Source organism: Medicago truncatula, chromosome 1 (genome assembly GCF_003473485.1).
Source record: "Medicago truncatula cultivar Jemalong A17 chromosome 1, MtrunA17r5.0-ANR, whole genome shotgun sequence".
Taxonomy (NCBI): domain Eukaryota; kingdom Viridiplantae; phylum Streptophyta; class Magnoliopsida; order Fabales; family Fabaceae; genus Medicago; species Medicago truncatula.
The window spans coordinates 52,836,374-52,907,823 of record NC_053042.1 but is presented as its reverse complement, the minus strand read 5'-3'; the positions used below and the strand labels follow the sequence as shown (position 1 = coordinate 52,907,823).

General features: G+C 32.9%; 7 protein-coding genes and 1 pseudogene across 7 annotated transcripts; 4 read left to right on the top strand and 4 right to left on the bottom strand.

Moving 5' to 3' along the window:
• Positions 1-1,600: 1,600 nt before the first annotated feature.
• LOC11438202 (LEAF RUST 10 DISEASE-RESISTANCE LOCUS RECEPTOR-LIKE PROTEIN KINASE-like 2.4) lies at positions 1,601-2,665 on the bottom strand (annotated as a pseudogene).
• Positions 2,666-25,146: 22,481 nt separating this feature from the next.
• LOC11418567 (protein DETOXIFICATION 12) lies at positions 25,147-30,472 on the bottom strand. Its single transcript, XM_003592541.4, has 7 exons — positions 30,070-30,472; positions 27,269-27,813; positions 26,928-27,014; positions 26,775-26,831; positions 26,434-26,672; positions 26,059-26,264; positions 25,147-25,476 (listed from the first exon to the last, which is right to left on the bottom strand). Exons 1-7 carry the CDS (start codon positions 30,358-30,360, stop codon positions 25,414-25,416), a joined length of 1,488 nt encoding a protein of 495 aa, XP_003592589.1. The 5' UTR covers positions 30,361-30,472; the 3' UTR covers positions 25,147-25,413.
• Positions 30,473-37,568: 7,096 nt separating this feature from the next.
• Positions 37,569-39,210, bottom strand: LOC11444992 (FBD-associated F-box protein At3g52670). Its single transcript, XM_003592539.4, has 3 exons — positions 38,408-39,210; positions 38,160-38,327; positions 37,569-38,076 (listed from the first exon to the last, which is right to left on the bottom strand). The coding sequence occupies exons 1-3, from the start codon at positions 39,131-39,133 to the stop codon at positions 37,810-37,812; spliced, it is 1,161 nt and encodes a 386-aa protein (XP_003592587.1). The 5' UTR covers positions 39,134-39,210; the 3' UTR covers positions 37,569-37,809.
• Positions 39,211-41,279: 2,069 nt separating this feature from the next.
• LOC11425385 (protein DETOXIFICATION 16) lies at positions 41,280-45,119 on the top strand. The gene is made up of 8 exons (XM_003592538.4): positions 41,280-41,803; positions 42,117-42,661; positions 43,116-43,202; positions 43,331-43,387; positions 43,507-43,745; positions 44,392-44,510; positions 44,607-44,693; positions 44,854-45,119. Exons 1-8 carry the CDS (start codon positions 41,507-41,509, stop codon positions 44,929-44,931), a joined length of 1,509 nt encoding a protein of 502 aa, XP_003592586.2. The 5' UTR covers positions 41,280-41,506; the 3' UTR covers positions 44,932-45,119.
• Positions 45,120-45,254: 135 nt separating this feature from the next.
• On the top strand, positions 45,255-47,396 carry LOC11421874 (putative FBD-associated F-box protein At5g56820). Its single transcript, XM_024771501.2, is given in 3 exon segments — positions 45,255-46,614; positions 46,692-46,854; positions 46,938-47,396. Coding segments are annotated over 3 exon segments (1,134 nt in total). The 5' UTR covers positions 45,255-45,907; the 3' UTR covers positions 47,202-47,396.
• A 3,739-nt stretch (positions 47,397-51,135) lies between these two features.
• Positions 51,136-54,108, bottom strand: LOC11419551 (B3 domain-containing transcription factor VRN1). Its single transcript, XM_003592535.4, has 7 exons — positions 53,883-54,108; positions 53,088-53,535; positions 52,818-52,981; positions 52,440-52,698; positions 52,274-52,351; positions 51,837-51,991; positions 51,136-51,677 (listed from the first exon to the last, which is right to left on the bottom strand). The coding sequence occupies exons 1-7, from the start codon at positions 53,976-53,978 to the stop codon at positions 51,429-51,431; spliced, it is 1,449 nt and encodes a 482-aa protein (XP_003592583.3). The 5' UTR covers positions 53,979-54,108; the 3' UTR covers positions 51,136-51,428.
• Positions 54,109-56,633: 2,525 nt separating this feature from the next.
• LOC11428294 (ATP synthase subunit beta, mitochondrial) lies at positions 56,634-60,587 on the top strand. The gene is made up of 9 exons (XM_003592534.4): positions 56,634-57,174; positions 58,007-58,082; positions 58,190-58,278; positions 58,373-58,490; positions 58,597-58,700; positions 58,780-58,938; positions 59,144-59,368; positions 59,482-59,793; positions 60,269-60,587. The coding sequence occupies exons 1-9, from the start codon at positions 56,692-56,694 to the stop codon at positions 60,380-60,382; spliced, it is 1,680 nt and encodes a 559-aa protein (XP_003592582.2). The 5' UTR covers positions 56,634-56,691; the 3' UTR covers positions 60,383-60,587.
• Positions 60,588-60,816: 229 nt separating this feature from the next.
• On the top strand, positions 60,817-65,741 carry LOC25485440 (ATP synthase subunit beta, mitochondrial). Its single transcript, XM_013614648.3, has 9 exons — positions 60,817-61,349; positions 62,075-62,150; positions 62,255-62,343; positions 62,437-62,554; positions 62,645-62,748; positions 62,844-63,002; positions 64,073-64,297; positions 64,405-64,716; positions 65,255-65,741. Exons 1-9 carry the CDS (start codon positions 60,876-60,878, stop codon positions 65,375-65,377), a joined length of 1,680 nt encoding a protein of 559 aa, XP_013470102.1. The 5' UTR covers positions 60,817-60,875; the 3' UTR covers positions 65,378-65,741.
• The last annotated feature ends 5,709 nt before the right edge of the window (positions 65,742-71,450 follow it).

Genomic DNA, 71,450 nt, shown 5'->3' with positions numbered 1-71,450 from the left:
AAAGAATTTGTACATGAATAATGTACTAAAGAAGTGTGTAAGAACTCATCATTAGTGAAGTGGTTTTATTATGAGATTAACCTTTGTGATGGAAGCTCCTCTGAGAAGGGGAAGGCAAGCTGCAACCACTAATGTTAGTTTCCAACTCAATGCGAAGCCAATAACAAATATTGTTACGGTGAGGCATCTTGAAAGAATTATTGAGAAAATATTATGATAAGTTTAATGCATATAGTATGATTCTGAAAGAATTATTTTTGAGCTTTGGAATACTGAGAACATTAATAAAGGTAAACAGACGGCGAGATGTTCACCCATTAATGAATAAGAGTACTTTTGCAATCTCTGTTGCACAAACACTTCTAATTAAAGATGTGTCCCGATGTCCGACATGTGTCGTGTCCGACGTCGACACGATCCAATACCGACACGAGTAAATAGGCAATTCCCCTCTGAAATTGTAAGTTTCGTCAATTACCCACTGAAATTAACAAAACTTCAATTATCCCATGAAATTTCACAACGTTAATCAATTTAACCCCTTCGTCAAATTTTTCTGTTAGTTAACATTATGTGGCATTTGACCGTTTACGGTTATGAGCAAATACCCCCCCTGAAATTTTGCACTTATGTGCAAAATGCCCCCTGAACTTGAAAATTTATCTTTTTTTCTTATCCTTGACTCAAAAGATATTAACACATAAATTTATGCTCTAACTCACTTTTACTTGAATGTATCTAAACACAAATCACTTTCGATTAAAACCAATTTTATCAAAACCAATTTTTTCCACCTCACAACCAAACATACTTTATGTCAAGTTTTGTTTTTTGTTTTTATCTAAATAAATCTAAACATCATTGATTTAATTCAACATAGCAATAGAGCAGCCTACTAGTACCAACTTAAAAGGACGAGCAGTTTTGCACATATAAGAACAGTGCGTCCAATCATCTATCCATCACAAGTCAATAATACATCTTTCAAATGGATTTTGTGGGCAAATGATATCAATCCCCAACGTAATTTTAGGTCTCTCGTTGGAAAATATACTACACCCTTTCGTGTTTTTTAGATTAGGGAATGTTGGAAAATATACCAACCTTTAGTGTTTTTTAGATTAGAGTGTGTTTGGATGTGGAAATGTTTTGAAAGAACGTAAATGTTTCGAGGGAATTCAAATACTTTGAGGTAAATTTCATTGTTGGGATAATAATTTAAAGAATTTTCAAAATGATGGAAATTTATGAAGTATTTTGTTCAAGTTAAATTTAGAGAATTTCAAATGACACCTAAATGTTAAGAATTTCAAAATTTCTTTATTGTTATAATTTTTCAAATTTTGCATTTTGATCCTCAAAATAAAGTAAATTCTAATAGTAGACTCGCCATAATATTTTCTCCATAAAAGTCAACCATAAACCATTAGTTGCACAACTAGAAAATCCACATTGAGCAACTCAGAGAACATAAACCAAAAGAAATGAATCAAACTTACAATTCTATTAGATACATATTACAATTTATTTATATGTGAATTATCATGGCACTCTTTTCTATCGTTACATACTCTGCATTGCATTTCAATATCCACACAAATTACAACATTTCAGATGATAGATTGATAGGTGATGTTGAAGGAGAAGACAAAAAGGGTTTGGGTGGTATTTCAAGCACTTGAAGGCTCCCTTCCAACATTTCCACCACTTTATGCATTGCTGGTCGATTCAAAGGGTCTGTTTGTATGCACCATAAACTCACCACTGTCATTTTTCTTACCATTTCTTCATCAATTTCATTTTTAATACACCTGAGTCCAAGATCCTGATTCAATTCAAGACGCTTGTAAATCCAGTGTGGAAAATATTACTCCAATCAACTTCAACCTTAATGTTCTTTCTTCGACAAACCATTTCTAAAACCATCATTCCATAACTATAAACATCTGATTTATGTGACACCCCACCAAAATGTCTGGAGAACAACTCTGGAGCAATATATCCTGGCGTTCCTCTTGCGCCAAATACGGATGCAATACTTTCTTTTCTTGGGCATATTTTAGCAAGTCCAAAATCTGAAATTTTCGGACAAAAATCATCAGCTAGTAATATATTATGAGGTCTTATGTCAAAATGCAAGATTCTAGTGTTACAGCCTCTGTGCAAGTACTCTAATCCACGAGCAACGCAATTGGCGATCATCCCTCAATGGATTTTTCTCTTCATATATGAACTTCTCAAGAGATCCATTAGGCATGAATTCATATATTAATGCCTTTTTAGAATTATCCAAACAGAACCCCAAAAGTCTAACAACGTTGACATGTGAAGTTCTACTAATACTCGCAACTTCATTAATAAAATCTTCGCCATCGCCTTTTGATTCACTTAAAACTTTCACTGCAACTATACGCTCATCATGTAACTTCCCTTTGTATACACCTCCGTACCCTCCCTGACCTAATTTGTTTCTAAAAAAGTTGGTCATTTTTGTGACATCTGAATAATTGTACCTTGCAGCTGGAAGAGGTCCATGTTCTTTCAAGAATTCCTCAATAATTTGATGGGTTGAACTCTCCTTCCTGAACAAAAGAAATGCTGGAGGAAAGACCTTTCTCATAATGCAGTAAGCGAACAACATCAGCACTGCAACTCCAACAGCTACCATGGCTGCTGGAGAATTGTATATTATTTGAAACACATTGTTTAGTGTTAGAAAGTAATGATTGCTACATATATAAACAAAATTTTCATTTTTATGTTAGCCAGACTAAATTTTGGCTTTCTACTACAAAATTCGCATTGTAATATTGATGAACTTTCACATTCAAGATCAATGAATTTAAAGCCGTGTTCTGAAATTTAGTTAAACAGTGCATTACCTATACCCAGTTTGACATTCCTGGTCAGCCCTTCTTTCTTACTAACCATATCTGCAATTAGAAGAAACAATTCAGATTTGACATATAAAGATAAAGTTGTGCAGAGAAAAATCGGATGCAATACATTTACGCGTTGTAGTTTTCTAGTTTTGAATAACAGAAGGAATATGAAAGAATAGAACGTAACAGATAGAATATTGCTGCAAAACTATTTTTATTTAATGAGAAACTGATGTTATATTACAAATCAAAAGAAATAACCGAATGAATAAAATGCTCCTTAATTATAGCACCACTACTTACTAAGTGAAACTAACTTGTCCACTAAAACAAAATAATAGATATTTTGCTTTGACTTATTCAAACTTAAAACAAACAGAAAATATGTTAGCAGCATCCAAAGACACGTTTTCAATACTCCTCCTTGCCGTGGAGGCTGCAAACTCCTAGCTTCTTCTTTAAAAATTCAAACCTGTTGAGTGGAGAAGACTTGGTAAACATATCAGCAGCTTGATATTCTGTTTTACAATAAACCAAATTTACATCTCCCTTTTCTTGCACTTCTCTTAAGTAAAATAGCTTGACATTAAAGTGCTTGGTCTTCCCATGAAATACTAGATTATATGATATGGAAATAGCTGCTTGATTATCAACAAAAATCGGTGTACTTTGCTCTTGCTTCAGGCCCAAATCTGCTAAGATATTCCTCAACCAAATTGCTTGATTTACAGCTGCTGTTGCAGCTACAAACTCAGCTTCTGCTGTTGACTGGGCTACAACCTCCTGTTTCTTTGAACACCAAGAGAAAACACTTGAACCTATGTTGAAACAGTACCCTAAAGTACTATTCATATCATCCAAGCTACCTGCCCAATCACTATCAGAGTAGCCAAAAAATTTGAATTCTTTGACCTTGCAGTACTTTACTCCATAATGAACAGTTCCTTTGATGTACCTTACAACTCTTTTTGCTGCCTTTAAGTGCAATTCACTAGGACAATGCATGAATCTTGACAACAAGCTAACTGAGAATAAGATGTCAGGCCTTGTAGAAGTAAGATACATTAGACACCCAATCAAGCTTCTAAAATGAGCTTCATCAACTTTATCAGCCCCATCATCCTTGACGAACTTCTTATTTTAATGCATAGGAGTTTTCCTTGTTTTGTATTCATCAAGCTGAAATTTTTTCAAAATCTCCTTTGCATATTTTTTCTGACAAATAAAAATCTCATTCTCCTTTTGAGTGATTTCCATGCCCAAAAAATAAGTCATAAGACCAAGATCAGTCATCTCAAAGACATCTTTCATTTCTTGCTTGAATTCTTCAACTAGTGCTAGGTTGCTTCCTGTCACTAAAAGATCATCAACATACAAAGAAATGATTAAAATATCAGCACCAACATGCTTGACATAAAGTGTAGCTTCAGAGAGGCTCTTTTGGAAGCCCAAATGCAGCAAATGATCATTAATTCTATTGTACCACACTCTCGGTGCTTGCTTTAAGCCGTATAGAGCCTTTTTTAGCAAGTAGCCTTTTTCTTCTTGACCTTTGATCACAAAACCATCTGGTTGCTCAACATGTATCTCCTCTTGCAGAAAACCGTTAAGGAAAGCCGACTTAACGTCCATATGAAACACTTGCCACCCTTTTTGTGCAACAACGACAAGTAGTAGCCTGATTGTGTCATGTCTTGCTACCGGAGCAAAAGTATCAGAATAATCAATTCCAAATATATGAGAATAACCCTTCACAACAAGCCTTGCTTTGTGCTTGTTTATAGAACCTTCGGGTTTGAATTTTGTTCTAAAAACCCATTTCACTCCAATGACCTTTCTATCATGAGGTCTTGGAACCAAATCCCATGTTTGGTTTTTCTCGATCATGGAGAGCTCCTCTTTCATCGCAGCTAACCATTTCGCCTCCATAACAGCTTCTTCAAAACTAGCTGGTTCAAATACAGCTATTATGGTTAAGTCGTCAATAAAAGCAATATAATAAAGACTTCCATTTAGTGATGGAGTTCTTTGTGGTCCACAAAGATCAGTGTGAATAAGTTGGAGCTTCTGGCTCGCCTTCCAGGTACTTGTAGGAAATGGCTTCCTTGTTTGCTTCCTGAATTGACAAGCTTCACATTCAACTAACTTTTCTGTTAAAGATGGAACTCTACGAACTAATTGATTTTTCAGCATGTATTCCATTCCCAAATGATGGAAATGTCCTAGCCGTTTGTGCCAATGATCAGTTGTGCTAATTGTGACTGGAAGAGCAGATTGCTCCTCCTTCATTGGATCAAATGAAAAACTCTTGGTCTTCATTTTTACTTTGAACATTTGTTGGCCTATTGGGTCCTTAATTATACAATTCTTATCTTAAAAAATAGCTTTGAACCCTTTTTCAAGTAGTTGTCCAACACTAAGCAAGTTCTGATTAATTTCAGGCACATATAGAACATTAGTGAGATTTTTCGTACCTGAGTAGCTTGTTATAGCTACTGTTCCCTTGCCTTTAACTAGAATATGTACACCATTTCCAATTCTGACCCATTTGATTTCGGTGTCCTCTAGTTTCTTGAACAAAGTTTTATCGTAGGTCATGTGATTAGTCCATCCACTATCAATCAGCCAAGATTCACATGAATTGCTGCTGAAAAAACATGTTACAACAAAGAGATAGTCTTCCTCCTCTTGCTGCACATTTTCTGCTTCAACTGCAACTTGTTGGATTTTTGCTTTACAAATCACATCTTCATGACCCATTTCATTGCACTTGTTGCACTTTGCATCTGGCCTTCTCCAACATTTAAATGGTGGGTGACCCATTTTTCCGCAGTGTTCACAAGGTGGGAAACTTTTCTTCTTACCCTTTCCTCTGTTGTATTCACTACTTGCTGGATGACTCTTCAAATAGTGTGATTGTTGGCTCTTGGCTGGTAAAGCACCTTCAACCATACGATCTTGCCTCATAAGCGTTCGTTGTTCTTGGGCTTGCAAGGCATGTATGACTTCTGCCAAAGTGATCTTACTAAGATCCTTTGTGTTCTCTAAACAGGCTAGAGATGCCTCACATATTCAGGCACTATAACCAAAAAAAATTCTACAATTTTTGAATCAGCAAATCCAGTGCCAAGTAATCTAACCTTGTTTTCAATAGACAACAATTTGTCTGAGTATTCTTTGATTGTCTCAGACTCTTTCATTTTCTGCAACTCAAACTCTCTCATCATATTCAACACTTGCATGCTTCGAATTCTCTCATCACCTGCATATTCTTCCTTCAAATAGTCTCATATTGCTTTTGGTGTTTTGAGGGTCATGATTCTAGTGAAAATTGTTTCTGAAACACCAGCAAAGAGACATGATTTTGTTTTCGCCTTCTTAGTTTTTTTCTCCTTGTGATATTTCAACTGAGCCATAGTTGGATTATTCGGCAGTGGAGGAACTTTATAATCCTCTTCTATGGCTTCCCAAACATCCAAAGCTTCTAGGTAAGCCTCCATTTTTACTGCTCAAAGTTCATAGTTGTTCTCATCAAAGAGAGGAGGGGCAACTTTTGAAAAATTTGACTCATCATCCATTTCACAGGTCCCTCAAGAATAGAGCTCTAGATACCAATTGTAGTTTTCTAGTTTTGAATAATAGAAGGAATATGAAAGAATAGAACGTAAGAGAGAGAATATGGCTGCAAAACTATTTTTATTTAATGAGAAACTGATGTTATATTACAAATCAAATCAAAAGAAATAACTGAATATGAATAAAATGCTCCTTAATTATAGCACCACTACTTACTAAGTGAAACTAACTTGTCTAGTAAAACAAAATAATAGATATTTTGCTTTGACTTATTCAAACTTAAAACAAACAGAAAATATGTTAGCAGCATCCAAAGACACGTTTTCAATATGCGTGATTGTGTTTCCATGGTGTCTGTTTTAGTATACCATTAGCACAATAAAACCTCCCCTTGCTATCAACTTGACACCGTCCTTTTTGGTTGAAGTGACAATATGCACATTCCTTGGTTATGTGTACTTCAGTTTGGATATCAGCAGTTACGAAAGTAAAAGGGTCGCTAGCGTCAGCGAAGTCTTTAGACGGAAGCTGGACATTTGTACAAGCTGTAAAAGCACTTCGAGATGCATTATCAGCAAAGGTGTACGGCTGGTAGTAGAAATTGTAGTGAGGGCACTCTGTATAATTATGCATATATGTTGGAGGGTTGACATGGAGAGTAAGGTTGCACGAACAAGGTTATATGAGTTTCCATTTGAAAAGAAACAAAGTGAGAGGTGGGAGGAAGAGTATAACTATATCTGAAAGCTTCACAACTTTTGTTTTGCAGCATTTTGTAGAGATTAATGTCTCTAAAAACACAAGTAGAAGTATTACTACCACTGTGCAACCCAGGAGGATATACAGATGCAACCACAAACTCAAACCATTTCCCTTTATTCTGATATTTGATCGTTTTGTGCTTCATTGGATCACCATCACAGTCAGGTATTGGCAATAAGCCACAGTCCTGGCGTTCTGTGGTAGTGAAAGGAAAGCTGATATTGCCAAGATATCCACAACTAAATGAACCTGGACATTCTCCTTGGTACTTACTTTCAACTCCACCCGCCAACACAAGTAGCAGCATGAAGTGTGAAACTGAAAACAAAAGCAAGATAAATTCATAAACAGAGGCCATTATGAATCACCCACTAATACGTTTATGAGCTAAAAAAAACTTTATAATGTAATTAGAGAAGTATTCATTCATTCTTTACTAAAGCACAAATGCATGTATGATTTAGCTGCTTAGTTGACTTGGACAATGACTACAGAAGACTTGGCCTAATGACTAATCAGTCTCCAGAAAAAAACAAACAGTGGTGGGGAGGGGAACTTCTTAAAATTTCACTCCTAAACCAAAAGGCTTAAGATGCTCTTGTTATTTGTCTCTCCCCACTATTTTCGTTGACTCACATCGGTCTTTGGCTCAAATTGCAGTGACAAACAAATAAACCATTTTCCACACTGCATTGCGCATTCCGTCAAAATGGTGTGCGAGACTCCCACTTAGCCTTGGTCTATCCACCACACTCTCATAGAAGTTGTTTTTTTAAGTCATTTTCACTTCGCCCTTGATTTCCTCTACACCCTCCACCCAATCCCCTCCCTTTCTCAATGCAATAATTGTTTGAACTTAATTCATGATAAAACATACATACATGCACTTCAACTCCATATGTTGGTGAAGTCTAACATGAGGGAGCCAATAGGTCCCTCATGTCATGAGGGAGTGCTTTTTAATGGTGAGATTGACCCAATGGATTAGATCTGCTCCACCTCAGCAAGAGAGCACATGTACCTCTCCACACTCAATCAAAAATCATAACATACAATCTCTTCTCTCTAACTACAATTCTCTCTCCTCTCTTCAATATCTCTCTATGTTTAGCGACTACATTGTTGTTGTCGAACATGTTGGTGCAGGCCTGAGTGGAATTTTGGATGATGGGTTCTTGTATAACCGAGTTTAAATTTTAATTGTAGAAAGAATATATACTGGTTAATTACATGATTATAAATTTTGGATGGCTTAATAGTTGTGTTGGAAGATTTGGTTTTGTTCTATTCATAAACGTATTCTTGTTCTTATCTCCTCCTTTTAGATGATGAATCTAATGGTTGCTTAATATTACTTCCATCTTCTTCTTTTTTCTTTTAAAAAAAAAACTAATACTTGCATCTGGATTTAAATAAATAATGGTTTTACAAACTGGAACATACTATGATCCATTCAACAATGATGGTTTTTCAGCAGCAAGGGAAGAGCAACGTAGGGAAGAAGATGAAGCAGAGACATTTAGGGGAGAGAGAATAGTCACGTGAATGATATTTTGAATGAACAATAAAAAAGAACTAGTATTTGGCTTGTGGATTTGCAAAATAAGCTTGTGCTTTCTTCATGACTTTCGATTCCGATGAAAACTACGTAAAAATCGTTGAGTTTCATTGTGTACTAAAGGAGATCCGTTCGGGTTGAATCGAGGGTCAAAACGACCCGTTTTAGAATTGACGGGCGAAGGAGATGAGCATACAAAAATAGGAAGAAAAAAAAAAAGCTAATATTGGCAACGAGTGACTTGAACCACCGACCACATAGCAGTACACAATCCTTACCAACTACAACAAGCATGCATTAATGTCATATTAGGATTTTGAATATATTTTATCTATATTGCTTGTTTTGAATTAATTAAAATAATCCCTAATTGAATTCGTGTTTTGATGGGTTTCGAAGATAAACTTTATTTGGGAATTCATCTATTAATGTTAAAATTTAAAATATAAATGTTATTAAGTGTTGAGATTAAATTATTTCTCTTTTAAATTTTATCATTTATGTATATCTTTTTTATTTTGGATTGTGTCCAACTAAGCAATTCCTACGAAGTAGAAACTAAAATTTTGACGATCGGAATCTTCATTATAAATTAATCCAACAAAATATCCCTTCAAAAAAGTGTGTCCATCTTCCTTATGATCATTGTTTCCAAAAAAGTGTTAGTCTTTCTTCTCATCAACTAGGGTTCTCAAGGTATAGTTTTTTCGGTAGACATGTCTAACTTTATGAGGGTCACATCCAACAGTGGGATCGAATAAACATGTTTCGGTTCCAAAGTTAGACACGTTTCAGTCACCGGGGAGTTGTACTTCCTAGTTGACTAGGCTTCTGAAGGGATAGTTTGTCCGGTAGACAAGTCTCCTAGATTCCGATCTGAGAAATTCCAGTTTCTGCTTCCTTCTAACTCTGTGAAGGTCACATCCAACACCTGGGATCGACTAAACATGCTTCGGTTTCAAAGTTAGACACGTTTCAGTCACCGGGGAGTTCTCCTTCCTAGTTGACTAGGCTTCTGAAGGGATAATTTGTCCGGTAGACAAGTCTCCGGGATTCCGATTTGAGAAATTCCAGTTTCTGCTTCCTTCTAACTATGTGAGGGTCACATCGAACGGTGGGATCGACTAAACATGCTTCGGTTCCAAAGTTAGACATGTTTCAGTCATCGGAGAGTTGTCATTCCTAGTTGACTAGGCTTCGGAAGGGATAGTTTGTCCGGTAGACACGTCTTCGAGATTTCGATCTGAGAAATTTTAGTTTCTGATTCCTTCTAACTCCGTGAAGGTCACATCCAACACCTGGGATCGACTAAAAATGCTTCGGGTCCAAAGTTAGACACGTTTCAGTCACCAGGGAGTTGGACTTCCGAGTTGACTAGACTTCTAAAGGGATAGTTTGTCCGGTAGACAAGTCTCCGGGATTCCGATCTAAGAAATTCTAGTTTCTACTTCCTTCTAAGTATGTGAGGGTCACATCCAATGGTGGGATCGACTAAACATGCTTCAGTTCCAAAGTTAGACATGTTTCAGTCATCGGAGAGTTGTCATTCCTAGTTGACTAGGCTTCGGAAGGGATAGTTTGTCCGGTAGACACGTCTTCGAGATTTTGATCTGAGATATTTTAGTTTCTGATTCCTTCTAACTATGTGAGGGTCACATCCAACGGTGGGATCGACTAAACAAGCTTCGGTTCCAGAGTTAGACATGTTTCAGTCATCGGGGAGTTGTCCTTCGTAGTTGACCAGACTTCTGAATGGATAGTTTGTCCGGTAGACAAGTCTCCTGAATTCCGATCTGAGAAATTCTAGTTTTTGCTTCCTTCTAACTTCGTGAAGGTCACATCCAACACCTGGGATCGACTAAACATGCTTCGGTTTCAAAGTTAGACATGTTTCAGTCACCGAGGAGTTCTCCTTCCTAGTTGACTAGGCTTCTAAAGGGATAGTTTGTCCGGTAGACAAGCCTCCGAGATTCCGATCTGAGAATTTTTAGTTTCTGTTTCCTTCTAACTCCGTGAGGGTCACATCCAACACCTGGGATCGACTAAACATGCTTCGATTCCAAAGTTATACACGTTTCAGTCACTAGGGAGTTGTCCTTCCTAGTTTACTAGGCTTCTCAAGGGATAGTTTGTCCGGTAGACAAGCCTCCTAGATTCCGATCTGAGATTTCCAGTTTCTGCTTCATTCTAACTCAGTGAGGGTCACATCCAACAGTGGGATAAACTAAACATGCTTCGATTCCAGAGTTAGACACATTTCAGTCACTGGGGAGTTGTCCTTCCCAGTTGACTAGGCTTCTCAAGGGATAGTTTGTCCGGTAGACAAGCCTCCGAGATTCCGATCTGAGAATTTTCAGTTTCTGTTTCCTTCTAACTCAGTGAGGGTCACATCCAACGGTGTGATCGACTAAACATGCTTCCGTTCAAATGTTAGAAACGTTTTAGTCATTGGGGAGTTGTTCTTCCTAGTTTACTAGGTTTCTGAAGGGATAGTTTGTCCGGTAGACATGTGTCCGGGATTCTGATATAAGAAATTTCAGTTTCTGCTTCACATCCAACGGTGGGATCGACTAAACATGCTTCCGTTCAAATGTTAGAAACGTTTCAGTCACCGGGGAGTTGTTCTTCCTAGTTTACTAGGCTTTTGAAGGGATAGTTTGTCCGGTAGACACGTGTCCGGGATTCTAATATGAGAAATCTCAGTTTCTGCTTCCTTCTAACTACTCCAGGGTCACATCCAACGGTGGGATCGACTAAACATGCTTCCGTTCAAATGTTAGAAACGTTTCAGTCACCGGGGAGTTGTCCTTCCTAGTTTACCAGGCTTCTGAAGGGATAGTTTGTCCGGTAGACACGTGTCTGGGATTTTGATCTTAGAAATTCCTATCATTTAAATTTGAGGTTCTACTTTGTTCCCAATCCTCTTAGATCTTATTTTACGGTTGAATTAATTATATAAAATAGAAATACTTAGCTGGACACGATACCAAATAAAAAAATTCGGGCACACACACAAAAATGATGATAAAATTAAATATCATATCTCTTTTAAATTTTATCATTCATGTATTTGTGTTCATATAACTTTTATTTAGACTTGCTCTATATAAAAACTCAAAATAAAATGAATTAAATCAATGATTATTTAATGTTAATTCAAAACTGTTAACTATAAATAAATATATTAAAAATCCCATTTATGAACAAGTGAAAAGATGGTGCAGTTGGTAATGTTTATGGTGCTCAAGGAAAAGGTTGCAGGTTTGAAACCTGCTAATGTATTTTTTATTTTTTTTATTTTTTGAACTTATCTTCTTCGCCCGTGTACTATAAAACAGGTTTTTCGACCCGCGTTTTGACCCGATCGGATCTCCCTTGTTGCACTATTAAACTCAACGATTTTTGATCGGAATTGAAAGGCATTAAAAAGCACATACTTATTTTGCGAATCCACAAGCCCACAGATAATTTTTTTAAGGTTTTTTCACTGTTTATGGTTACTTTTGCCCACCGAAAACCAAACATTCACGTTCCTTCACCGGAGGGAGAGGTAGGGGCCTGGTGACAATATTAGCCAAAGTTACTGTAATTATAAATTAATAATACTACTAATATTAATTATACCAGAAAACTAGAGAGTTTTGCACGGTTCCTCTTCTTAATATATTGATATGAATTTGAAAACTGCAAGATAAGAATTGAAAGAAGAATTGACAGTGTGAGGGTTTTCGGAATGGTGGAGGCATCTTGGACGGCGGCGGCGAATTGAAGGGGACGGAGTAAAGCCACTAGGTTGGGTTGTGAAGAGAATAGAGCTTTCTGTCAACAAAAAAAAAAAAAAGAGAAGAGAGGAAAGGTGGGGTTAGAGAGGAAAGAGAAATTGTACTTAGAGACAAGAGGGTTGATATGTTTGATTGAGTGTGGAGAGCTGTAAGTGTTCTCTTGCTGATGTGAAGAAGATCTAATCCATTTATTTAATCCTAAGGTAAAAAAAAAGCATCTTTGCTCCCTCATGACATGAGGGATCTATTGGCTCCCTCATCCTAGCCTCCACCCCATATGTTAGTTCTTTTTTGAAAAAGATTTGACCTTCTTCTGTATTGAATTAACTATAGTGAACCTCAACTCGTAAGCAATTGAACTTTTGTTTGTTAAATTTTTGAAAATGGTTTGACCTTTTTAATTATACGAACTACAATTAATGAGACTTGCCTCTTCTTTTTTTATTTTTTTTTTATTTTTTTATTTTAATTTACAAAATGAGAGTTACCTCTTGAGCAATAGAAATGTGGTTAGTTCATTTTTTTGACAAAGGTACAAACTTTGTTCTTAATGAGATGAAGTACATTGAAAATTAACCCGTGATCGGTCGAATTGTGGTTAGTTTACTCTCCAATAATGGTAAGAACTTTGAGTAAATAGTCAATTATTTCACTGAAATTATAAGTTTCGTCAATTACTCCCTGAAATTAACAAAACTTCAATTACTCTTATGAAATTTAACAACGTTAATCAATTTACTCCCTCCGTCAAATTTTTCTGTTAGTGAACATGACGTTTTGCAAATACCCCCCTAAAGTTTTGCACTTATGTGCAAAATGCCCCCCAAACTTAAAAATTTATATTATTTTTTTTCTTAGAAACATACAATTAATAGTTAAATATTAAAATTAACTATTAATTTTGGAATTTGTGAAAACTACATGCATATATACATCAAAATAGGCTTCAAAATGGGGAAAAATGTGTATTTTTTAAAGTGACAGTAATGGGATGATTTGTGGAATAATTTCAAAGGTAAAGAAATATATGTCTAAGTGTTTGACATTTCTCAATAAGTGATCCTCTATACATACCGATCACATATTTCATCTGCTGATGATTTGTGTCTTTTTTACATGAATATTACTTAATATGTTATATATGATATGTCGGTCTGATAGTATTGTGGTGTGAGCTAGATTGTATACGATGAATGATTGTCCCTGCCTGAAGCACAAACAAGAAGTTAGAATGAAGTTTTCTATAAAGTTTGTAAACAAGAACAAATCATATGAAAATATTGGGGGTTGTGTAGTTTAAATGGTTTGAGCAAATTGTTGAAGGAGTTGGAGGAGTTAAAAGACTAAGATGGTGTAGGAGAAAATATAAATTTAAAACTGATTATTAATCTATAAACCCCCAAAAAAAAAAAATTGTCTATTAGAAATAACCATTATTGTCACTTTAAAAATACACATTTTTCTCTATTTTGATGTATACATGCATGTAGTTTTTCCAAACTCCAAAATTAATAGTTAGCTTTAATATTTAATCGTTAATTGTTTGTCTTTAAGAAAAAATAATATAAATTTTTAAGTTTGGGGGGCAATTTGCACATAAGTACAAAACTTCAGGGGGTTATTTGCAAAACGTCTTGTTCGCTAACAGAAAAATTTGACGGAGGGGGTAAATTGATTAACGTTGTGAAATTTTAGGGGGTAATTAAAATTTTGTTAATTTCAAAGGGGTATTTGACGAAACTTACAATTTCAGGATGATAATTGCCTATCTACTCTAAGAACTTTATTCTAAACTAGATGAATTACAACGAGACTTAACTCGTGTTGAGTCAATGATATGGTGGTGGTTCATTTTTTTAAAAGTATCATCCTTTCATCCAAATAAGATGAAATAAGATGAACTACTATAAGACTTAACTCGTGATCAATCGAACTATGGTTAGTTTATTTTCCAACAAAACTTTGACATTTTTTCTAGATCGAATGACCTACAATGAAACTTTACTCGTGATCATTCGAAGTGTTGTTAGTTCATTTTTTGAAAAAGGTCCGACCTTTCTTCTGAATCAAATGAAATATTATTAGACTTAATTTATTCTTTGTTGAATTGTGGTTTGTACATTTTTTGATAAAAGTCTGACTTTTCTTCTAAATTGGATAACTACAATGAGACTTCGCCTGATATTAGTCGAATTATGGTTAGTTCATTTTTGAACAAAGGTTCAACATTGTTACACTTAACCCGCGGTCATCCTAATATGGTTAGTTCATTTTTTGATAAAAATTCGACATATTTTTTAGATTAAATGAACTATAATGAGACATAACTCATGATTCATAGAATTGTGGTTTGTTCATTTTTCAACATTTTTTTTTTATTTTTCTTTTAAATCAAATGAGCTATAATGAGACTTAACTCGACCAGTCGAATTGTGACTTTAGAATTAACATACTTCATGCAGCAAGATATTGTACTTTATGTTGTATCGAGTATAAGCAATAACTTTTATTTTTAGTTTTCTTTCTGAACAATTTTTTATATTTTTAAATATAAACAAATGTTAATTATTTCTATCTTATTATGTATTATTTCTAAATTACCCTTCAATTATATAGAATTTATTTTTCAATAAATATTTTATTTTCATATAACAAGGTTCCATAAGAGGTAATTGTGAAAATAGAATTACTAGTATATTTTTTTTATTAATTTGTGAAAATTAAATGACATTTACATTTTTCCTTAAGTGGTGTAAAAATGATTTTTTTTTCGCTTAGATTAAAATTAATTTGAATGAATAGTCAGATTATTTCTTTATTAGAAACTGTCCCATGCACCTAGTGTATTTCTTCCCTAATAATGGAGTGATTTTTTTTTTTTTTTTCTACTAAGAATGTTATTTGAACAACCATTTTATAGGACAACCAAAATATACAAAAAAAATGTAGGTCTTGACACAAAAAATAAAACAATAGAAAGAAAAATTAAGAACATAATATGAGTATGAAAGAAAAAATTATCATAACATTATCATAAAATGGTAGTTCAAATATCGTTTCTTTTATCCGTAACCCGTTAATTTGCTTCCTAATTTTCTCCTCGGTTTTCCCATTTTATTCTTAACCAATTAATCAAATGATATGAGAAACAAATCTCCATTAGTTTGTTCAAAAGAGAGAAAGGAAAAAAAAAAAAAAAAAAGGATTCTCAGCTTCCTCCATGGGGTATAATACCCGCGTTCCTTTGTTAAAATAATAATAATAATAATAATAATAATAATAAGAAAACAATTTCTTCTATTTTCTAATAGGACAAAGGTACCCAAAATCAAGTTTGATCAAATACGGAAAAGTATGAGAAATGGTGAGCGCGTGAGTAGTGTTGACAACTCTCAATTCGTAATGGTCATGCTAACCATTTCTCCGGTGGCATTGGTTAGCATTTTCTTAAAGCAAAATGATACATAGACATACCTTTTTCTCTACCACTTTGTACACCTCCTACATGGCATTTTAATTAATTTTTTGGGTTAATAGGCTTTTACCCCCTGCAATATAGGTCACTTTTGGTTTTCCCCCCTGTAAATTTTTTTTGTCAGATTCCGTACTTGTAAAAAAAAAATTGTTTTGGAAAACCCCCCTAGGCCAGCTGACTGTGCATTTTCGCTGATGTGGCACGCTGAGTCACCGTTTTATGATGACGTGGCGCGCTGACTGTACAATTTTTTATTTCGTACATGTGGCATTTGTGATTTTTTTTTTAAAAAGGAAAAAAATCTAAAAAAAATGCTGAAAAAATACCGGAAAAATAAAAAAATTGCCCCTCTAGAATTTTTTAATCACTTTTATTAATTTTTCCGGTTTTTTTTTTTATTTTTTCAGCATTTGTTTTCATTTTTATTAATTTTTCTAGATTTTTTTTCGTTTTTTCATAATTTTAAAAAAAAAATCACAAATGCCACGTGTACGCAATAAAAATATAAAAATTATACAGCCAGCGCGCCACGTCATCAGAAAACGGTGACTCAGCGTGCCACATCAGCGAAAATGCACAGTCAGCTGGCTTAGGGGTTTTCCAAAACAAAAAAATTTTACAAGGACGAAATCTGACAAAAAAAATTTAGAGGGGGAAAACCAAAAGTGACCTATATTGCAGGGGGTAAAAGCCTATTAATCCTAATTTTTTTTTTCTCTCATTCACTCTCCAGAAATCTTACCCTGTCGTTCTCTCTCCCTCTGATTTTCTCCTTTTCTCTCTTTTTCCTCAATTCTCTCTCCCTCTCCGCCTTCTCTCTTAACTGTTATCTTCGTCAACCGCCGCTTCCTCGTCGTCTATTCTCTCCGACCACTGTTACTCTCGTCTTCTCACGTCTTTTCTCTTACTACGACTTCGTCGTCGTTTTCGTTTTTGGCCTTCATCACAGTTATTGATCGTAGGAGAGAGGCTGTGACGGCAAGACGATAGTGTGAGAGAGGTGGTGGTGGTTGATTAGATCTGAGAAGGAGGATGATAGTTAGATTTGAGGTGAGGGCCGGGACGACGATGGTGAGTACGGCGACGACGAGCGACGGTGGTGATGGTGTGATTTTTGGTTTCAGGCGGCGGAAGGCAGTGGGGTGGGGGGGGGGGGGGGGGGGGGGGGAAGGAAAGACAGAAGAGAGTGAGAAAGATGCAGAATTGATTGGACAAAATTGCCCCTCTTTTTTTTTAAATAGACAAAATTATCCTCATTGAAATTAATACAAAAAATGCCACATAAGAGGTGTAGGAGGGGGTTTGCCACATCAGGATGTTTGTGTATCATTGCTCTTTCTTAAACTAGTTAGTGAAATACACATGAGTCATTTGTATTGATGTCACATCAACATGAATAATTTACGGATAACAATACTTAGGTGACATTGTGGTTGGTGATATTGATGACATTGACCAACCACAATGTCACAAGTGTATTAAATTAAAAACAAAAAAAATCTTATGAAAGAAAAAGAAAAAAGTCACTTGTGACATTGTGGCCAATAATTTACACAGGATTGAGTTAGAAGGAGGACTAATAGAGAGGTCAGGTCCCTCTAAGGTTTTCAATATTTTTTTTTATAGTAGTATGCTATAATTTTTATTTTGTTTTTATATATAGTAGTATCCTTTGTATGGGTGTCCACATGTAACTATTATATGTTTTATTTGTGCTTCCTTATGATGGCCCCTTTGCACGCCTTGTGCGGGGTGAACCTCGTTTGTTTATAACACATCATTTTAGCTTGTTCAAAAAAAAAAAAACTAATTATTATAAAGAAATACGCATAACATGATAAAAATCTTTAACGATACACACTAATACACAATTTTTGTTTTTTTTTTTACAACACTAATACAATTTTTATTTTTTGACAAGAACACTAATACAATATTTATTAATTAAAATTTAACGATACACATATGAAAATAACTAGCAAATTCTATGATGCAATTCTCTTGGTATCATTGTAAATGAGGGAAGGATATAGTGCATCCTACAGCATCACTTTTTTTTTTCGTCTCTTATTCTGCTTCTTCAAATATAACACATATGAAAATAACTAGCAAACATGTTGTCAGTTTTATTGAAAGAAAAATCAATTTCATCTGGATAATATTTGATATCGAAATTCTCATTTTCGAAATCAAAAGAGAGAATAAAAGCATGGTTGAAAGACTTCCAATATGTGGTGTTCTCAATACACACAGGAGGATGGAAATTATTCACCAAATCATAAAAAGTTTCTTCAATTTTTCGCCAGTATATATGAATGAATAGTTTCTATTACCATCACCATCATGGCTATTGCTGACTTCAATGATTTGGCAGTTGAAAGAATTAGGAAACATTTGATTAGTCTCATCATCTGGTATATACAATAAAGCCACTTTATAGGTTTTGGTGGAAGAAATGTATCCAATACCAAAACCAATAATCATGCCTTTATAGAACCCTGATGATGGATCCATAGGCAACACAAGAAGTTTTTCAGTCCTAAAGCAATACAAAGAAACTTGGATATCATTATCATTTTTTGTACTCAGAAAACATACCATACTTTGACAAGTGACTGGAGCTAAATTCATTGTGATCTTGGTATGTATGTACTATGTAGGCATAAGATTGTGTGAGTTTATATACAGAAAATCAATGTATTGAAATGGTTCCAGTTGGCAAAAAAGAGAGATTTTTTACATTTGCATTTAATGCATATATTCATTAACAACTGGTTACTTTTTTAATTTGTAAAAAGAAGGAAAAACTTTACTTATTAACAACTGTTTACTTTTTTATTTTGTAAAAAAAAAAAAGAAAAAAACTTTACTTCTTCGAAGAAATTAATATAAAAAAGAGTGGATGTCTAATATGAATGAATCTGGTCCAAAATCCAAATATGAATCTTAGGGGTGTATTGGATCATGATTCTAAGGAATTTTAAAAGACTTTTTTATCATGAAAAAGTCTTGTGGTATTCAATCAAGACTCTTTTCAATTTAAAAAAGTCTTGTGTTATTCAATCAAGATTCTTTGTCATTTAAAAAAAGTTTTGTGGTATTCAATAAGACTCTTAATCACTTAAAAAAAGTTCAGTGGTATTCAAAATCATTCAAATTTCGAAGGATTGTTTAATAAATCAGATTTTGATGGATTTTGTGGGATTTTCTAGTGAAATTTTAGCATGAAAAAGTCTTTCATGAAAACATGAGATTTCTTAGGATTGTTTTTTTCTTTTAAGATTTTACTATCTCTCTCTCTCCTCCCTTCTCTTTTACTCTCTCTTTTCCTCTCTCTCTCTCTCTCTAGCTCTCCCGTAAAAAACCTCTCTCTCTCCCTCTCTTTCTCTCTGATTCCTTCACTCTCTCTCTCTAGCTCTCCCGTAAAAAATAAAATAAAATAAATAAAAGAGTCTTTATTGAGATTTTGTAGCTCTAGCTCTCCCGTAAAAAATAAAATAAAATAAATAAAAGAGTCTTTATTGAGATTTTGTGAAAGAGAGTGTGTTATGATATTTTTTTCAATTATTTCTTAAAATTCATAAAATATGTTGAAATCTCTTGAAATCCATAAAATCATTTCAAATCCTTTAAAATCTTATGAATTAAATCTATTGAAATCCTTAATAGTCTTTTAAAATCATCAAAGTCATCAAAATTTTGCAAAGTCTTTTAAAATCCTCAAAACTTTTTTAAACAAAAATTGTCTTTTAAAATCCTAATCCAATACACCCCCTTAGCTTTTACTAAATTTTAATAAAATTTTATATATATTTTTCATTTTCGTTATAATAAAATTCATCTATTATAGATTTTTAGCACAATCACTCTTTTTTAGGTGCATCAAATAAATATAGATTTTTAGCATAACCACCCTATAAAAGTGAAAATAAGAACAATTGGAATATAAGTTTTTAATTAGGTGACAACGTACATTTATCAACAAAAGGGTGATAAAGTTATGCTGTGTTGATTTCCTTCAACAAAAAAAAAAATATGTTGGGTTCACACCAATCAAAATCATATATTTATCTTCCACTATTTATGTTATAAAATATTAGAAGACAAATGAATAATTTTCATCGGTGTGAACTCAACATTGATAACTCTACCCACCTTTTATTGATGAGCAAAAATTTGTCTTTTGATATTTTTCGAGATATAGTACATTTTTTGAAATAAAACTAATATAGGACAATATATACTGTTAGGTTCTATATTCAATGGCTTATACACATTGTCAAAAAGAAAAATCAATATTACAAAATTAATATTAATATTAATATTAATTAAAAGATATTAGTCCCTCCTTTTTGTTTTAAGTGTCGTTTTTGTATGAATTTTGTGTTTTATTTAAATATCATTTTGATAGTTTAAAGGTATAATTTATCAATTATATTCCTTTTCAATTGCTCTTACTTACTCTTTTTCAAAAACTGATTATTGATATCTATTTCGAAAATTGAAATTTGATTTTTGTTATGTGCAAATTTAAAGTTTAAGAGTTCAAATTCTATAAAACAATTTCCTTTTTAAAGTACGCAATCCGATCTCATTCATTATACGTAAAAGTAAATAAATTTGTTCTTATTAAAAAACTTAGGTTTTTGACACAAATGAAAGTTAGATTTTTAATGATCTTTTAGAAAATAGTTAAATGAAATTAAAAGTCAGGATCTTATAAAAAATATAGAGTAAAGACCCATCTTTTCTATTTTAATGGTAAATATTAGTAGGTTATTTAAAACAGTTGAATTAATTTTGTCAAAAAAAAAAAAAAAAAAACAGTTGAATTGAAAGAGTCGTCCTATAATCTTTTAACTCAAAAGAGTTTAGCTATCAAAAAGACTTATTTTTTACTTCTTTAACATTGTACTATACATACACGAATCCCGAAAGAAAAGAAAAGGAAGAAAAGAAAGTACATTATATTTTTCTAAATTATTTCAATCCATTTGAAAGCATTTGAATATGGAAGAATAAATAAAAAGTCATATCCGAAATAAAGACTAATCCTCTCAAACTGAATAAGAAAAACAAAGGTTCTTGTGAGCTTAGCTCAGTTGCCATAGACAACGCATAATATATGTAAAGTTTGGGGTTCAAATCCCGACCACCACCAAACAATAATAAGAAAAACAAAGGACAAATAAAAGGAAGAATAAATAAGAAGACTAAAAATTAAAAGGATAAAAATAGCGTTCATTAAATAATAGTTAAATAGTTATTGAATATATGATTGATAGTTTTTAGTTTATTTTTATATGATATATTTTTATCATATATAGTATGTAAATGCATAAGAAATTTCTATGTTTTACTCCTTATTTTTTAATTAAATAATATTTCAATTTATTAAATTGAAAAAATTCTTTGATTGTTACAAAATATATTTTATACTTTATTCTCTATTTATTTTAAATTTGTTTGGATCAAATAGTTTGATGGATAGAAATTATGAATAAGTTGATGTTTGTGTTCGAACACAACACTTACATATATTATATTATACAATATCTTTATCAATTGAGATAAAACTTAGATAGAATAATTATTTTAAATTTTATGTTGATTATTTTACAACCAAATAATCTTAAGTTAATGTCGTCAAATACACAAGGCAAATGTGATATTACTAATTAACCAAACTAATGGCTCGGTAAAATAAATCACAATTAATAATTGTCTTTCATGATAACTTGTTCGGTAGGGTTTCTCTACCATGTGCACGTGATAAAAAATTTAAAATGATAAGTCTGTCTTAGAATTTGTACACTTTATATTAAATATATAATTTTTTTAGTAAATAATTTGTGTTTTTCAATTAAAAAATTTACTACTTTTAGTTGAATGAAAAATTCCCATAAAAAATATATCTCTTATTTATAAATGTTAACCCCGAGTTTTAATGGCTTCTTCTCAACAATTTCACCACTAAGCCACTGACAATTTTCTCTTACTTATCCTTTATTATAAAAGCCAGACTTGATGAGCTGGCAGTGTTGCCCTAATCACTCCTGTTTTTCCCTCCCTAATCTGTAATTAATGTTAATCTCAGCTGCCAACCACACACTAAATCACAGCCGTTGTTTTACATGACCTTTCAGTTACCTCTATCAACCAATCAGATCATCCAGATTAGAACACTTCCCTCCCAAGCTTGCATTTATTTCGGCCTTGGCTGCCAACTACCTGCTATTCCCTTAAACAAACACGTGCAATTAATGTGAACTTCCCATGCAGCAAGTGAATTTGTTTTCCCCGAAAAGTCTCTACAACTCCCCAATCTCATTCTGTACACATGTCACCATGGTTCAAATTCAATTTCTCTATGATCCCTCTATAAATAGTAGTGTACAGACCTGCATTTTTTAGCAAGTAGCAATCATCAATACATTCAAACTCTGCACTTATGGTGCGATTGCATTGCTTGAGAGGTACATTTAATCTTGATTGATTTCCATAAAGTTTAGGTTCTAATCAATTTAGTCACATTAATAATTGTTAGTTCTAATCAGTTGTTATGTGTTTTATTCGCAGCTCCACTGGACCTAAGATTATATCGCTTATACATTGATATTAGTTTAATCTATCTGTTTGATTCTGTAGTTGTTACTCTATGAATCATTTTGTGCTTTGACATTGGGGAAGAAGACTGCCTCTGTGGTGTTGATTGATGAGTGTGGAAACAAGTGGAATTGTATCACTGTGTTCGGGAAACGGCCACATCGCCACATCAAAATTGGAGGGGGTTGGAAGCGTATGATTGAAGCACGCAACATACCAATAGGTGTAAGTAACGAAGGTCGGTGCTCCAAGGGTTGGGAACAATGATACACTCTACCTAGAAGTCAGACGCCCATCTGTTTTTTGAATTTAGTTGTTGGATTCAGTTTTATTGTTTTTCTTTGGTTGATTTCGTTTTTGTTTCTTTTGGTTAATTTTTGAAGTCTTCTTTCAAGTGGAACAATTGTAGAAGTTGTTGTTTTGTAAGAGTTGTTGATATCATTTGAATTGAAAGAAGCATTTTGGCCTTTGGCATTTTGAATTAAGATGCGTCGTTTGGTTCTGTTCTTGCAATACAAATGATTAAACATGTGCGCCTATGTTTGCTTTCAGTACATTATAAACTCGGACCATTCAAAAATTGCAAACATATAGCGAGAATTGTATCAGCCTAACCATATCTTGAGACACATATTACCGTACTGTAAGCATGCTGGTTTGATTATTGTCTTCAAAAGTTTAAGTACTGTTTAAAAAATTTAAAGAGGTATTTTATCGTGACTTAAGATTTACACGATGAATTTTACTTATGTCCTTATTTGCATCCAGAATGAAATAAATTATAATGTATTCACAATGCAGGGGGCAAGACCTTTCAAATCATTCCTTATCATAAAGTTGTCATATGGCAAGCATGCTTCTTTGCCAAATATATCAAGGGACGTTAGTTTAACATGTTAATATAATTGGTGTCCTTAAAATAGAGCTTATATATGAAGTTACATCAGTGCATGTCAGGTTCATTTATCCTACAAAAACATAGAAGGTTCATTTATTTAATGGTGGGAAGTATATTATATCATCATGCTTATGCACTTAGTAAGTGCTTAGATACAATTATATCGGTTTGGCACTTAGTGTAAGGTGCAGTTCAGTTATGTACTATGTACTTAGGGTATTTGGTCGACATACTTATATGGATTGGTGCACCTACTTATCAACATGCTGGTACAATTAGTTAATGTTTATATCAACATGCTTATTAACATGCCGAGTCCTTTTTCTTATGTATGCTACCATCTCATTTTGTTGCTATTGTTGTAGTAGAAGGGAACTTATTTTTATATTTTTATAAAACTTTTATTAACTATATATGTTTACATTGTTGTGGATTCTTCTCGGTAGGGACCCGTGCGGTAGTATACTTATTAATCTTAACCCGTCTCGCAAAATTAAACCTAATTTTAACCTAATTCTCTCGCCTAATTTCCCTCCATACTTTTGCATTTAATGTTTATCTACAGTCAAATTATGTTTCTAATTTCATGCGAAAATTAATTCATATTTTTTCTCTTAGTTATAAATTTTAACCCGTCTCGCAAAATTAAACCTAATTTTAACCTAATTCTCTCGCCTAATTTTCCTCCACACTTTTGCATTTAATGTCAAATATTTACTTTCTAAAATATTAGGTTATGTTACACTACCAAAGACGATGTCATGGAAATATTATGTTATGGTACAGTACCAACGTATATGCTTCTTAATATTTTGACATTCAACTAAATTATTTTGTTACCTATTACCGTCAAATATTACATTCAATATGACACGTGCGTTAGCACGGATCAATGGTGTGATAACAATAAAAAAAATATACCTTAATTAGGGCTTTTGCATTTGTCCGTGTACTCGTTGTCATTCTCCCATCACTATTACCACAAAGCAACCTTCTAGAAACTCCTCCCTTCGATCACTGCCTCCAACTAAGCCCATGTAAATGTTGCTGCCAATACAAGAACCCAAGTGTTGTTTTGGTGCCACCTTCCCTGCTCAACTGTGAATCTAGGTCCCAGACACACCTTGTTCATCTATATCGCGAGCTTTAATCATAGGTATGTCCCTTCGTGTTCCATTCGTGGAACACCCTTACAACTCTTACCGGGTTCTAACCTAACGCTAGCTTTGTGTCAACATACGCCAACGCCATCACCATAGACACTGTGCATGTAGACTTATTACTCTTCCATGTTTGCTCCACTTCTCCTAGTTACTAGTTACTACAAATGATTTTTTTTCTTCTTTATTTCGTTCTTTTGAGTTGAAGATGATGATGGATTTTAGGAATGGGATGAGTTTTACGTGCATTTTTAGGTTGAGGGTGGCGAAAAATTTTAGGTGAGTTAGATGCAAAAACATATCATGTCAACGAAATATGTCACGTCACAAGTGCTAAAATGGAGCTTGGTTGGCACATCAACAATTCTTTCTGTAAGAAAATATCGTCAGAAACCAAAACTATTGCAACAAAAGAAGAAGAAAGAAAAAAAAGAGACCAAACAAAAACAATCAATCACACACAAGGCATCACAAAAATCTCAATTTGTATTCCGTGCAGCACAGTGCTAGTAAAATAGATGTATTGCTCAATGTTTTGTTCTTTTTATCATGAGAAAAATGCCCGGAGATTCCTGTTCAGATACACCAAGACATATATGCTCATATACTATACTATCTAATTAAAATAAGATATCAAAGCTTTAAATCATAATCTCCAATAAAGCGGGGAATTGTCCCGTAACAAATTTGGACTTCACTCAATGACCTTTCTTATCATACAAGTCTGTTCTCTGCTGAAAATTGAACATCAAACAACCTCTGTCTAGCCTTACTTGCCTGCATTAGTAAAACCACACAATTGAGATTAATAAATAATTGCCTAAAAGGATTCTACTGCTACATAATCATCGAACAAATTTACACTTCACTCGTTGAAATTAAAACTGTAGTCAATTTAGTCCTCCAATTTACCAGATAACAATTTAGTCTTATAAAATAAACAACTTCAATTAATTTAGTCCTCTTTCTTTCCTTCAAATTTAGCACCACGGTTTTAAGTGTTATATTGTGTATCTTGATGCATGCAACAGCATACTATTCAAGTCAATATATACGTCTTTTATTAGTTTCTATGGATGTCAACTAAAGAAATATTTAGTTTTAAGGACTGAATTGATTTATGTTCTTTAATTTACAAGACTATTTTCCTATTTCGTAAATTTTAGGGACTGAATTGCTCGGCTATTACAATTTTGAGAACCGAAATGTTGATTTACTCCATAATCAATGTAACATAGCACAAGTGCTTAGAGAAAATTTTATCCAGATTGGCTATACGTTATACTGTCCTTAAAATTGTGAATCAAAGCACAATAAATTTGAAATTTGAGATTTCAAGATGAAGGTTAAAGTGCATACCAGTTGCTCCCAATTTATACAACATGTTATGATAGAAAGTAGAACACATTGAACAAAAGCACCGACTTGTATACCAATCCAAAGTCCTTTTCCTCCCACTTGAACCCAAAATGCCAATGCAGCAGCAACAGGAATCCCACATAAGTAGAAGGCTCCTAGATTGACATAAACTCCTATATGTTGCCACCCACAACCTCTAGCAACCCCTGAATAATAAAATAGTAAACAAACTTAGAGAATGTTTGTCTTATTGTGATAGAATTTAGATTTGTGAACTATCTTAAACAATATTCAACTAATTCTAGCATATTATCTTTAGTGATCATGTTGAGTCACTACAAACAACATAGAAACCTTGCATACGGAGCAATTTACCTGCGAGAACGCCTTGTATGCTGTCGAGTATAACGGATATAGAAACCAGAGGAGCCAAGACAGTGACGTATTTAACAACTTCTGTATCACTACTGAAAATGTAGCCATAAACATGGCGGCATGCAAAGAGGGTTGCGCTCACTATACTTGCTTCAGTGAGTCCAAGTGACATAGCAGCTAACACGGCAACACGTGCTTCAAATGGATTACCAGCTCCTAATTCATTTGAAACCCTTGTGCTATAATATTCAGAGACAAAAAATAATAATTCAATTGAATATAACTTCAATGGTTAGAAATTAGAATATTAAGAATAAATATGTTTATGATAAACTTGTAACCTTGCTGCAGCACCAATTCCAAATGGTATTGTATAGAGAGTTGCAATGGTATTGAGACTGTGGAAAAATATAAATAAAATTAGCAAAAACCTCACCAGACTATGAAAAAAAAATTGATCAATCACTATTAAAAAACTAAAGTAGCTAACATACCAAACTGATAGAACTGAAGTTTCAAGTTGTGGATTAGGTAAAAGTCCAGAGAGCAAGACAATTAGCTCATATGACCACCACTCAAGGCTACAATCATCAACATGAAAAAATAAATATATCATTCAAATTTAATGGAAAATAAATAACACAGCATCTTGTAGAACTCTTTTGGGAAATTGAAAGTAAATCAGCATTTTAGTCCTTGAAATCGTAAGGGTCGATCAGTTTTGTCACTCAAATTAGAAACTTTCAATTTATTCCATCGAATTTAAAAAACGGAAACGTTGATTCATTCAATGAATGAATATATACAAATTTAGTTGAAGAGGAAGATGAGTTACCAAACCATTACAGCAGAAGGTATAGCGAAGCGAAAAAACTCCCAAATTCCTTGAAATAGTTCCATAGAAATCGGTGCTCTAGTTTTTGCGCATGAGGAAGAGTATCTCATGTATAATCCAAGAAAAATCACATTTAACCAAATGGAAATGCTCATTGCAATTGCACCACCAATATTATTCAATCCTGTCTTGAATACCAAAGCCCAGCAAAGAGGTATATGGATACAAAGAGTGACACAAGAGCTTAAAAGCATTGGAATAAGCAAGCTTTGTATTTGAAAATATCTAACTAGTGGTTGCAATATTGCATATGCAAAAAGTGCTGGAAGAAGCCAAATTGTGAATCTTCCTGCTTCATGTGCAATTAGAGGGTCTTGTCCTGTGAAAACTAGTATGCTCTCAATGTTGATCCAAATAAAAGATAGTGGTAAACAAACCAATATGAGAGAAAATATAGATGTGTATGTTTGTATTCCTATTCTTTGATATTGTTTAGCTCCATAAGCTTGTCCACATGTGGTTTCTAGTCCACTAGCCATTCCCATCTGTTAGCATGAGTAAAATCATCAATGCATTAGGTAACTTGGAGAGAAAATTGTTAAATACATGTATCTCACTCTCAAAGGCTAACTCATAAGATGAGGGTGCACAAATCAATATATACATTGCACAACTCGGGAACATTGGCAATGTGATACTCAAATACAACTTCAATATCCACATTTTTGCCTAGCGTGGACCTAAGTCTAAGTCTGATTCTCACATGCCCTGCACCATGTTAAATGGATTTTGATCTTACTCCAAAAAAAACTAGTTTATAAGATGAGTGTGCCTAAACATGTATATACCTTGCTAATTTTTGAGCAAGCTAATAATGTTAGAAATAGTTGATGACGAAGATAAACTAATTGCTAAATACTAGTAAATACATTAATTTCACTGTCAATTCAATGCTTTAATGGTTCACAAGGTATTGAAATTTGGAGGTCTAACATACAATCTAAAGATGAGATTTTATGAAAGAGAAATGATATTTGTACAACCATTTTGCTACAACTTTTTGACAACTTTCTTTCTCATACTCATATGATATTATCCTCTCTCTTTCTTTTTCTCTCTCCATTGTTTTTGACCAATCAAAAGAGAGGAAAACAAAATTGTCACCAAAGTTGTCATTAAATGGATGTACAAATATCATTGTTCTTTATGAAAATGCAGAAGAAGACAAAAAATAGCAGCCATAGCGTTTTTGTCTTTTTGGGGTACGATTGGTGAAATTGGATGCATATTCCTGGTTTATAAGAAAAATATAAAATGTAATTCAAGGAAATTTGCATAATAATAATGAAGGTTCAGTACTTGATATTTATAGGTGAAATGGGGACCACAAAAAGTGGACTCACCGCATCTTTTTTGGGAGGATGTGGACACGCGACATCTAAAACAGTTAATGTCCCAAAATAATCAATTTATTAGAGACGAAAATCGAAAAACGGATATTATTTAGTTAAAAGAAATAGATAATATGAAGAAAAAAATACACCTTGAGGCACATTCCACACAATCCGCGGTAGGAGTATCTAACGTTAAAAAAAAATCAAGATACTAGTAAAATATTCATTATTTATTAAATGAGTTAAGTCTTTTTTTTTTTTTTTGGTTAGGAATGAGTTAAGTCTTCTATTATGCATAAAATGAAAAATGATGTGAAACATTGATCTAATTGTGAAAAAGATATTTGTGCATCGTACAAGACAAATTTATTTATGCATGTTATACAAAGGCTTGATACTTACAGTGAAGTTCTCTGCCCAAAAGAAATAGTTAAGTTTTAAGGAGATTCTTGTTGGGTTATGATGGAACTTAAGGATCACCCACATTTAGCATAAAACAACTATATAAATGAGTTGAACACCAGAATTTAACTTAAAATTTTTAAAGCATTTGATTTATACTCCATCCGTTTAAAATATAAGCAAAATTCACTTTTTAAATTTATTTATTTAATAAATGAACCTAAAATATAAATTTTATTTATATTTTAAAACGGATGGAATATCCTCATTTCACTTGTTTATAAGATGTTGAACTCCATTTTACTAAACAACGTGAATTCTACTTCACACGTGTTACACAACTCTTCCAAGTCTAACTTCATTTTTCTCATGGTCAAACAATAATGGCGGCCCAACCTCATGGCCCTCATCATTACCATTTAATGTTTTCTTTTAATTCACAAACATCTTCAAGGGTTATAGTCTTTACTGGTTACTCAAAACTTTTAATAATTAATTTTATATAAATAAAAAACACAGCTCACATACACATCAATCACTGTGAACTTAAACAAAGGAAGGCCGGAAAAAAAGGACTCTAACCTAAGGACAATACCAAAAGAACTTAAACAAAAGACTATGAATAGGAAAGATACCAATTCACAATTTTCATTTGCTTCTTTAGTCAAATGACTAAGATATTTTCCTTATAAAATTGTACCCGAAAGCTCATCTTCTAATTTAAAATTAATTAATTAAAAAAAAAAAACTATAGAAACATTCAAGTCAAACAAGATAGTAGCAGAAAACTAGGCAACCAAATAGGAGTATAATCAACTAATCAAGAAGCTAATTATAAGTACACTTCAAAACAAAAACAAAAAACTAATTATAAATAGTTTCAAATCAAAATTTTGAATTGATTATGCATTTGCACTCTAATTTTCAACTATAAAAAACAAAATAAATAAAATTATGCACCAAATCTTAATGATTTTAAAAAAAGAAAGTAATTTTTGAGCTTACCAGGAAGCTGAAACCGGTGACACCAGCAAAGGAAATGGCTAAGGCGGCACTAGAGAGATAGAGTTCACCTAAGTGACCAACAATCATGATGGACACAACTTGTAAAAGATATTGTGAAGATGTTACAGCTACCATAGGACCTGATAGGTAACAAATCCTCTTCAATTCTTTCCTGTAAATATCCCAACTAATTTCTCTATTCTTCCTCTCTTCTTCATCACCATTCTCTGCTTTCGAATCAATATGTTTTGATAAGAGACTCTCCTCCATCACTCTTCTCTCTTCACCCATTTTCAGAGAAGAAGAAGAAGAATACGTGATTGAGATTGGATAGAGAGATATATAAATAGAGTCGGTAACGTATGACAGTGTTTTGTGTCTCTCGTGTCTGGTGCCTTTCGCCTGTCAATTTATATTCAAATTCAATTTTGGTTTTTACTATATACACCCAATATAAATCATTCTATAAAATATTTTAACCTTTCATGTCATTTTACGAGACAATATTTGTTTTTTTTTTAAGAATGTCATTTACAAGGTCAATAAAGTATTAATGTTTCATACGGAAATTCAATCGATTGGAGTCTTATATCAAGAATGGGCAAGTATTTTTCTATTCTTAGAAGGTTTGGATGGAAATAGTTAGGTATGTTGGTTTTTGTAGTTATTTTTAGGCTTAAATGTTCATTTGTTCTTTTTTTTTTTTTTTTTATACGATAAACATATAATTTCATTGATTGAAACAAAGAGTATTACAAAAGATTAGAACAGAGTGTGTGGAGACATTCCTCATCAATACATTAAAGGTTGCACACCTAGCGAAATAAGCTAATGTTTGGACAACATCACATTTTGAGAGTACATAAATCAAGAGTGGTTCAGCAAACCAATATCTAAAATCTATCACCCAAATCAATTTCTTCCTCAAGTGTAGAAGACACCAACCGCCAATAAAACCACGGTGGTTTTAGTGGTGGCCAGATCGAAATCAGATCTGTTGAAGTTGGAGCAAACTACAGAGAAGTGGTTTGGAGGGGGGAGGCTTTGGTGGGGGTCTCTCTCCTTGAGAGAGAGATCTTTGACAGCAGTGGATGGATAACTTGATGGGCTGTTGTGTGGTTTGGACACTCTTCCAACCCTCCATGAAAGAACACATCAGAATCAAGGATCAAAGGAAAAAGGAAAGGGAAACTAGGAGTACCTAGGAGTGTACTCCCAAGTAGGGAGGGCGGGGAGGGCGGACCAGGAAGTGCTGAGGAACAACCACCACTTAGATGAATAGGAAACCCTAATACTAATTAAACGTTAAGTTTTAGGACCAAACTAATACTAATTAAATAAGTTAAGGGACCACAATTTAACGTTTTTTTGAATTAAATTAACAGAAGTGACCAAACCATTACTTTAAATAAAGTTAAAGGACGTAAACGGACCTTTTATTACTTATAAGACCAAACTGATACTTGAAATCAAGTTAAGGAACTAATTGAGCATTTAAGCCTTTTTTTCATCAAATAATAGTATCAAGTGGTAGAAAGATGGCTGAATGCATCCAATCTATATGGTTAGTAGCATGCATCTGGTCACTTTGAAAATTCAAAAAAAAAAAATTTAAGAAACTAAAATTATACTTCCGAAGCACAAGGTAGTCTAAAGGAAAACCAAATGGTCACAAAATATAATAGAGTTAACCTATGCCCATACATAATAAAGGGTTAAGCCACCACATATGATAATTAAATGACAAGTTATGAATTAACCACCAAAACGAGCGAAGCTTGACGTCGATAATAAGTTGAAGAGTGGAGACCGATTTGTCTGAAAAAATTCTGATGTTTCAGTCCTTCAAAATAATCCAATTACAAACGCACCAAATTATTATCAGCCAAACTCAGTGAGATTTAGAGGTACCAACAATATAATCAATCTGTTGTAAGTGGTCTCACATACTAAAGGTCAAAAATAATTTGATCTTTCAACAACATAAGATGAGTGGTGGAACAATCATTGTTATGGTAAAACTCTTATCTTGGACATGGATTAAATCCACGAAGAATGGATTTAATTGTGATCTTTATCATTGAAATTTTCAACCCTTGTTTTTTGGTTATAATGTTTCTTAGGATTTGTTTGTATCTTGGTCTTTGTATTTGGGAGACATAATGGGTCTGTTTGATAACACCTAAAAAAGAGTTTATAGTTTATAAACTCGTTTGACAAAAAAAGTTCTGTTTGGTAACACTTTTTCACCATAAGCTTATAGCTTATTTCACAAGCTTATAAACTATTTTTCAGAAGCTATTCCAAGTAACGTTTGAGCTTATAGCTTATAGCTTCTCACTTTTAATTTCAATTTTACCCTTATTATTCTAACTAAATTCCATTTTTTACCCTTAATCATTTATTATATTATAAATTAAAATACATATGTTTTAAATATGAATGCTATTTTTTTTTATGAATGAAAGATCCTTTTTTTCTCAATAGAAAAAGATATTTCTTTTACCGTTACGTTTAAGTTTTTTTCGTTACAATTGTTACGTTTTTTTTTTGTGGGACTATTTCAATATTTAATGTCACATTTTTTTTTTTGCGAAATGACACACTATTTTTGTGTGATATATCATAATTGTAGAGAATAAAAACAAGACAATAATTTTATCCAACAAAAAAAATGAGAACGTTACGTTTACCTTCAATATATATATTTGTACAAACTATATTTATTGTTTCGTTTAAAATTTTTTACACTTTATATCTAATTTTTTTAGGCAAATAAAAATAAATATAAATTAACATTTAGGAATTAAAATTAATTTAATAATAATTTTAAATTAACAATTTTAAATTTTTAAATACTTTAAACATTAATTGATATAAACTTTATTATGAATTAAAAATGTCCTTTTATGTAATTTTACATCTATCAACTAATTGAACCGCTAATTTTACCAAACAATTCAAGTAGCTTATCAGCTACTAGTCATCAGCTATCAGCTAGCTCATCAGTCATCCGCTAATTTTACCAAACAGAGCCAATATGTTTTGTTGACTTGGACTTTCTTATAATTCTCTTTGATGACACATATTGTGCTATGATTGTATTAGTGTGTACTTTCGCCGGTCATATATATAAAAAACAATTAATTTTTTAGATTTATTAAATAATTGATATATTTGATTTAAATTGTAGATCAAATACATTAATTATTAAATGAATTTAAAAAATAAATTATTTTTTATAAATAGGACTGGAGGAAATAGGTACTTATTTGACATTTTCGAAAGAAAAAAAACCATCAATGAGTGACAATTTTGTAAAGTAAATAATAATTTTAACTCATTCAAAATTAAGTATGTTTCTTTTTTCCATGTCTCCTTTTATTTCGTTGAGACTTTAGGTAAATATTTCGTCTTTATTTTATTATAAGTTGTTTTGACATTTGCATACATATTAAGAAATATAGTTAGTTTTGTATTCAAAAGCGAAATCACAAATGTCTTTACAAAATTATCTCTTAATATTAACATGGGAAAAAGATATTAAAAGAGTAGAAATAAAAGAGGGTAATAAATGATAAATGGTATTTTTTTTTTTTTAAAAATCATTAATGATACAATGATATTGTAAAGTGATTTATAAATAAAACACAAATACTTTTTCTCAAAGTGACATATAATAAAATACATAAAAGACTGCAAATAGTTTTTGTCAAAAGAAACTCATCTAGTCATCTAGATATTAATTAATGTAAAGAACAAATCGATTGGTACATGTTTTTTTTTAGAGAAATTAAAATGTATTGGTACATGTTGAATTGTTAATTGTATGGTAGAAAATTCTCTATCATTATTATTATTATTTCATACGTTTGTTTTTGGTTCGCCACGTTGTGGATGCTAACCACTTCGTTTTTTTTTTTTTTGGAAATACTCTAATAATAATATATCATTATTATTTGTCAATTTTTTTTGGACAACTTATCAAATTTTTGTTTATATATTATGTATTATATATAGAGACTTCGATATCATGGAACTCTAGCCGTATAAGAAAAAAAGATAAGATGGATGATAGATTGGTAATGTTATTATATTTGTCTCATTCTAAATTTCTAATCTTGATAGTCATCCCTTTCTTCTTGCCTTTGGTTTTTCCACTCTAGCTATTAAAATATGTTACACCCTATGATACACAGGTTGGTGAAGAGGGGAAGACGTTTAAAATTATTGCCCATAAGTGACCTAACAATTATTATTAGAAGACCCTGGTGGCGGCCGACCTTGCATATATTATGTATTGTCCTTACCAACTGAGCTAAACTCACGAGGACAGAAGACCCTCATCAAGTAACAATGTGATTATGTTGGTTGATACCATATTAATTATGAACAAAAAACTTAATTAAAAGAAGTTTAATTTTTTTTTTTTTTTTTTAAGTATTTTAGTTGCTAGAAATTTACCTTTTAAGTTAAGGTGGGGATAAACGAGGAATCTAACGTTCGAACCTCAGTCCTTGCATACTGTAATGTTTCCATGTCAACCTTAGAGAAACAAAGTTTAATTTTTTTTGGCCGGTATAAAAAGTTTTATATTGCCATCAAATCACAAATAGTGTGACTTTAAAATTGGATATAATTAAAAATCAAATATTTTTTTAATGATTCAACAATTAGGAGTGATTGACATTGTAAATAATAATATTTACATCAACAACTTATATTCAACTAAATAAAATAAAAAATTAAATTGTCATACGACATTAGTGTAATAGAAGCTGGACTTATTTTTCTTTAATATGACAAAACTGGGTTTGTCCTTTCTTTTTTAGAGGCTGGATTTATCCATTTTTACAAGTGGATTTGTCCACTTGTAAATGATATTAATATTTTTGAATATCATGAATCAATGATCGGGGTATGACTAGTTTTACTATTGTGTTATTATTGATTGATAAATGAAAATGACGCAAACACATAGATGTAGATAGATTTCCTTGGTGTTAAATGCAGGTCTTGTTCCTGTTGTTGACAATGGAAACATCAAACAAATCTTGAGACTCCACTGTGATTGGATCAACATAGAAAGTATGAACTCGAAACACAAACATCTGGTCAAGGTTGCTGCAGCAGAGAAGATGTTGAGAAAGCTAAAGAGCAACTATGTACATTTTCATATTGCGGCTGGTTAGAGGTCACTGTGATTCTGGTAAACTCATTGTGATGTCAAACAAAGGCAAAACTATGATTGTCTGTGGCGTGGTAGTTTTGGCTATCCCAATTTTTTTTATTTGAATAATTTAGTATATTGTGTAATTAGCTACCTCAACAATGTATATTTAGCTTATACAAATGAGCTTATTTGTCGAAAACTAATAGAAAAGGACACATACAAATTAATTTATTTAATCTTATTTTGACACTTTCAATCTCAGTTCAATCAACTGCAATTGAACCTGGCTCGACCCAATACAACCTCAGTTACATCTGGTTCGACAGACTGCTAAGTAACCATTAGCCAAGAAAATTATCGGACGAACTGACTGATTCCTGATTGAATCAATTGAGCCATCCAGTTCAGTTCAGTTTTAAAAACATGGTATGAAGAAAAAAGAAGAAAAACATTAGTGTATAATATCCATTTTTTTTCTTTTGCAGCCCTCTAATTATATGTAGTGTTTAGTGAAGAATGCATCATGACCCCTTTCTACAAATTACAGCAGCATCATATATATTATATTATCTTGTGGATCTCTTACGACAAACAATTTGATGCAGCAAAGATCATTTACAATCACAATCTTAACGCCAAGACTATTACATACATAAGATAAACAAGATAAGGACAGACTAAAAACAGGTACGCAAAAGCTACTATTCACAACTTAAAAATTTCTATAAGTTAATAACATTTATATTTAAAACTATCATAAGTATAGTAATTGGAAGCATTTAGTATATGGGATCATTTCTTCAATCAAACAAAAATATAAGTCAAAAGTTCCTAGGGCAAAAACAACAATACTCGAAAAAACAGAAAGTTAAGCAAAACCAAAACCAAACCAGAAACATCGATAGAAGGAATCACATAAAAATCTAAAAGAACCAATAATAATAATGGATGCTTAATGGGTAATCTCAAAACCACAGGAGTTACATCATGTCAATAAAGAATCCAGACAAATGAAGAGGAGAGACTCTGAAACATAAATTCATAAAAATCAGAGTTCGCCAGGAAATTGGCCAAAGCTTCATGTTCAATGTAAAACCATTCATGGATTTCCACCAAAGCAACTTAAGCTTTTGGGAGTGGTTCTTGAACATGTGACAACTTGGCCAAAGATGCTTTTAAACTGTGCTTAAATATAAAAGGATTATGTGAAGAGTGAGAAAGAGAACTAAGAATTAATATGAATTAGCCAGAGGAGCAGTAAATTCTAGAGGATTACAATTCATAAGCTAATGTATCCCATCGACAGAGGAACAGTGAATTAGCCAGGCACTCAATACTAGAAAGTATTGAGTTACCTTTCTCACTTTGAAATGAGTCAATTTTTTCAAGACATAACTAAAAATCATGTTAATAGTTAGTTATAAGGCCTACAATAAGAATTTTTTTGCACTTTACATATTTAACAAAGAGCATAAATTGTATCTAGTTCGGTTCACCGCCTAAACCAAGAACAAATTATACAAGCATAAAGACAAGCAGGGCTGTTTTTAAAGAGTTTTGTATCAGATTGCAGAAAATTTATGAAAACTTGAGACTTGGGTGAGTTATTGGATCAGAACCACAAAGGGGCATAGCAAATTGAAATTAAATTCAAGACAACAAGAGAAACAGCACAGCGAACGCTTACAATCCAGACAAAAGTTTCTTTCAGAAAAACACAGATTGATCCATGCTTGCACAGGCGTATCTCACAAAACTCACCATTTTTTCGCAAGGATTGGGCATATCATTTTATCTGTAATAACATGTGAGGAACCATGAATAGTATGCATAGTGAACGAAAGGAAGATCAAACAAAACACAGACACAGTCTCAAACCTGACTTCCAGCCCTGTAGCAGCAAACTCATCTTATACGTGGCATATAGCCATTTTTGTAAGTCACTGCATTGAACAAAGAATTTAACAGGAATCCTTCCCCGCGTTCAATAGCAACTAGCAGCATTTTCAATATTTTCATTTTCACTGATAATCTCCTCACAATCTATCAATAGATTGATTATCTCTTCTAAAAGATGGTGATTTTCCCACAAAAGTTAACAATTATGTAGTTGTCAACCATGCAATAGGTGAAGGACAAATTTAGTGATTTTCACCTTTAATGACCTAAGCTTCATCTTATTGAAAAACTATATGTGATAATAATCTTTCTAGCAAGCATAACGAGTGAGGGCAGAGTTGCAGAACACATAGTACATAACAAACGAGAGTGCAAAATTGCAACATTAGAAACAAGTTAAAGATAAACTCATATGGGAGAGAAGATATATGGTAGCTAATAAATAGTTAATTCACTTAAGAGTAGCAACTAAATTTATCCATAGCTAAGAATAGACAATTAAGTTAATATTACAGTTAAAACTATTCAATAAAATAATAATACATCCATCCAATAATGAAACATAAATTGCAAAGTTCTTCCACCATAATGGCAGTTAACCGTCAAATTAGATCATATTAAAAGGCTTCTTTCCATTTCATTTGTATGCAGAGACAATCCTATGTCCTTCAACTAACTGAAAGCTTACATTTGCGAGAAATCCTTGGAAACGAGGATAACTCTTCTTTTAAAATACGCCGATTTGGCTTTGGATTTGATGAATGGCTAATGTTGATTTTCATGACCCCTAAAAGCCGCGCATTCAGTAGAATATATTTTGTAAATCGAAGTTCATCTTCCCGGCCTTCATAGTTTATAGTACATGATCTGAGGTGAGACGAAATGCATTCAGGAACAAAATTTGGGTATTTCCAATTAATATTGTCGGGTGACAGCTGCAAAACATATACAAAAATAAGATTTGTGAAATACAGTCGAAGTAAAGAAGGAACAAAAACAATCCACAAACATAAGAAACCTTATTAATTCTGAGAACTTGAATATTAGGGCAATGCTGAAGCACTTCCATTACATGATCCCAGTGATGAAAGTTATACATGCATAATTGAAGGAGGATTAGGTTTCGAAATATAGGAGAGAGTATGTTATAGGAATTGATCTCCGGATCAGGAAGCCTGCTTCTCATCTACAATTAAAATAAAAATGAAACTCAACATCGACTCATTATATATCATCAATAAATAATTCATTGGTAACTTAACTTACAGTGAGTGCTAAAAACTCGACATTGTGAATTGCTCTAAACGGAACCTCGTCTGCATTGATTTGAACTCTGATCAACTTGGGTAAGATTTTAAACTCTCCAGTGGCGGTGGCTTTACTAAGAGTAAAAACCTCATCAGGCTCAGGTGTTGGTTCTTTATAGTAAATGTTAGCAATCAAATCTTCCAAAACGGGACATCCATAGAGAATCTTGTTGAAATTCGTCTTATTTTTCAAATAAACGCGATCCAAATGAAGAATTTTCAACAATGGAAGATCAACAGTGATATTACCAACGATTATTTTTAGCGTCTTCAATTTGAGAACAACGAGTGATGGAAATCTGAAAATACTTGGCCGCAAGGGGATCGATCGCCACGTACCGACGAGATTGAAATTCTCAACGGGATGTCGTTTTGCAGTTCCGATCCAAAGGTCAAGATTGAAATGTTTCCAATTAGGAGAACCACAATTGAGGTGAAGCGTTTTGATGAGATCGGTGGAGAACGTGACTGTGTCGACGAAGCGACAGAAACGGAGGAAGGTATCTTCGTCTAGAACGGATTCGTCGTCGAAGGATAGAGATGTGAGTAATTTGTAAAGTGGGGTCCATCTTTTGGAGAGAACGGTGGTGGTGAAAGCGAGTTTTGTTGGGAGAAAAGAGAGTATTCTACAGAGTATATCATCTGGTAAATGGCTGATCCTATCGACTGGGGGTGAGTTCTCCATTTTTAGGGTTTGTGAGTGGAGACGAAGCTGTGGCTATGGTTTGGGATATGACAATTTTGAAAGACTAAATCTAGAAAATTATGGCCTTACACAAAATCTAATCCATTGAATTACGTCTGTGTTTGGTTATGGGATAATTGATTTTGATTGAATTGATTTTTGTTAAAAATGACTCGAATATAAATTGATTTATGTTTGAATATCTTGACATAAAAGTGATTTTTATTAATTGATGATGTAATTACCAAAAAAAAAGGTTTCAATACACATATTAAAATTAGAGTTAATTTCTATTTCATATAATTATTTAAATTTATTTTGTATCATTAAATTCAATTATGTTTAGAAAGAATTGTTTTGACAATTATTTATAGATTTTTTTATAGATTATTAAATATGAAAATAATAAGATGAAACTTGGTTTTGAAGCTCTACATTGAAAAAAATTGAAACTTACCGTAAATAAAATTGGTTTAGAAAGTCACCCATGTAATTGAAATTCACCGAAAAAATTAATCTGCTAACTCAAAGCTAGGAAAATAATAAAATTGAAGGTTGTTGAATGAAATGGAAACAAGGATAAACATGGAAAATTGGGAGCAGCTATTATTAAAATAACAAATCAAGTTAAGTGAATTTTCACCGTGACCGTAGAAGCTATAAGTACTGGCTTCCATGTAAAGCGATTTTGAGGGCTGGAATCAATTTAAAACATGATTACCTAAACACTTTTTTTTTTTTAACAAACTCACTTTTACCTTTTCAAACTCACGTTTGAGGTTTGCAAACGCACAACCAAACGAGTGCTACATTAATCCTACGGTTGAGGTATTTCACTGTGATAAAACTCAGGTGAATTATGGAAATACTTAGGTGTCTTTGGCTTTGGTGTTTTGGATGAAGAAATACTTGGGTGTCATAGTCCTTTGGTGTTATTAGTGACATTGATTCATTTTTAGATGAGAGAAAATGATGATGAATGATTAAAATAAATTATTTAGATGAAAGATAATGAGTGATTGAGAGCGAGATAGGAACAAAGGTACTAATGGCACCAAAAGCCAATGGCACCTAAGTGCTACCCCTTTGAGCGTCTTTAGTTCATTTTAGATGAGAGAATATTGAATAAATTATTAAAATAAATTATTTAGATGAGAGAAAATGAATGGTTAAAAGAGAGATAGGAACAAAGATACCAAAGACAAAGACACTGAAATGCAACCCTTGAATTACATTAATATTTTCTTGAAAATCGTGTAGTTATTGATCCAGATAAAATTTCTTTTTGCAAGTTAATTTAGTTTAATTAAACAATTCTCTTATGATACTTGTTAATAAGACTCGTGTTATATTGTAGTTTACTTCTCCATCTCATATTAGGTGTTTATGTGAGTTTTATACGGGTATTAAGGAAATAATTAATAATGTTGATTTCAAAGGTAAAATATGTGTCATTTACTAAAATACTCTTATTAATTATAGTTAATAGAGTAGTTATAGACGATTGAAATGTACTAAATAAAGGTATGTTAATGGAAAAAAAATGTTGTATTGGTATTGAAATACGGACAAATAATTTGAGATAAAAAATTATAAAACAGAACACATAATTTGGGACAGGTGAGTATGTTATATTCTATATAGAAAGATATAAATAAATTTGCCATCTTATATATTGTTATGAACATGTTATATTATAGGATTTATCTGTGTCACAATATTTATCATTTTCTGAAGAATTTACACATGCTAAGAAATTAAATGAATTATTTTTCAAAAGTGACAAGTATTTGTAAATAGACGAACACTAAGATATCTGTCATGTTTCACTTATTAATTGTATATAAAAAGATAAATAAATATTTTTGACTATAAAGATTAAAATAAGTTTTTTTTATCATGTCCCATATTGTTTCCACCGTTGTTTATCCTATTTATGTGAATTGTTTATATTTTAATAAATTAATTTTTTTTTAATTCATAATTTAAATAATATTATAAAAGAAAGTTGATTTATTTTATCAAAAAATAAAGTGTGATCTTTATACACTACTAATCTAAAAAGTTTTGCAATGTCATCAAATCACAAATATATTCATTTGTCTGACTATTATTAAAGCCAAATATTTTTTTAAGTATATCACTAAAATAAGAAACTAAAATTGTCACATTAGCCTAAGAGAGACATAGCTACATCCATTATTTCTCTCTAATATGACAAGACTGGATGTTGTCCACTTGTAAATGAGATTAATATATTTTATGTGATGAATTGATGATTGGGGTATGATTAGTTTTTCTATTATGTAATTTATGATTGATTAATGAAAAAGACGCAAACACATAGATGTAGTTAGATTTCCGTGGTGTTAAATGAATTTCTTGTCCAGTACTTTGACAATGGAAACATCGATTCTTGAGACTCCATTGTGTTCAGACCAACATGAACTGGATGCCCAAACATTTGATCAAGGTTGTTGCAGCAGAGAACATGTTGTTGAGGAAGCTAAAAAGCAATTATGGCTAGCAGGACCACTTATTGCCGTTAGTTTGTTGCAGTATAGCTTACAAATGATATCTATTATGTTTGTTGGTCATCTTGGTAAACTTCCTCTTTCAGGTGCTTCTTTGGGAAACTCCTTTGCCTCAGTCACTGGCTATAGTGTTTTGGTGAGTGGGCTATGTTCATTTTCTTCTAATAAATCTTTGACTTGATTTTGCGATATGTTAATGTTACTTATAACTTATGTCGTGTCTATCAGTTGTTTTCAGCTTATTTCCATAAGTTCTACATGATAGCTTGTGCAAATAACTTATATGAAAACTGTTTGGCTTTATTTTACTTCTGTTATAGAAATAGGCTATACAAAATATTTCTACGATAAGTGCGTATGCTATAATCGCTTAATTAAGTTGTTTATACAAACATGGCTTAGTTTGCAAGCATAGTTGAACTTCCTATGTTTCAAATATGTCTTTGAAGTTAGGAATGGGAAGTGCATTGGAGACACTATGTGGCCAAGCCTATGGAGCTAAGCAGTATCACATGCTAGGAGTTCACACACAAAGGGCAATGCTAGTCCTTCTGGTGTTGAGCATTCCCTTATCTTTAATCTGGTTTAACACAAGCAACCTTCTCATAGCATTAGGCCAAGACTATGAAATATCAACAGAAGCTGGAACATTTAATAGGTGGATGATCCCTGGCCTTTTTGCTTATGCCATCATTCAATGCCTCAACAGATTTCTACAAACACAAAACAATGTTCTTCCAATGCTTATAAGCTCTGGAATCACAACTTTGGTACACCTTGTCTTTTGTTGGGTTTTTGTGTTTGAATATGAATTAGGAATCAAAGGCGCAGCCTTGGCAATAAGCTTGTCCTATTGGGTTAATGTGTTCATGTTGGTGATTTACATAAATTCAGCTACAGCTTGTGCATCAACTTGGACTGGAGTTTCGAAAGAAGCTTTGAATGATATTCTTAGTTTTTTAAGGCTTGCGATGGCTTCAACACTTATGATATGGTAATCTAACTCTCCTTGATTGAACTAATAAAGTTGTAACTTCTTCCCTCTCACTCAAACTCGTTTCTACCGGACATTGTTTTAGAAATAGGACCAGATATCGAATCGGTAAGACTTCTAAGTCATTGTTCAATTAGTTCAATCGGTCCAGCTACGGCTGAACAAAATGATAATAAACGAATTTAAAGTATTAAAAAAAGTCTTACAAAAATGTAAGGAAAAAAAAACCTTGTTGAAACAGTTGCAGTTGAACTGTGGTTAAATCCGTTGAACCCCGGCTCAACCAGTTAACCTTTAACTAGAACCAAACCAACAAACAAACTGACCGATCCCTGATTCAACCGGTTGAACCGGCCGATTGTTAAAACATTACCATGAGAACAAGAGAAGAAAAAGAATGGTGTATAACATCCATATTTTGCTTTACATTTTCCTAAGTTTGTTTCTTTGACAGTTTAGAATATTGGTCCTTCGAGATGGTTGTTCTTCTCTCTGGCCTTCTACCAAACCCACAACTAGAGACATCTGTACTATCAATAAGGTAAATTCCATTAACTCATTGATCTATTATTCTAAGACTACATCCTCGTCAATTGGTCACGGAAAAATGAAAAGAGCCAATTGACCAAGATTCCATCATATTCATATGAACCTTTTCTTTTATGGCAGCCTTAATACATGTTGGATGGTCTATATGATCTCTGTTGGTCTTGGTGGTGCCATAAGGTTAGTGACAATACGTTAAATGTTTTTATTTTATAATAATACTAGCATAGTTGTGACTTGTGATGCAAGTTTTGTTACTTCTTGTTATAGTACTTATTGAACTAATGGTTTCAATGAAGCACACGAGTGTCAAATGAATTGGGTTGTGGGAATGCAAAAGGTGCACTTTTGGCTCTCCGTGTCATGATTGTGATTGCCATAGTAGAGGGTACAACAGTAGTATTGGTTACCATTTTGGTAAAGAATGTTTGGGGAAAGCTTTATAGTAATGAAGATGAAGTTATCAAGTATGTTGCCAAGATGATGCCTCTCCTGGCACTGTCTGACTTCCTGGATGGTTTCCAGTGTGTGCTTTCTGGTAACACTCATTCCTCGCAAGTCAAAACAATCAAACCCTGTGATCATATGATTATATACAGGGCTTGTTCAATTTTAGAAACCAGTTTTTATTTTCACTTTGTTTTCACGTAAATTACGAAATTATCACTTCATTTTCACTTATTTTGAAAGATTTGTACATTCTATTAATCTAGATTTTGTCCAGGAGGTAATGGTTGTTCCAACTAGGAATCAAACTCGACTCAAGTACTCCTAATTGATTCAACTTTGATTGAAGTTCATTAATTACTTGAGTCAAACCTGTCATGAATTAACTTTGTTTGAACTCAATTAGTGACATAAGCAAGCACTTGTGAGACTATTTGAGAGAACTTACGAAAAAATCTTATGGCATGTCCATAACCTTTTTTCACTATAAGCTCTTCAAGGTAGCTTATGAAAACAATTAAAGACTGTTTAACTTTATTTTATTTGTTATTGCAGAAACAGCTTATAGACAAGCACTTATATGAGAAGTGCTTATGCTATAAGCACATAATTAAGTTGTTTATCTATAGAAAATGCTTATTTAACCCAAACAGCCTTGAAGTTGCTCATAATTCATAAATTTTTATGATACTAATTAACAAATGGTTTCCATTTAATATCTTGTTTGGCTTGAACAGGAGCTGCTAGAGGTTGTGGTTGGCAAAATCTATGTGCATCTATAAACCTTGGTGCTTACTATGTTGTGGGAATTCCTTCTGCTATCCTATTTGCCTTTACCTTCCATATTGGAGGGATGGTGAGTGAGATTCTTTCTCACCAAAAATTCTAATTGCTAAGAGAAGCGTTTGTGCTTTGTGTTCCTGCTTACAAAATTGAACATTGTTATTGGCAGGGGCTTTGGATGGGAATCATATGTGGCCTTTGTGTTCAAGGGATAGCTTTGGTTACAGTGAATGCATGCACAAATTGGGATAGAGAGGTAAACATATTTTATGCTTCAAAGTTCAACCATTTCAATAGGTTGAGGTGAGCAAGAACCCAAGAGTAATCAAATAACAGACAAAAAGGCCAAAATGACATTTATTTTGGTATGCCAAACAAGTGTTGCAATTGATTAACTTGTCGTTAATTTTATGCAGGCTATGAAAGCAGTTCACGCGAATCAGAAAACTGAAGCAATGACAGAACGGTATATAGATAGGCAAACAAGTGAATGAAGAGATGTGAGTATACATATAACTGAGTTGTTTTTGGTCATATTTTGATATATGTGAGGGATTTTGTACAATTGTTGAATTTTTATAGGAAGCACATCCTTGTTTGATTTTTATAGGAAGCACATTTAGATACGAGGGATTCTGTACAATTATACCCTTTAAATTATAGTTGTCAATTTTTTTAGATAGATCACTATAGCTGTTTCTATTGTTGTTTTTTCTTCCGGTAAACCTAGCAATTTCATTAGCTAAATCATAAAACATTACAATTCCATTGGACACAATATGTTGAGACATTCTTTATCCAAACCTTAAAACAAGAACAACTAGCTAAACAAACTAAGATTTTGACAACAATACACTATGAGAGTTCATAAAATCAATGCAGGGTTATAAACCAATATCTAATACCTACCGTTATGATAAAGTTCATAAATCTGAGAGTTTTGGATTCAATCTTTCATTATTTGATTCTTTGATAAAACGATGGATTACAAGAGAAGGTGCGTATATAGATGAGCTTAAGCTCTAACCGTTTTGCTGATGTGGCATAACAGTTTTTGCCGCTTTAAGGACAAAAGAGTACCATACATCCTCTTATACCAGAAAACAAGAGAACATTACAATACATCTGTAAACAAATAACCACATGACTAAAAGGGGTTGGCTATTTTTTTTTTTTGGATAACAAGAGGGCCTTAGCCCGGAAAAAAGAGAGAACTACCACTTAACAAAATGCGGAATCGAAATACCAATAGAGTCAATTAAAGTAACAAATTAATTTGAGCACGACAATGCTCATATAACATCAAAGAATAACCTCCATCACATGCCTAACGTCACAACGCAGCTCACAACGACACAAGCCCCAAAAAACCCTAACGTTGATACACAGGCCAACCCCTTAAATATTTTTCCATAGCCATAACCATAGCCACTCCCTTAGAACCTCGCAACGTTATTATATCGTTCTCGGATGGAGAACTCACCCCCAGTCGATAGGATCAGCCATTTACCTGATGACATACTTTGTATAATACTTTCTTTTCTTCCAACCAAATTCGCTTTCACCACCACCGTTCTCTCCAAAAGGTGGAAACCACTCTGCAAATTACGACGAATTGGTTGACGACGAATTGGTCTCTACTGACGCCTTCCTCCGTTCTGTGACTTTGTCGACACAGTCACACTCTCCACCCAACTCATCAAAACGCTTCACCTCAGTTGTCATTCTACTAATTGGCAACTTTTTGACAGGTGGATCAGAAATGCGAAATGCCACCCAGTTGAGAATCTGCAGATAATTAGTAGTGCTTGTGTGATCCGCCCAAGTATTTTCAGATTTCCAACACTCGTTGTTCTCAAATTGAAGAGGCTAAAAGTGGTTGATGATATCTCTGTTGATCTTCCCTTGCTTAAGACCCTTCATCTGGATAAGGTTCGTTTGAAAAATAAGCAGAATTTCAACAAGCTTCTTCATGGATGTCCCATTTTGGAAGATTTGATTGCTAACATTTACTATATAGAACCAGCACCTCAGCCTGAGGAGGTTTTTACTCTTAGTACAGCCACTGCCACAGGAGAGTTTAAAATCTTATCCAAGTTGATTAGAGCCAAAATCAATGTATGCGATGTTCCGTTTAGAGCAATTCATAATGTCGAATTTTTATCACTCACTGTAAGTTACGTTACCATTTAAATTGCAACATGGTTTTAAATTTTTCCTTTATACACTCTAACATTACCATTTTGAATTTCATGAGCAGGCTTACTGATCCAGAGATCAATTTCTATAACAGAGGCTCTCCTATATTTCGAGACTTAATCAACCTTCAATTAAGCATGTTTTACTTTCACCATTGGGATCATGTAATGGAAGTGCTTCAGCATTGCCCCAAGCTTCAAATTCTTCTTATTCTGAAGGTTTCTTATGTTTGTGGATTGTTTTTGTTCCTTCTTTACTTTGACTGTAGTTCACAAATCTTATTTTTGTATATGTTTTGCAGTTATCAGAGGACAAAATAAACTGGAAATACCCAAATTTTGTTCCTGAATGCATTTCATCTCACCTCATATCATGTACTATAAACTATGAAGGCTTGGAAGATGAACTTCAATTTGCAAAATATATTTTGCAGAATGCGCGGCTTTTAGGGGTCATGCAGATCACCGGTACTTTTTTATTTAAACAAAAGCCAAGTCTGCAACCTTTACAAGAATTATACTCGTGTCCAAGGATTTCTTCCGAATGTAAACTTTCAATTGGTTGAAGGACATAGGATTGTCTCTACATACAAATGAACGGGAAAGAAGGTTCTTAATATGATCTAATTTGACAGCGAACAGCCATTATGGTGGAAGAACTTTGCATTTTATCGTTTTATGCTTCATTTTTTGATGGATATATTATTATTTTATTGAATGGTTTTTATTGTAATATTAAACTAATGGTCTATTTTTAGCTACTGGTAAATTTAGTTGCTGTTAACTATCTATTAGCTACCATATATCTTCTCTCACATGAGTTTACCATTAACTTGTTTCTAACATCGCAACTTTGCACTCTAGTTTGGTATTCGTCAACTCTGCCCTCACTCATTATGTTGGGTGGAAAGATTATTATCATATATAGTTTTTCAAATGAGACGAGCTAAGATCGTTAAAAGCGGAAAATGAATTTCTTCAGTTCTGCGCCCTCAAAGTCAAATGTGAGCTTGATATCTTTGATATCTAATTTTTTTTTTTTTAGTCAATACTAGATTTGAGTTTAATCAAACTGTCGAAGTTGAACTTATTTGAAATCTCTTCCCTTTTTTGTCCAGATTTGAGTTTAATCATTCTATTGAAGTTGAACTCATTTGAAATCTCTTATCTTTTTTCATCAATAAAGAAATTTGTATCAACAAATGTAGCTTGTTGAGAATCATTATGTTTTGTTAAGAGTTGTTCCAACATCTATATTTATCGGATCACACTTATCATCGTCACAGATTTCGGTTGCTATATATGTAGCTCATGCTTTTTGTATAATTACATCAAGGAATAAAAATGGCTATATGCCACGTATATAAGATGAGGTTGATGCTACAAGGTTGTATGAGTTAAAGTGCTTCAAACTGATGATGCTAACAAAAAATATCAATACTAGTACTAATGAATTAATATGCTTGTCATCAATAAGAAACTATATTTTGATGTCTTTGAGTTTCGGCAGATAGTTTGTGAATTAATATGTTTTCAAACGTTATCTCAAAGAGTTGATGGTCCCTTCAATAATATAGTGCATAAAATCAATGAAAATCCTTACAAGGTTGAACTGCCAGAAATCTATGGTGTCTCAGCATGTAACAATGTTGCCAATCTTTCGCCATATTGGGATGATTGATTTGTTATTATTTCGAGGGAGTCAAGATCCCTTGCACCATCCTATTATTGACTCTAAGCTACTATCTTTGACATTTCCAAATTTTACCAGACTGTGTTTCCATTGATGTATTGATTACTACTACTATTTCATATGTAATTTTGCCTCTAAGATTAGTATAAATAAGGTCATTCCTTTCATGTAAGATCATTAAAGTTTATCTAAAATTGTGAGTTTCTAATTTGAGAATTAAAGAGTATATTCTCTCTTGACTTCTGATCCACTCGACCAAGTGAACCTCCAGCCTATCAAAGGCATGTCAATCAATTCTAAATCTGAAATGAACGAGTTAAAGGCCAACATCTCTTCCATTCTTTTAAAATCACCAGTTCCTTTCCTCTCTAAAGATGTTCCGATGGATTTGAAATCGCTGAGTTCACACCATTTTTCCCCTGGTTTCAACAATATTAAATCTTTCAACTTATCCCACAGATCTTTTCCTCCCCGCCTTACAAGGTGCATATACATTTACTATAGAAACTGGAGTTTCCTCTTGTCCCCACAATCCATCCAAGCAAATAAAATGATCCCCTCTAGCCTCACATTGTAATTTTAAATTTTTATAATTCCAAATCACTAATAGTCCTCCTGATCTTACCTCTGATGCCTTGGCCGCACAAAATTTTGCAAACTTTCCTATACACCGCGGCTAATTTAGTTTCTTGGACACAATATATCTGGATTATTTTTCCCGATCACTTGTACACATCCTTCTTTTTTGCTACTCCCCTCAACCCTCTAAAGTTGTAACTTATAATCTTCATGATAAAATTCCTTACTTCCACCCACATTGATCAGGGGCTCCACGGCTCCACCTCCTTCATTAGAGTTACCAATGCCCTGTTTTCTCTATTTTCATGAACATTTAACGGTTGCGCCAACCCTCCTTCTTCGCCTGATTTCACTAGACCGATTCCATTCCCAAACTCCTTGTGCTACTACTCTAGAATCACTATGCAATAATGTCGAGGATTTCCATTATGTACTATCAACAAAGGTTTATTGAGTTCGAATGATTGATACCTGATTTTCGCCGTTTGTCCTTTCCTTTTTTCATTCAGAATTGAACGCCTTCTTTTTCTTCTGTCTTTAGAACATGATGTTGCCAATGTATTTAGGTTGTGTATCATCTTGGTACGTCTTAATTGACTCATGGTTTTCAGATAATGAGATTCCCATATCAGCACCCTTTGTGTATTTTTTTTCCTTTTATGCTGGAACCATTCTCCAAATGCTCTTCTAATTCATCGTCCTCGCTGAAAAATTGAACAAGGTCTCATTGGAAGGCTTATTCAAACTTGTATTTTCATCTCCTTGAATTTTGTGTTCAACAAAAATTGGAGAATTTCCCGTATTTTCTTCATGACCTTGCTTTGCTAAATTTCGTCTCATACTCCTCTTATCTATCAGGTCAACAAAAATTGAGATCATTATGACAAACAAAACGTGGAACAGATAGCTAAAACATGACAAACCAAATTCAAACTTGGCAAAAGGATTTATAAGTCGAATGTGCTATTTCCAAAATTTTAGATGTGCAAATGATCGCGATCTAATGGAGCTCATACAGTGATGTAGCTTTTGCGATTAACAGTGTCATCCCCTTCAACATCGTGATTCCTCCTCTTCTTCTTCAAGCCACCCAATGGAGCCTTGAGCTTGAATGGCCAAAGAAAGTTGCTTAACACCTTAAAATGTAGTCTAACAGTCAAGATCTCGTGGATAAGATCTTCAATGCATAGGATACCATACTTGCACACTGATGGAGTCGTCAGTGAGAAGAGTTCACTGCCTCTCTAGCTTCCATACCCTCGCTTATAGATGAGTTCCCTTACACTCTTCAAATTAGGGTATCCATAAGTTACATAAGGCTCAACCTTGTGCAACATGTTCATTGTTGCTTTGTTAACTTCAAGGAAAACAACATGTTCATTTTCTTAAAGTATTACTGTTATCGACCTGTCAGTGCCGCATCCATCCAATATTAGTATCGGTCTCAGTGCTTCATAGCTAGTTTGTGAGACTGATTGAGAGAGTTTATGAAGACATCTTATAACATGTCCATAATCTTTTTACAACTTATTTCGCCAAGTTCTTCAAGACATCTTATGGAAACAACATATAACTTATAATAGTTTGACTTTATTTTTTCTTTTATTATAAAAATAGCTAACAGATAAGCACATGTTAGATGTCAGTGGACAAATGTATGAGGCTATGAGCAGACTTGACATCTTTACACTTTCAGAAGAATGGATCCAAAGGTTCTCGAGACTGATTCAATTAAGTATCAACAGTTTAGATCATTGTCAAATTGTTCATCTGAATAATAATAATAATAGAACTGGGGTACAAAACCTTCTAAGGTGCTTGGTGCATGGTTCATGAGTACTGATTTCACAAAAGTAGTGGAACTGTGGAAGAAAAGTGGAGGTAGCTACAATTTTCAGGCTGGAGTATATACTCCCTCTGGTCACATTTATAAGCAAAAAACAACTTTTTAGTTACATTGAATAATTAATGTATCTAACCTATAAATGTGACTGGATACATTAATTATTTAATGTACCTAAAAATGAAGGATTTCAAACATCATCTAAAATGGTAGAATCAAAACAGTTTTGGGGATATGGAAGGCAAACCTGGTTTCTGCTACATACAAGAATGTTATTTCTATGTCCTGTTGATATATATCAAGTTTTGTTTCTAGCTTTCCGGTGGAACGGCTAATCTATTTGTATCTTGACAGTTGACATCTCTGGTGTATGTTGTGAGCATAACATGTGCGCAGATTTTGCGCCATCTTTGAATATATTTGATTGTATTATCCAAGAAAATAACAATGTCACAAGAGTAAATAGAAAATAAACTGAATATACAAGCAACATAATGCATACTAGTATTTGGAAAATGTAGGTATTGTGAACCTGTAGCCAAAAGTATTCAAACCTATGAACTATCTTCTAGATTTGGGACTAATAAATACCATAAAAGGTCAATTTTATCTGTTGCATTGGTATGTAAGTAATAAATCTTTGCATAATTGCGGTAATAACATCTCCCAATTGGTTGCCTAACTGCGTCCTCTAAAAATATGAACATCAAGCACAACATCTTCCTTGTTGGCAAGCACAAAAACACATACATCTCCAGCCTGCAATTTATTTTCTTCTACAAACAGACTCCAACCTTCACCCAACTTTGTTGCTGGTTCGGATGGATAATACATCAATTGTACAGGCCACAATTTTTCCTCAAACTGTAACATTGCAGTCTTCTTTTTGGGACCCAAGTACTTGCTCGAGAATGAATTTCGTACACGCTGCGCAAATTAGTGTTTCTTTTACAGTTAGTGAGGGTATGTCAATAACTGCATACTTTCTACTAGAATTCATGACATGAAATAAATACTACTCCGGTTTTAAGCATAATCATTAGATATATGTATTTGGTTCAAATATCATAAATACATATTCCTTACTGGTCTGTAAACATCCCAATGACTTGATCTCAAATTGATAGTGAAATTTGGTTTTTCCAAAGTGGATGTGAATTGATTGGCTTCTTTCTTAGCTTCAGAATTTTTGAAGGAGCATGGCCTAGCCTGCAGTGAGTTTCTTTGAGTTTCCTTCGTTCCTGAGGTATGCCAACAAAAGTATATAATCAATTTACAAATAAGCTATGTCTATTTGTAAAACTACAATAGTTGCATTTTTTTCTTGATTCTAGTGTTGTCAATCGTGAGTCATAAAAAAATAGAGGATTATTCAAGCTGCATTGTAGTGCCACTAAACAACATTTTGTATTAAATAGTGTATGGTAGAACAATCGTGATTTGTTCAAATTCAGTCTTGACAATACTGCTTGATTCAACTTCAATTTCCCAAAGGGAGTCACGACAATGATGTTGAGATTTACCTTTATATGACATAATAGTTTTACTTTTAACTTCTGTGATTCCTGCAGTTTCTAACCAGTTAACTCCATCTCCATGAACTGATTCAAAGGATGAAAAATATAATCATGATCATGCAGATCCAAAAGATTACTAATAACTTTAAGGGAAGAAACCCTCTTGGATTACCTTGTGGTGGAAGGGAATGTTGTTCTTCGTCGACTCGAAAAATTAGTACTTTAAAAGCATAGGATTTGCTATTGATCATCTCAAAAAGGCAAACATCTCCCAATTTCAAATTATTGTCAGATACAAATGTTTTCCATCCGTTACTCATTTTTCTCAGACAATATTTAACAATCCATGTTCTCTCATCATCCAAGACCTGAAGGGCGATTTCGCTTTGCTGTTCCTTCAAATACTTTTGTTCAAAATTTAAAGGGACATGCTGGATTTTCATTTTGTAACAAAGTTAGAAAATGTAGTAACTAATTAAGATGTAGATTAGCTTAAAAAAAGATAATAAACAATCTTAACATAAAAAATTGAGGCTGTTCAAAGACTCACCATGTATTGATTAACATAAGAATATGTCATGATAGCAGTGAAAAAGGGATTGTTAGATTCATAGTTTTTTGCTTTGTTTAAAGCTTCAACAATTTTAGCAGTTGAATTCCTCTGCTCTTGACCATGCTTCACATTCAGGCATTTAGTGGTAGAATCAATCTCTTCTGAGAAATTGAATATGGTATGTAATGAAAAATCAACATCAAAAATCAAAATCTTGATTAAATAAATGAAATGATAGAGATTAATCCAACCATGAATTTATTATACCTTTAACTTGGACAAGTTTAGGAATGTTTTGCGATTTGGAGCTTGTTCCAACATCTTCACTTGCGTCAATTCTCAATTTCTTAAGTGGTTGAGAACTTGAAATTTGTGATTTTGGTCTACTCTTCTTGTAAGAAGGTTGCTCATCCAAAATTTCAATTGGATTGCTCTGTTCATGTTGATTATTACCATCAACACGATATTCGATTTCAAAAGTACTCTTGTCAAAAATGTAAACCTCAAAATGAGAGGTTTTCTGATATTGAAACAGCACCATGTGACCATGATCTAATGAATAATGTGTAGCAAATTCCTTCCAACCCCTTTGAATCCAAATATCACCATCCTTTTTAGTCAAATGTATTTCCCATTCTTTGACATCGGGAGTCTTGAGAAACATTGGCTTTGATAAATCACCGATATATTTCTCAGTGAAAGCATTTGGAATTCTCTGCAGTACATTGAAATTTATGTTAGCATGCATAGAAAAATATTATGTTTTTTTTTTTTTTTTTTTCATTTCACCTGCACTTAGTAGAAGTCGGATCTAAATGTATGAAGTTCTAGCTCTAGTCTTTTTTTATAAGAAACAATCAAATTGTTTTTTCTTAATTCTAAGAATATACATATAACGTATTTGAGTTCGTCTTAAGAATTAGTCCGAGATATATCGAGGAGACAAGGAAGAAATCTCCGCGTTAAACATAAGATAACAAACAACTATCAAACATTACTTAAATATTTCGGTCGTTCAAAAGTTGAAATATGGAAAGAAAGAAAGAACGAGAGAATGCTTACAAGGGTTCCATCTTGAATATTTGTTGAGGTAACAATCTTAAAGAAACGAATAGCAGGAGCAGTGAGACTGTACATATTCTTTGGGTTGCTGGTCATGGACACTGGGATTTTAGGTAGAATAAATCATTAGGATTTGTGATGAATTGTATGCTTGAGTCTTCCTTGGCAATGGGAATTGGCATACGTCGGTTATGATCTTGACAACATATTACTTTGACATGATCAGGTTTATTTGTAACGGAATTAGGTCAATGATTTGTCAATTCAGCTACCGTCCAAAAACTATCTATTCTGGGTTTCGGCCCGACCAAAAAAGGCTTTTTTGGTTATACCAAGTAGTATATTTTATGAGGTAAATTGAAAAAAATAAAGATGATGCTACATTAGTTAAGAAAAACAAAAGTAAATTTTTGTGTTAAAAAGAATATTGTTTACACTTTTAAGAGTTTGATGATACAAGTTTTAAGAAATTTTTACTTTATTGGTCTCTTTAACTAATGATCCAGAAATACTGGTTACCATTTTCCATAAAATAATCCAACTAGGTAAACCAAGTTTGTAAACATAAATACTCTAAAAAAAAATTGCTTTTCTTAATCAAAGTTTGTTTTTTGGTATGTGCAAATTTAACTTCCATGAAACTGAACTTCATTCTCATAATAATAGTTTTTTGACGAGTTGCATCTATACTATACTAACGAAAAGATGGGCACTCACGAGCCCCTCTTTCCGCTCTTTTTATTGCACTAACGTTTGAAAATTATGAACTGCGTTTTTTTTTTTTTTATGAAATTTTGATTTTGATTAAAACCAAAAATATAAATGTATGTTGCTTTCAAGTTATAATAAATCAAACTAACCATCATTATCTATTTCAATGATACCAACAATATAACAAAAAAATATAATCTAAATTCTTTTCTAATGACACCAACAACAACAAAAAATTGTACAACACCAACAACAATTTTTATTATATAAAAAGTTGTTTAAGGTTATAATTGGAATAATAAAAAATTAAGTATAAATAATTTCATATAGTTGTTACACTTTTTAGATGATAATGAAAAAAAATCAGACATATATATATTCATATCATGTTTGTTATATTTGTTATGATATTTAAATTTATTCTTATCTATTTGTTACATGTGTTATTTGCATTGAAAATTGAGGGTATTGTTGGAAAGAAAAATTCAACCCAAAAGTGCTGAAAGGGGTAGTTTTCTTTATATCCACTACCTCGAAGCATAACCAACATCCAGGTAGTTACTAGGTCATTTTTACATGCTCGGACCTCACCTGAATTGAATGGATGTGCCCATCTACTTCGGGTACCATTACACTTAGATATACACGAGTACATGCAACTCGCTTAAGAAAAATAGACTTCCCACTATATGGCCAATTGGTTACTCTGATATCCATATTAAGCTCGTAACAACCAGACTAAATCTAAGGGGAGAAGATAACAACCAATGGGGGGCCTTTCACCTGATTCACAACTATAAATAGGGGGTGAGAGGCCTTGCGCCCCATGTATGATAACTTCAACTCATTTATACTCACATACAATCATCTGATTTGCTACCTGCTAGCACCCATACTTATTTAGACGTCAGAGTGTCTTCTGCAGGCATATCCCCTACTATTGGAGAAGCAACTTACAAAAAGAAGGAGAAGGAAGACAGAGCATACAGCCAACCGCGTTGAGTTCGACCACTGACGACGGAAGCGCACCCCTTGTTCATGAGATACACCATATTTGGTCTTACATTAACATATAGTTAAAAGACTTATTAACTTCTTTTGCAAGAGATGTCATGAAACCGCGTAGGGATGGAAACAAGTTAAGTCGAGTCAATCTTGTTTGTGCTTGACTTTATATGAATTCGTTCAACTCGAAACCTTACTCAATTTTTAAGGGAAACATAAGCTCATTTTGATATGGAAAGAAAAATCCTTAAATATAACTTAGTTTCCAAATTACTCTTAGTTATTTTAATAATGACAAAATTACAATTGTGATTCTTTAACTTAATTTCAGGTAATCATTTTGATCTTTTTTAACGTCATTTTTTCCCTTTTGAACTATTTGTATATGTATTTTCAAACTTCAAAATCTAAGATTCATACGCAAACATCAGGAAAAGACCATATATTTTAAGAATCAAAGGTCTGAGAAATTAAAACCATAAATTTAAAGCTTGAAAATCTATATGCAAATTGACTTAAATGTCGAATAAAAAAGATAAATACTCAAACCATTACTAAAATTAAGTTAACGACAACGAGTGTAATTTTTTCTTTAATGAAAAAATTCATATAATTGAAGTATAACATACACAATTTGTAAAAAAAAAAAGAGTATAACATGCACAAAAAATGCATATAACATACACATAATAGATATAAATTCAATTCTTTTTTAAGGATATAAATTCAACTTGTTATAAATTTTTTTTTAAAAAAATTAATAAAAAAATCTCACGATTGCAGAAAATTTCGGCGTAGCCAGAGCGTGATAATGTAAATGTGGTTAAATTAAGAAAGTCATATACCACGTCACGCCTTTGAACACAAACTTTGTCAAAGTCAAAAACTTCAAACGCCATATTCGCGCGCAGAAAAACAAATCACAACCATGAAACTCGAACTTCACAGTACACGTGTTTCACCTCAAAACCGTTGAACAAAAAACCAACCCTCTTTTCTTTCATTTTTTGAGCAATGTACCTTTCTCCATTTTGCATATACTAATTAACTCTTTACTTCTTCTTCACTTCACAAACCTCTCTCTCTTTGAAAGATGGCTTCACGGAGAATCGTTTCGTCTTTGATACGTTCCTCCCTCCGTCCATCTCTATCCAAATCATCCATCACCACCTCAACCTCGAGACTCTCTTCTTCTCAATCACGTGCATCTCCCTATGCTTACCTTCTTAACCGTGTCACCGAGTATGCCACAGCCGCCGCTGCTGCAGCTCCCGCTCCTCCTCAGACTCCTCCGGCTAAGAAAGTTCCTGATGGTGGCGGTAAGATTACAGATGAATTTACTGGTAAAGGTGCGATTGGACAGGTTTGTCAGGTGATTGGTGCTGTGGTGGATGTGAGATTCGAAGAAGGTTTGCCTCCAATTCTTACTGCGCTTGAGGTTCTTGATCATTCTACACGATTGGTGTTGGAGGTTGCACAACATATGGGTGAAGGTGTTGTGAGAACTATTGCTATGGATGCCACTGAAGGAGTTGTTAGAGGGTGGCGTGTTCTCAACACCGGCTCCCCTATCAGTGTAAATACTTACTCACTTGCTGCAATTTATTCATATTTCTTTGGTTAAATGTCATTCCAATCTATATATGATATATCACCATCATCTTAGATCCAAGAAGTAGACACATTTTTACATTCAATCACTTATATTGTCTGTGTCTATAGTTCGATATGTTTCATAACCTTCGTTTGGTGTAAAACATAAAATGACTTCACAATTTCAATTTCTATTTAGATTGAGATAAAAACAACTTTATATGTTGCTTTGTGTGAACATATATACATATATTTTTTTCTATAATGATCACAACATTCTTAACCATTCAATGATTCAAAATTACATAGTCAAATTAGAAAAAAAAAAAAAAAAGTGTGTTTTTCTAATCGTTTTTAATACATTTTTCCATGTCGTTGTGTTTTCTTCTATCACATTTTCTATTATGAAGAGTATTAAGTGACTTGATATAAATCAATATGGGTAATTTTTTATTTCATTAATTAAGTTTCTTGTTTTATGGTGTGAAGTTCTTTGCAACGATATTGTGTTTTTAGTTAGTCTATGGATATTACGACTGACAGGTATATTAAGAAAATGAAAGTGTTAGTAAGTCTATCATATACATCTTCAACGTGAAGTGTTAATGCTACATTGGTTTATGATCATATTGCTATTGTGAATGTGATCTAATCAATCTGCTCAATCTCAACTTTCTTTTGGACTTGCATTTTGCAGACATGAATTTGGCCCCATAGTTTATACTTTTCATTTCGTCTCTCAGTATCATTCAATTTCTATATTTTCTTTCAAAAAGCGTTTACGTATCTTCTAAATACTTGTGAATTCCATTCAGGTTCCCGTTGGCAGGTGTACTCTTGGACGTATCATGAATGTTATTGGAGAACCTATTGATCATAAAGGCGACTTTAGTAAGAAAGCTCAAAATCTTTTTTAAGTCCATTTGCTATAACAAAGTTTTTCTATCAATTCCATGGAACGTTTTTCAACTCATGATAAATTTTGTAAATTGCTTTAGAAACCGAGCATTTTTTGCCTATTCATAGAGAAGCTCCTCTTTTTGTTGAACAAGCAACCGAACAACAAATTCTTGTGACCGGTATCAAGGTATTTGCAAATGCATCAGTCTCATTTTATCAAATGTTGGTGTCTGCAAATATCTAATGTCTTTTACCAATCTTACATGATTTTCTTCATACAGGTTGTTGATCTCCTTGCACCATACCAAAGAGGAGGAAAGATTGGATTGTTTGGTGGTGCTGGTGTAGGAAAAACTGTGCTTATTATGGAACTTATCAACAATGTCGCAAAGGCTCATGGTATATATATGTGCTAAGTAAACATGCTCTCAATTATTCTTGTTAAGATGCTCTTTAACATTTGTATATATACTATTGTATTCTGAGTGTTTCCATTTATTATCAGGTGGTTTCTCTGTTTTTGCCGGTGTTGGAGAACGAACCCGAGAGGGTAACGACTTGTATAGGGAAATGATTGAGAGTGGTGTCATTAAGCTTGGCGATCAGCAGGTGAACACAATATTGTTCATGACTCACATTCTATTTACATTTATCAAAGTTCTTAACTATGGTTGTTTTATGGATTCAGAGTGAAAGCAAATGTGCTCTTGTTTATGGTCAAATGAACGAGCCCCCTGGTGCTCGTGCCCGCGTTGGTCTTACAGGATTGACTGTTGCTGAACATTTCCGTGATGCTGAAGGACAAGATGTGCTTCTTTTCGTCGATAACATTTTCCGCTTTACTCAAGTATGCAATTATCTAGAATAATTGATGTTTTTGTTGTTGTTCTCCTTTTAACCCGAGAGTTATAATTGATTGACATTATAAAATTATGTACACGGATTATGTATATGAAATATGAACTACATTCTATTTAAAATTATGTACACGGATATGAAATATGAATTACATTCTATTTATAATGTGATATATGATGCATATGCAATTGTAGGCAAACTCAGAGGTGTCTGCATTGCTTGGTCGCATCCCATCTGCCGTTGGTTATCAACCAACGTTGTCTACTGATCTTGGAGGTCTTCAAGAGCGTATTACAACCACCAAGAAGGGTTCAATTACCTCTGTCCAAGCCATCTATGTGCCTGCTGATGACTTGACAGATCCTGCTCCTGCTACCACCTTTGCTCACTTGGATGCTACGACGGTGTTGTCAAGACAGGTTCGATCATTATGTTAATATTAATTAATTAAACTAAAATGGCAATTGTGATGATATTTTTGGTTGTTATCATTAACTAAATAATGTGATTTGGATATATATTGAACATATAGATCTCTGAGCTTGGTATCTATCCTGCTGTTGATCCATTGGATTCAACATCTCGTATGCTTTCACCACTTATTTTGGGTGATGAGCATTACGAAACTGCTCGAGGTGTACAACAAGTACTTCAAAATTACAAGAATCTTCAAGATATCATTGCTATTTTGGGAATGGATGAACTAAGTGAAGATGATAAATTGACCGTTGCACGTGCTCGTAAAATTCAACGATTCTTAAGTCAGCCCTTCCATGTGGCAGAAGTCTTCACTGGTGCCCCTGGCAAATATGTTGACTTGAAAGAGAACTGTACTAGTTTCAAGGTACTTTTTTGTTTACTTTTCTCTCCATGCTTTCCTTCTTATGATCAGAAATACTAGTATTAGTTTCCAGGAACTTATTTGATTATTGTCATTTCATTTTTTCTACCGGTGGTAGATTATCATCTTCTGATATGTGTTTTTACTCTTTACTTTCAAAGCATTGCCTGCCAGATTTGTTTGGAAGTTGCTTATCTTTTGCTCCTTCTTTATCAATATCATCTTACTAGAAATTATACACTTCACTATCTAATATGATGAACCTATTCCATAGGAATTTTCTTTTCAATACTCGAAGCTTATTATAAGGGTTTAGAGTGTTTGTTTAAGTTAAGGTTTACATATGAGTCCAATCTTATCTCATATCATGTCATTTATTAGATTATTTCTATAATTTTCTCCAAGACTGTGTTCAGTTTGTTTCTATTGATGCAATCCACAAACAATTTGACCTGATTTTCTCTATGAACCAATGCAGGGTGTGTTGGATGGCAAATACGATGACCTTTCAGAACAAGCATTTTACATGGTTGGTGGTATTGATGAAGTCATTGCAAAGGCAGAGAAGATTGCTAAGGAAAATGCGGCTTAATTAATCACATTTCACACAAATTTGAGCTTCTCTTAATCCTTTTTTTAATAATTTAGGATCTCTTTAATTTTTATTACAATTTTGTCCGATACAATTCCTTTCATTTTAATTTTTTTGACCGTTGTGTTATTTGTCACAAAACTAGCCACAACAATTGGTTGGTGTGTGATATGAATGAAGCATAATTTTGGAGAGTGATCAAACATATTCTTTTGGTCAATTTTATTTTATGCTAGTAATTTAATCGTATAATTTTTTTTAATTATCTACCATATACTCCAAAATTATTATTCATTATTAACATATTAAATTAAATTTCACGGTGTAAAGAAAAAATAAGAAACAAAGGGGTCGAAAATGAAAAATGGAAAAAGAATCGAGGTGAAAATGCAAGAATAAAGCTTTTTCATTTTGCAATAACGCTATATAGTGTGTCACTACTCTCTCACTTCACAAACCCTAGCATCTTCATTCTCTTTCTCTCTCATCGAAGATGGCTTCACGCAGATTGGTATCATCTCTGATTCGATCTTCCCTTCGCCGATCTTCATCGAAACCATCAATCACTGCCTCAACATCGAGGCTAACCTCCCAATCTCGCGCTTCACCTTATGGCTACCTCTTAAACCGCGTCGCTGATTATGCAACCGCGGCTGCCGCCGCACCAGCTCCGTCTGCGCCTCCGGCGAAGAAGGAGGTTCCCGGAGGTGGGAAAATTACTGATGAATTTACTGGAAAAGGAGCGGTCGGTCAAGTTTGTCAGGTTATTGGTGCCGTCGTTGACGTCAGATTTGAAGAAGGTTTGCCTCCGATCTTGACTGCTCTTGAAGTTCTAGATCATTCTTCGAGATTGGTGTTGGAAGTTGCTCAGCATTTGGGTGAAGGTGTTGTGAGAACGATTGCTATGGATGCTACTGAAGGTGTTGTTCGTGGATGGCGTGTTCTTAACACCGGTTCTCCCATCAGTGTAAATATCTATTCAATTTTTTTGATTCAATTTTCATTTCTGAATTTTTTGACTTAGTTGGAGTTTTTACTGTTTGTGAGATCTGATTTTGAAATCATTGCGGTTTGAATTTTAAGTTGCGTTTCATGGATCTAGATGTGTTTTTCCTCATTATGTAATTACGTAATTCATTAAGATTTGATTCTCTTGAAGAAAATTTGATTTTGTTTTTATTGTTTTTGATCGTGGATGCTGAGTTTGATGCTTTATAATTATTGGAAGAAATGGATTTAGTGTTATGAGCTATTGGTTGTCTGCATCCTGCTATCAATTGGATGAATAATGATGTCAATCCTCGAAAAATGGGGTCTTTGTAGTCAATTTTCAATGTCATATTGTTTTATATTCGTTGAAATTAAGATTAGGGCCTGTCTGGCTTGGGCAATTTATCTGTTTAATTTACTGTAATCACTTTTAAATACAAAGTTGTACTCTGTACATATTTGAAATGGGATCTTTTTGCAATTAAAAGTATAAAATGAAACCACATGTGTCTGTGTTACTGTGTCAGTGCTACATAGCTATATAGTTATATTGCTCTCGTGAATGTGATGTGATCCATTTGCTCCAATTTGACTTTCTTTTGGACTTTAATTTTGCAACCACGGAATTGTCCCCCCATTGGTGTTTACTTTTGATTACTGTGTCTGTCAGTATCGTTTAACATATGTGTGTATTGCATTTAGGTTCCCGTTGGCAGGGCTACCCTTGGACGTATCATGAATGTTATTGGAGAACCTATTGATCATAAAGGCGAATTCAGTAAGAAACCTCTTAAAAAAAAATAGTCTAATTGATTTAATAAAGTATTTCTATCAATTCCATAGTGATTTTCAACTGATGATAATTTTTCTGAATTTCTTTAGTTACCGAGCATTATTTGCCTATTCATAGAGAAGCTCCTGCTTTTGTTGAGCAAGCAACTGAACAACAGATCCTTGTTACTGGTATCAAGGTAATTGTAAATGCATCAATCCCATTTCCTTAAATCGTTGTGTGCAAATATATAATGACTTTACACCAATTTTGCTTGATTTTTTTCATATAGGTTGTTGACCTGCTTGCACCATACCAAAGGGGAGGGAAGATTGGGTTGTTTGGTGGTGCTGGTGTAGGAAAAACCGTTCTTATTATGGAACTTATCAACAATGTTGCTAAGGCTCATGGTATATCCTAAGTTAATGCTTTAGCACTTAACTCATTCTTATTGAGATGCGTTTTTTCTATGCTGTATGCTGAGTATTTCCATATAATAGGTGGTTTCTCTGTGTTTGCTGGTGTTGGAGAAAGAACCCGAGAGGGTAATGACTTGTACAGAGAAATGATTGAGAGTGGTGTCATTAAGCTGGGTGAAAAGCAGGTGAACACAGTGCTTTAATTCATGATCCACACTCAATAATATTGTTCATACTATTTTCATGTATTAAAGTTATTAATTATGGTTTTTTAATGCAGAGTGAGAGCAAATGTGCTCTTGTCTACGGTCAAATGAATGAGCCCCCTGGTGCTCGTGCCCGTGTCGGTCTTACTGGACTTACTGTTGCTGAGCATTTCCGTGATGCTGAAGGACAAGATGTGCTTCTTTTCGTTGACAACATTTTCCGCTTTACTCAAGTAAGCACCAAACTTTAAATCAAGCACCCGAAACTTACTAATGCAAACTGAACTGTAGATTTTAGTAATAGTTTGTTCACTTAAGTGCACGCCTATATTCCAAACTGAACTGTGTGTTTTCGAACTGTTGGTTATTTAATATTGTGTTGTTTTCGTCAGTAACTTTCAACACATGTTCTTCGTGTTTGGTAATTGGCAGCAGCAAGCTTGGTCACTCTATTTTTCCATGTTTGTGTCAGAAACTTGCTACATAGTTTAAATTAAGCATAAAAAATAAATTAAAGTCAGAGTTTAGACTTTCCTACTTGCTTTCTGCTCACACTGCCATAAATTAAGCTCCAAAAATAAATTAAATCTTTAATTTATGTTCTATATGTTTCTGATAATTAAATTAAATTTGGTTGGTAAAAAATGAGCAAAATTACATTTTTTGTCCCTTAACTTAATTTCAGGTAATGGTTTGGTCCTTTGTCCTTTTTTTATTGCATTTTTGTCCTATTGATTCATCTGCATTTGAATTTTCAAGCTTGAAATCCATGGTTTTCTTTTATGGCCTTTCAATCTTCGAATTTATGGGTCTTTCATCTATGTTTTTGTATGAATCTTAAATTTTAAGCTTGAAAATCCATATATAGAAAGACAAAACTGCAAGGAAAATAGATAAAGGATGATATAATCATTTTCCTCTAACATGCAATTTATTAGCTTGATAGAATCTTTTTTTTTTTTTTTTTTTTTTTTTACAATTAAGTGATGACGGTTTGGCACAGACCATATTATGGCTACACACAGTTAAATTTTTAATTTTAGAACTAGTTTGGTAGGGAAGCATAAGAACCTGTGAAGTGAACATTAAAATAGTTCAATTTGGTTCAAGATTAAACAGAAACAGTTCGATTTGGTTAAGGCAAACTTTTTTTTTGGGTTTGGTTTAGTTTTCCTTACCAAACTATGAACAACCGTAACGTTTGGTTTTTATGTATGGTGTTTTATAGATTGATATTGTTCTTTTCCTTCCTTATCATTGTATATTCATGTGATGTGATATATGATGCCTGATGTCACTGTAGGCTAACTCAGAGGTGTCTGCCCTGCTTGGTCGTATTCCATCTGCGGTTGGTTACCAACCAACATTGTCTACTGATCTTGGAGGTCTTCAAGAGCGTATTACAACCACCAAGAAGGGTTCAATTACATCTGTCCAGGCTATCTATGTGCCTGCTGATGACTTGACAGATCCTGCTCCTGCTACCACCTTTGCTCACTTGGATGCTACAACAGTGTTGTCTAGACAGGTTTGATTATGTTACTATTAATTAAACTGAAGTGGAAATCATAATAATTTGTTTTGTAATTATAGTCAATTACTAAATGATATTATTTGGGTATATATTGAATATAGATTTCTGAGCTTGGTATCTATCCTGCTGTTGATCCTTTGGATTCAACATCTCGTATGCTCTCTCCACTTATTTTGGGTGATGAGCACTACCAAACTGCTCGTGGTGTACAACAAGTTCTTCAAAACTACAAGAATCTTCAAGATATCATTGCTATTTTGGGAATGGATGAGCTTAGTGAAGATGATAAATTGACTGTTGCTCGTGCCCGTAAAATTCAACGATTCTTGAGTCAGCCTTTCCACGTGGCAGAAGTTTTCACTGGTGCCCCAGGCAAATATGTTGAGTTGAAGGAGAACACTCAAAGTTTCCAGGTACTTGATTGTTTTAACTCATTTATTTTTCTCTATTTTCTTCCTTACTTTTGTTGACACACTATTAGTTGTTGTTCCAAGCATGGAAGAAACCTTGCCTTGTGGATTATCATCTTTTCCATATTTTAAATTTCTGTTCTGTTTTTACTTTCAAAGCATGGCTTTTAAATACAATACCTGCTGGTTTTGTTTGGAAGCTGTTATTGTTTGCTCCTTCTTTATGGAATAGCACCGTACTCAAAATGGTTGACTTTTCTATCTGATATGGACCTCTTGGTTTTTTCACTGGGCGAAGGGTTGATCTCTCTTTGTGCTGGACCTATTGCTTAGGAGTTCTTTTTTCATTTTTTTTTACTTATTACAAGTGTTTAGAATGTTTGTTTAAAGTTAATTGAGTTTTGACTAACTTCTGAAAATCCTGTTTTTGAAGGTTATTATATAATCACAGCCTTATTTAAGTTATAATCAGAACCTGTTGGTCTTGTTTTCTGTGGACTAATGCATGGTTAATGACCCTTTTTTATGGCATAACTTACAGGGTGTGTTGGATGGCAAATATGATGACCTTTCAGAGCAGGCATTTTATATGGTCGGTGGTATTGATGAAGTCATTGCAAAGGCAGAGAAGATTGCCAAGGAATCAGCAGCATCTTCATCTTAGTCACAGACATTCCTCCCCTCATTTTGTCCTTTATCTATAATTGCGAAAATTTAATAATTTAGGAACTCTTTCTTGGCAATGCCAAACAACAAAATATTCCATTTTGAAATTTTTATAACTTGAATGGTAATTCCTTTCATTCTGAGTGTTTGTTGCCGACGGTGAGATGTACCAAGTTCTGTGGTCAACTGCCCCCTTTTTTCCGTTGTGTTATTTAATAAGTGGAAGATGCAAAGAGGATGTACATTTTTACTTTCTTGTTAAGAACGTTGGATGCATCAACGTTACAATTTATAACTGATTCATGTGTTGTGAAGCATAATTTTACTTGCTGAATTTGCCATGGTACAAAATATTCTAAATATCATTTTTTGCTAATATTTTATTCTCAGATTATTAATTGCTGATACTACTGAATGCTTTCAAATAATTCCACATTTTATGGCCGGAAGAAATATCTGACAGACTTTGATTACATTCATTTGCATAATAGAGTATTATTAAACCATTTTATAGTGTGGAACTTCTCTTCATCCTTAGATATACTTTTACTGGGTAATGAAACTACCGTATCTTAGCGGGTCTTTAATACATTATTTAATTTCAAACGGAAGTATTCAATTAGATGTAAACCTAATTGCAAGTATTCAATATATATTTAAAGACGTTGCAGTCATGCCCAAAATGCCCCTGCGCTTAACTATCGCAAGTGTAAATCTAGTGCGCAAGTTAAGTCACGCAAAGTGGCTATTTTTTTTTAATTTATTTTAAAATATTTTATTTACTTTATTCTAAATTATTTGGTCGCTTTATTCTAATTTATTTATGCACCTAAAATAAATTCGATTTTATTCTAATTTATTTATTCATTAAATACAAAATTTGAAAATAAAACCAATTTTATTTATTCAATATTTATTAATTCAATACATAATCATAAACATAAAATAAATGCAAAAATAAATACAAATAAAAAATAAAATTGATAAATATAACTCTCATTTTATTAATATGATTCAAACAAAATAATGATCCGTCCTGTTAGGGAAAACGACATCAAGACCCCTTGAGTTAAATTTAAATTTGATTCCTTTTATACCCCCATGATGATTCCTTTTACCCACGGTAAAAAGATTTTAGGAGTAAAAGGAAGCAAACCTAATTTTACCTGTTGGGGAAAACGACATCAAGACCCCTTGAGTTAAATTTAAATTTGATTCCTTTTATAACCCATGATGATTCCTTTTACCCACGGTAAAAAGATTTTGGGAGTAAAAGGAAGCAAACATAATTTTACCTCAAGGGATGATGTCTTTTTCCCAACCTAAAGGACCACTACTTCCCCAAAAGCCACCGGTATTTACCTAAAGGGGTATAAAGACCCTAGAGACTATAGAAACAAAGAAGAGGAAGAGAAAGAGGGGGAGAAAGTGGGAGGAGAAAATGTGAGGAAAAGAGGAAGTATGTGAGGGTTTTTATAGGTGGTATAAGGTAGATAGCACTTAATGAGGTCCAAAAACGTGTAAAAATCAATCAAAAGCATTGGCCACCGTCCCAGAAACGTTTATGCTTAAGTTTTTACCACCGGCCAATTTGCGCAAGTCAACGCGCGCAGAGGCTCAGTGGTGCGTGACTTAACTCACACAGGGTTATATTTGGAAAACATGCAGGACGCGAGCGAAATATGCTGGGTGAAGAGCAAAATTCTAAAACGGTACAATCTCTTTACATGCTAAACCCCACCTGAAAATATGGTAAAACTCAAAAAAAACTCTTCTCGTTCGAACAAATATAGTAAGAGTTTCCACTCTTTATACCATAGATCTTCAAACCATTAGCAAATAAATTGAATCTCTTTACAAAAACTTTGAAAAATAAGATGCTGACATAGACATTGAATCACTGGTTCCTAAAAATAAAATGTTATCTTCCAAACTTGTAAGTTTAAGCATTTCTTCAAGCTTTTCACTTTTGGCAATAGTTTCAATTTGTATACATGGAATATACTCTTACGCCAACTACACCTTCACACCATCCACTCTTCTAAAACCACATTTGAAGTTATTGCCTTTTTACTCGAAGGATCATTAAAATAACAATTGAAGATATTGTGAGCAAATAATAGACCTTTATAGAATATAACATCAATGAAATAAGAATTCGATGTATCTATATTAGTCCAATTTTTTTGGCCTCTTCTAATAAAAGCAAGATTACCAGAAATGTCGTAGATTGCTACACCACATAATCATTTGGACTTGTTATTAGATCAGCAGATAAAGTAACCTTATAAACCCAATTGATGGGTGGCAGAATAATGGGAGGTATATCCTTAAAAGGATTCATTAGTGTTAAGGTAGACTTAGAATAATCTACTAATGCAAGCCAACCATGGCTAGAGCCACATACCTGAAATTTACGATTGGCAAGGTATAATGGATATTGAAAAGGGTACCGTCTCTCGTTTGGAATGCCATACAACCAATTCTTCTCCATCATTAGCATGGGCAATGTGTTGGTCTTGATGGTTAAGCTTTGCAATTGATCGCCAACTCTTGCACACAGCACCAAACCAAACATGATCTATGTGTTCTTCTAACATGTCAAGAACCAAACCAAGAGGAATTGCTCCTAAATTTACCCAATCTCTCTCCATTGTGTTGAATGAAGGAAAATTGAAAGTAAATGGTGTAGAGAGGAATTGTGTAAACCTCTGGTCGAAAAACAAATTGTGTACCCATCATTTATTAATAGAGTTATATATGGGTCATATCATATTTAAATTTAAAATCACAAATATAATTAAAAGAAATATGTTATATATTTATATAACACATCTATATTTTATTTAAGATATATTTAAAAGCAAAGAAGATTAAATTTTTCAATATTTTTTTAAAGAGAAACAAATCTTATGGATATGTTGGCATTGACCCCGGTAATATATCTACAGAAAGATTCAATTCAAGCTATTATTCTCTTGTTTTTTTTACTCAATACATCATTTTATTTTATTTTGGTATAAACTCAATACATTATCAATTGACAATAGCCATAGAAAACTCATTTATAAGTGAAGGAGTCGATGTTCGAACCTCGATCACGATATTCAACTTAACAATTTCGATATTTTTATTAATTGAGTTAAGACTCGTGACCATCTTATCAAACTTTGAAATTCACGAATGAGATGAAATCGTGAATTGCATCTTATTTTTTATTTTTTTTTACAAATTCATGAATTACATTTAAATATGGAACATTCTATACAAAATAAATTTAAACACGGGGTGTTGTGATATAAAATATATTTTGATATACATTAAACAATTCAGTTTGTTTACAATGAAAAGTTTTAAGGAAGTATGGTTACTTCTCTCAAAAAAAAAAAAAAAAAGTAAGTATGGTTACGGGGCTTAACATACATATGAAAATGACTTAAATTCTCTTTTGGTCCTTTAAGTATTTAATTGGTATTGTTTTCGTCGCTTAACTAAAAAAAAATTTGTTTGAGTATTTTAAGTTTTTTTTAGTCTCGTTTTGGTCCCTTCTGTTAGATTTCCGTTAGGGTTTAAAAAAAAAAAATTAACTCCTAGACACGTGTCACCTTGTCATTGGCTTTGAGTTTATTTTTTACAATTTTTTTTTCAGAAAAAAAATAATTCCAAAGCCAATGACAAAGCGACATGTGTCACCTTGTCATTGGTTATGGGTTTTTTTACAAAAAATAAAATATATATATTAATTTTTTTAAAATATTTTTTAATAGAAAAATAATATATATTTTTTTGTAAAAAAAATAAATCTTAGAGCCAATGGCAAGGTGGCACGTGTCCGCACTTAACGTTTTTTATTAAACCTAACATAAAGGACCAAAATGAGACTAAAAAAAACTTAAAGTACTCAAACAATCTTTTTTTTAGTTAAGGGACCAAAAGAACATTTAAGCCATATGAAAATTTAAAGAGAACTAATATATGTAGTTGAACCACACATTTGAATAATATAAAAACTCTACTTTTAGTTCCTTTAACATGTGTGATGATACTTTTAGTAAGTGTACTAAAAATAAATCGAAGTAATAAAATTTATAAGTTCGTATCCACAGGGACTGTTTCAATTTCTACTCAGCAAAAACGTTAAAATAAAGGATGTATTAAATTCAAAAGTTGCCCTAGGCAGTTGGATTGGTTTTTATAAATAAATTATTTTAAAACGATAAAAGCTTGGTTCTGGAAATTAAAGAGAAAAAATGGTCAAGACCTTCGAATCCTCCGAAGTTCTCCTATGGAAATTTGTACCCCTATTCAATCAATGTTCGTCTAGTTTAACGACAGATTAACAAAGTAATTCTACCCAATCTCAAAAACGCTAGTGCTAGTAGTCAATAAATAAACATACAAACAACATTAAACACAAGGTAATATGAATTAAAACTAGACTTCCATTAAAATTCAAGGGAATTCATACAAATACAAATTAGGTTTCCATAGAGCTACATCAGATTCATCTAGGTCTCAACCACAAAGAAATTAGCTACTCATAATTAGAGAATTAAACAACATGAATAAAAGAAATTAAGATTTTACGCTCGTGAAGTTTTCTTTTATCATAGAAGTCCTTCTTCTATCTCTCGTGTTGCTGCTGTAGCTGGTTCCCAAAATAATCCTAATCCCAAAACGTGATTCTGCTCCTTTTAGGTTACTGTACCCAAGCGTGAATGAATTTCCTCCTTTGTGTTGTGACTTTTATATCATTCATTGCCTTCAATTCTTCTCTCGGGTCAGACAACTTTGCTTTTGGTCAAAAGCCCAAACTTTCATTTAATTATGCATATAAGATATTTCTTCTCATACCTTCATTATTTGCTAGGCTAGACAAATGGTTCAGTACTAGTTGTTACTCATTAGTATGTCACCTTATTGGACCAACAAATAGTAAAATATACTACTTGACTCAATAAATCAAGAGCGACAATTTATTCAAAATGACTCTAAATTAAATACTAAAATAATAATAATAGACTAAAAACTTAATTAAAAGACTCTAAAAATAGTGAATGATTGACTGTCATCAATGTGCAATATTGCACATATTAAATAAATTAATAACAAAGCGAAATTCATAATCATGATAATAAGACTAATTGATTTCTTCGACAAATGACCAAAAATTAAAATCATAGCCATTTCTACCAAAATAAAAGACCAAAAATTAATAATTTGAGATCCACTTTAGATTTCTTTACATAAATAAGAATGATTTAAATACATTCATTCTTAAAATTCAGTTTAGTTGTAAAAAAAAAAAAAAAAAAAAAAAAGGCAATGCATGCATGTACTTTATTGTTGTATATGAAGTTAATTTATGTTTGGATATGTACATTAAAAAATACTTACATAAATTGAAGTGTTTGGATGTGATATTACATAAGCAATTATCGAAATTTTAAATATTTTTAATTTAACAAAAAAAAATTGATAATCGAACCACAATTATCAAGACTTTTTTTGATAAAATTAATCAAGATGTAAAAAAGAATATTATAAATATTTTATAATTATATATATATAATATAATCAATATTCGTCCTTAAAAAAAATATCATGTTAAATTTATTTTTTTTATTCAGTTTCATTTTGTTACATAACAAAAAAAATAAGAAAAATCTTCCTTCAAAATAATAATAATAATAAAAATCTCAGTTACGTGTGTTACTTTAGTAAGATAAGTATATAGCAATTTTGTTACTCATGCACCGCTAAATATAACTAACATTATAATTAAAATATAAGTTTTGAAAAAGTGGATCCAGAGAGAATCGAATGACGTTACATAAATTCATAAGCTCTTTGTTAAGCCGGAGGGTAAGATGAAAATTTAGGCTTATTGAAATATGGCATAAGCAGCTTATGAAACTATGATAAGCTATTTTTATTTATTTATCCAAACACCTTTAAAAAAACTTATGGGAGTATATAAATCCACATAAGCTCAAAATAAACCAATCCAAACGGAGCCTTAGTCAATATCAATGATATATTAGCCCTTAAAAAAACAAAAATCAATGATA

Bases quoted from the DNA above. Each gene is read 5' to 3' on its own strand.
- LOC11418567 (XM_003592541.4), bottom strand. From the start codon at position 30,360: ATGGGTGAAGAGAGAAGAGTGATGGAGGAGAGTCTCTTATCAAAACAT. The intron at 26,265-26,433 runs GTAAATTGCTCC...TTTATTATTCAG, and splicing joins CATACAAGGCGTTCTCGCAG to GGGTTGCTAGAGGTTGTGGG. The intron at 25,477-26,058 runs GTATGCACTTTA...TTACTAATGCAG, and splicing joins GTATAAATTGGGAGCAACTG to GCAAGTAAGGCTAGACAGAG.
- LOC11444992 (XM_003592539.4), bottom strand. From the start codon at position 39,133: ATGGAGAACTCACCCCCAGTCGATAGGATCAGCCATTTACCAGATGAT. The intron at 38,328-38,407 runs GTAAGTTAAGTT...TTTTAATTGTAG, and splicing joins TCGAGTTTTTAGCACTCACT to ATGAGAAGCAGGCTTCCTGA. The intron at 38,077-38,159 runs GTTTCTTATGTT...TATGTTTTGCAG, and splicing joins AAGTTCTCAGAATTAATAAG to CTGTCACCCGACAATATTAA.
- LOC11425385 (XM_003592538.4), top strand. From the start codon at position 41,507: ATGAATTTCTTGTCCAGTACTTTGACAATGGAAACATCGATTCTTGAG. The intron at 42,662-43,115 runs GTAATCTAACTC...TTTCTTTGACAG, and splicing joins GCTTCAACACTTATGATATG to TTTAGAATATTGGTCCTTCG. The intron at 44,694-44,853 runs GTAAACATATTT...AATTTTATGCAG, and splicing joins GCACAAATTGGGATAGAGAG to GCTATGAAAGCAGTTCACGC.
- LOC11428294 (XM_003592534.4), top strand. From the start codon at position 56,692: ATGGCTTCACGGAGAATCGTTTCGTCTTTGATACGTTCCTCCCTCCGT. The intron at 57,175-58,006 runs GTAAATACTTAC...AATTCCATTCAG, and splicing joins ACACCGGCTCCCCTATCAGT to GTTCCCGTTGGCAGGTGTAC. The intron at 59,369-59,481 runs GTTCGATCATTA...TTGAACATATAG, and splicing joins CGACGGTGTTGTCAAGACAG to ATCTCTGAGCTTGGTATCTA.
- LOC11419551 (XM_003592535.4), bottom strand. From the start codon at position 53,978: ATGACCAGCAACCCAAAGAATATGTACAGTCTCACTGCTCCTGCTATT. The intron at 52,699-52,817 runs GTGAGTCTTTGA...ATGAAAATCCAG, and splicing joins CTTATGTTAATCAATACATG to CATGTCCCTTTAAATTTTGA. The intron at 52,352-52,439 runs GTAATCCAAGAG...CCTTTGAATCAG, and splicing joins ACATTCCCTTCCACCACAAG to TTCATGGAGATGGAGTTAAC.
- LOC25485440 (XM_013614648.3), top strand. From the start codon at position 60,876: ATGGCTTCACGCAGATTGGTATCATCTCTGATTCGATCTTCCCTTCGC. The intron at 61,350-62,074 runs GTAAATATCTAT...TATTGCATTTAG, and splicing joins ACACCGGTTCTCCCATCAGT to GTTCCCGTTGGCAGGGCTAC. The intron at 62,749-62,843 runs GTGAACACAGTG...TTTTTAATGCAG, and splicing joins TTAAGCTGGGTGAAAAGCAG to AGTGAGAGCAAATGTGCTCT.